The sequence below is a fragment of the Brassica napus genome, chromosome C4, assembly GCF_020379485.1.
Source record: "Brassica napus cultivar Da-Ae chromosome C4, Da-Ae, whole genome shotgun sequence".
Lineage (NCBI taxonomy): Eukaryota > Viridiplantae > Streptophyta > Magnoliopsida > Brassicales > Brassicaceae > Brassica > Brassica napus.
In genome coordinates this window covers 44,651,941-44,722,932 of record NC_063447.1, presented here as the reverse complement: position 1 = coordinate 44,722,932, position 70,992 = coordinate 44,651,941, and the positions used below count along the sequence as shown (strand labels likewise).

General features: G+C 34.4%; 2 protein-coding genes across 2 annotated transcripts; one reads left to right on the top strand and one right to left on the bottom strand.

The window, feature by feature from the left end:
• Positions 1 to 38,492: 38,492 nt before the first annotated feature.
• LOC106424174 (transcription factor MYB23-like) lies at positions 38,493 to 41,567 on the bottom strand. Its single transcript, XM_013864917.2, has 3 exons — positions 41,213 to 41,567; positions 40,735 to 40,864; positions 38,493 to 39,494 (listed from the first exon to the last, which is right to left on the bottom strand). The coding sequence occupies exons 1-3, from the start codon at positions 41,343 to 41,345 to the stop codon at positions 39,041 to 39,043; spliced, it is 717 nt and encodes a 238-aa protein (XP_013720371.1). The 5' UTR covers positions 41,346 to 41,567; the 3' UTR covers positions 38,493 to 39,040.
• Positions 41,568 to 56,009: 14,442 nt separating this feature from the next.
• Positions 56,010 to 61,974, top strand: LOC106424121. Its single transcript, XM_013864863.3, has one exon. The coding sequence runs from the start codon at positions 60,138 to 60,140 to the stop codon at positions 61,959 to 61,961; it is 1,824 nt and encodes a 607-aa protein (XP_013720317.2). The 5' UTR covers positions 56,010 to 60,137; the 3' UTR covers positions 61,962 to 61,974.
• The last annotated feature ends 9,018 nt before the right edge of the window (positions 61,975 to 70,992 follow it).

The following is a 70,992-nucleotide window of genomic DNA, read 5'->3' as shown; positions in this document are numbered from 1 at the left end:
GTTTGATTGTTCGTTTGCAATCCTTAGTTCGAAACTTGATCACCCAAGGTCTAATTCCTATGCCCATGAGTTCTCATTTCCTTAGTTAAGAAAGTCAACTCATTAACCGTTTTTATTATTCTGAAACTGCATTAGTAATAATCATTAGTTTAGAAAACCTTTAAAATCATCAGTTGCACTTAGATTAAGTAAGTACTTGCATTCTCAGTGCTTGAAATCCCTTGGAATTGGTTCGACAATCATTTATACTACAACATTTGTCTTAGGAGCCTTGAAAACTCCTAATATCAGGACCATATAAGTATGCAGTTACTACATCCATTAACTGCATGTCTAATTTTTCTCTTATGGCCAGACTTATCAGGAATCTAAAAGTAGTAGCATCCACCATAGGGGAGTACGTCTCCTCATAATCAATTTCTGGTCTCTGTGAGAATCCTTGTGCAACAAGCCGTGCTTTATATCTCACGACCTCACCATGTTCATTTCTTTTCCTCACAATGATCCATTTGTATCCCACTGGTTTTACATCATATGGTGGTCAGATTATAGGACCGAAAACACCTCTCTTCTTTAAAGAGTCTCCACATTTATAGCTTCTTTCCATTTGATCCAATCTAATCATTGAGTGCACTCATAAATGGACGTGGGTTCTTGATCCTCGTTTAGATCCATAAGTTCAAGTGCTACATTGTATGCAAATATATCATCAATGTCGACATTCTTTCTGTTCCATTGTATCCCAGACAAGACATAGTTCATTGAGATCTCATTATTATCTGGAACTTCAGTACCATGAAGCTTGGCATCCCAAGCCCCATTGTTTGGCACATCAGGACCGTCGTCCATGTCTAAGGACTTATGGTCGGACGTGGCCACATCTCGGGTAGGATCGGCCGCGCCATGTCTGGGGTTTCAACCTCTGATTCAGCACCTTTCCTTTTCTGAGGGTTCTTATCTTTGGAACCTATTGGTCTACCACGTTTCAAACGTTGTCTAGACTCTGTAGCAACTTGATTGTGTCCCTCTTGAACATCAATTCTTATTGGTGCATTAGTAGCTGGTATATATGACTTAGTCACTCTTTTCGGGTCAGCAAAAGAATCTGGCAATTGATTAGCTAGCTTTTGCAAATGGATTATCTTTTGAACTTCTAAATCAAATTCTTGAGTTCGAGGATCTTGCCAAGATAAGGATGTTTGATTCCGTGTTATTTCTTTTACGAGCTTATTGCTTTCTCCCCCTAATGTTGGACGTTCGGATTCATTAAAATGACAATCCGCATACATGGCCTTAAACAAATCACCCGTAGTTGGCTCAAGGTATTTTATAATCGTGGGAGAATCATATCCAACAAATATCCCCATCCTCCTTTGAGGTCCCATATTTGTTCTATGTGGTAGAGCAATTGGAACATAAACGGCACAGCCAAATATCTTAAGATGGGATATGTCTGGCTCATGACCCGTAAGCAATTGTAATGGAGAATATTTGTGTTCACTAGATGGCCTGATGCGTATGAGCTCGGCCATGTGAAGGACGGTGTGTCCCCATGCTGACACCGGAAGTCTCGACCTCATGAGTAATGGTCGAGCAATGAGTTGTATGCGTTTTATAAATGATTCGACTAAGTCGTTCTGTGTATGAACATGTACCACGGAGTGTTCCACAGTTACCCCCATGGACATACAGTAATAATTAAACGCTTGGGACGTGAACTCACTAGCATTATCAATACGTATAGTATTTAAAGGAAAATCTGGAAAATGAGCTCGTAATCGAATTATCTGAGCAAGCAACCTCGCAAATGCCAAGTTGCGGGTCGACAGGAGACAGACGTGCGACCATCTCATGGACGCATCAATCAAGACCATGTAATACCTAAACGTCCCACAAGGTGGGTGTATTGGTCCACAGATGTCTCCTTGTATTCTTTCCAGAAAGTTTATCGTTTCTTTAGTGATTTTAACTGGTGATGTCCTAACGATGAGTTTTCCTTGTGAACATGCCACAAACGTTAAGTGTTTAGGGATAACTCGTTTTTCTTTAAGTGTATGGCCATTGCTGTTCGAGATCAATTTACGCATCATGGACGAACCGGGATGGCCAAGCCGGTCATGCCATAGAGTGAAATTTTCGATGGATTCTTTGTTAAAAGTGGCATTGGCCTCGATCATACTGACTTTAGCATGGTACTTTAGCATGGTAAAGACTAGCAGATGGTCCAGGTATAGATTTTAAAACTTTCTTATGACCTTGGGCGATTTCAATGATTTGAAGGAACTCTTTGTTACCTTCGCCCTTAGTTTCAATATGAAAGCTATTCATTCGAATGTCTTTAAAGCTTAATAGACTTCTCTTTGAGCTGGGTGAATACAAGGCATCTGATATTTCAAGATGCGTACCTATAAGCAACAAAATGTTGGCATGGCCGTAGCTCTCTATGAGACTGGCTATACCTGCAATGGTGTTGATATTGGCATTTTTCATTGTTAAGTTTATGAAGTATCTTTTGTTTCTTAATATCGTGTGGCTTGACCCACTGTCCACTACAAATACATCCTTGTTCTCGCTCATTTCTAAAACAAGATTCATAAGATACTTCTTAGAGACTTCATATATAAAAATCATTCATTTATTATTAAGTTTTAATAAAATAAATTCAAAGAAATGACAACGTAGAAATGAAAAACACCAAAGCAAAGAACACAGAAATTTAGATCACAAATATCGAAATCAATCTTCAGTCTTTCAGAGCATCTGAAGTTTCATATTCCATAAGATCGTCTTGGTCATGATCAAAATCATTTTCACCATCTTGATATGCCATGTGGGCTTCAGGATTCTTCCCTTTCAAACTCTCTTGATAGAGGTCAACAAGATGCTTGGGAGTCCTACATGTCTTAGCCCAATGGTTACTCATCCCACACCTATGGCACACTGATTTGGTCGAGTGTTGAGGTTTGAAAGAAGTTCCACGACCTCGGCCAAACGAGTTGCCTTTGCCATGATCTCGACTATGGACTCGACCATACTGATTTCCTCTTCCACGACCACGGTCGTGTTGGCCATTGCTTTGGACGTGATTAGCCTCTTTCTTGGCTTCAGAGGCCGCATGTGCTTTAGGTAGTGGAGTTGATCCAGGAGGTCTCATTTCACTGTTTCTCATCAACAATTCATTGTTTTGCTCAGCGAGCAATAGACAAGAAGTAAGATTAGCATAAGTCGTGAAGCCCTTCTCACGGTATTGTTGTTGTAACAACACATTGCTTGTGTGGAAGGTGGAAAAGGTTTTCTCAAGCATATCCTTATCCGTTACATTCTCACCACACAGTTTCAATATCGAAACAATCTTAAACAGTGCCGAGTTATACTCGTCCACGGACTTGTAGTCCTGGATTATGAGATTCCTCCAATCATACAGAGCCTTTGGTAAGATCACCGTTCTCTGGTGATCATATCTTGCTTTCAATTCTGTAAAAAGGTCTAATGGATTCTCAATGGTCAGATACTGATCTTTGAGACTCTAAGTTAGATGGTGGCGAATGATCAAGATGGCTTTGTATCGATCTTTCTCACTAGCCTTGGATTTCAGGATGATCTTAGCATCAAGCGCCCATTGTAAATAATTATCTCCAGAGAGATTTAGGGCAGCAAAATCCAAGTTGTTGATTTTCGACATCTGAAATCATAGGTTTTGTAATTTAGTTTTAAAGTGTTCATGTGAATGCAATCAATAAGTTCAAACAATTAGGTTTTAAGTTCAAACAAGCCTTACGGCCAAGAATCAAGCCTCACGGCCAAGATAGTTTCTATCATCCTAGCATACGAGATTCTAAGTGTTCATGTATGCATGATGCATTCAGTTCATACTGATATGATTTAAGGTAAGCCGCACGGCCACAAGATATGTCCAAGCAATTCGAATTCTATATGTACATATGATTATAATGCAAGCCTATCATACGGTTTCTATATGTTCATATGATTTCTAAGTTATATAATTGCAATCAAACAATTAAGCAATGCATCATAATCAATCAAATTTGATTTTAATCAAGTGATCAATCTATCAATACAATTTTAATTTCAATCAGTTTTATCAATTTGATCAATCAATCAGATTCAAGTGTAATTATGCAATCCTAGCAAACACGGTTTCTAAGTTCAATTTCAAAACACTCAGTCGTATCAAGCAATTAGATCAATTTCGATTCAAAGCATTAGATTAGGGTTTCAATTTTAATTCATCCAATCAATCAATTTCAATTATGAATCAATCCTAGCATATGGTTTTCTATGTCAAAGAATCGAGCAATACTATTCAAGTAATCAAGCAATCAATCGATTTAACAACATTAGGGTTTTAGATATAAATTGATTATGCATTAGTTTTAGGATTTGATTTATTTAGAGTTTTGATTTGATCAATAGATCATTGGGGTTTTTGAGATTTAAAACCATTAAGGTTTCGATTTTAATTGATCAAGCAATCAATCTCGATTAGGGTTTGGATCTATTATCTTATAGTTTTGATTTGATCATTGGATCATTAGGGTTTGATTAAAAGATTTCGATTCATAACATGTAATATATGATTAGGGTTTTATGGTTTCAATTCATATCAAGCAATCAAATTCGATTATGGGTTCTCTTTAAGGTTTCAAATTACCTTAACCTCAAGTAGGGTTGAATGGACCACCGAGGAGAGAAGAACCGCGAACTGTAACTGATCAGGATCGGAACGCGAGCTGTCCTTGTGCTGATCGAGTCGCGAGCTGATGTTGTCGCGAACGGGAGCTTGCTGAGATCGGGTCGCGAACGTCTTTGTTGCCGCGAGCTGGATCGTCTGAGCTAGGGTCTGATGTGAGCTGTCCAAGCTGGAGTTGGAAAGTTGCTTATCACGGGATCAGGTCGCGAACAAGGATCGGGATGTAAGGTTTCGCGATCGGGATTAGGATGGTTTGCCGGTAAGGATTATCGCCGATTAGGGTTATAGGGTTTTAGGGTTGATTTGTTTAGCTTAGGGATTTAGATTCTATCGTGCTGATAACGTGTTGTAAACTTAAGGATTAGAATCTGTAAGTTCTTATTATTAATCACTAGATATGGGCCCGTACGTTGCACGGGTTTTATTTGATGTTATCACTAACATATAAAAAGAATGAAAATATTGTTTCACATTAGTTCTTGGATTTTTCCAATATATATTGATGACTTATTTTAGTAAAAATAATCTTTTTTCTTACATCAATTTTGATTAGTATTTCTGTTTCAATAATAAGGGTGTTTTAAATAGTATATTAGTTTTATTTTTATTTTCGAATAAAACTTCACTTTTAATTATTTTAAAAATAATATTATTTGTAGTTAATTGAAACATATAGAACTATGAATTCTCTATATTATTTATATTGTTTAAGACAAATTAAAAATAACACAATTCAAAATATTAATGTTACACAACACCAATCAATATATATAATTGATAGTCAGCTAAATATTAAATTTGTTTACTTTAACATCTATGGTGTGACTTTAACCTTTTTTTCTATATATTATATATTATTAAATTTTTTTAATATATAATATTTTGTAAAACGCTATTGCCGGTATGTCTTAAAATTTTGAAGCTCTGCAATTGAAGTAATTCTTGATAATGCGGTGTATAATTGTAAAATCGAACTTGACAAATATAGACCAAGTTTTTAAAATTTTGACCTTAACTCTTGTTGATAGTCATTTCATAGCAAATTCGTATAGGGAACTAAGATATTTTCAATTTGAAAGGTCATCTTGCATCTGTTGGTTTGAGACTTACTCTAGTTTTAAGATTGTTTTTGCATATGTTGTTTTAAGATTGTTTTTTTATCATTTTATTATAGTTTTTACTGCAATCTTGCACATTAAAATTGAAGATGTCGATAAAAATTCCTTCACATAATTCATCTCCAAACTTTTCAAGAAGAGAATGATGCACACAACTTTGATTGTATTTTCCTATAATAAAAACAATTCTAATAAAAATTACAAAAGATTTTTTTTTTTTGAGAAAAATATTTACCTTTTGAAGTATGAGAAAATTCATTCCTATAAGTTCATTATTCTGATGACAAAAAGACTTAATTATTATTTTTCAAATTTCTTAACTTTTAATATTTTAAACTTATTTAGTGTTAAATAAACTTCTTAATTCATTGTTACCTTGATAATTCTTGATAACTAATTAAATAACATTTTTTGACCTAAACCTCATGACAATCAAAATCATAACAATCGTTGTTGATTTTCAAATTATTATGTAGCTTGTATAACCGTAAAACTGTGTATAACCGACATTGATCAAACATTGTTAACGTAACATAATAAATTAATGTTGACATTGACTTACCCATGACTGCATAACTAATTTTATATCGTCTATGGGAACCAACGTACATAAATGTTCCAATAGCCTACGCACAACAACATCATATTTTATGATAATTATGACAGTCTCTAGTAAGGATAATGGTAAAACAATTTATTTATTTTTTTTTGCAACCCACAATTTAAAGCTATATCAAGAAAAGAAACACACCTAATATTTTTCTTGTATGAAAGAGTTTCCGATATTAAGCAATATTTTTTTGTGACAAAATCCAGGAGAGTTTGATCTTATATATAGATGTGAATAATTGTAATAAATTTTGGATTATGATTTCTTAAAAAAAAGAAAATTTACTATTCAAATAAGAAAATTTATTATTTATAAGGAAATATTTGAAATATTTATTTTACAATTTTTTTGTTTAGATTTTTTTTAAAAGAAAGAAAACTACAATTAAACACTTTTTAAAAAATTTCTTTTTAGAATATTTTATAAAAGGATAACTACTATCAAGTCATTATTTACAAATATATTATCTTTATGATTTTAGAAAACAAAAATTCGTATTAAATAAATTATTTTACGGATATTTTTTGTTTAAGATTTTTTAAAAGGAAAAAAATAATTTAGAGAAAGAAAATTACTGCAAAATAAAAACTATCAAATAATCTTTTGCTATTATCTTTGTTTAGAATTAAAAAAAAAAGAAAAATTACTATTAAATAATTATTTTGTGTTATTATCTTATTATATTTATATTATTAATTATGATATATCTTAACACATGTCATCATCCTTAATTTTTAATTGCCATGTGTCACCATCATGTTAGTTATCAACTTTGAAATAATATTTTGATATTATCTTTGTTTAGGATTTAAAAAAAAAATACTATTAAATAATTCCTTTGTGTTATTATTTTATTAATTATGATATATTTTAACACATGTCATCATCTTAAATTTTTAATTGTCATGTGTCACCATCATGCTAATTAGCAACTTTGAAGAACCATGTTTTGTATAATAAGATAACATAAGGTGCCTTTATATATGAGAATTACATGAGGGAAAAGAATAGATTAGAAAAGGAATAATACAAATCATAAACACATAAGGAAAATTAAACTAGGATTTCTCTCTCTTCTCAGCCGCCGGCTCTCTCTCTCTAGGGCGCTGGCTCTCTCTCTCTCTAGTATGAGCCGGTTATAGACCGGACCGATTATGGACATCCACAATAATGATTTATAACAGATCTAAAGAGAAAAAAAGAACAAAACAATAAAATGATAGTTAACGGCGAGCGGTTATAGCAAAACGGGTACTACTTTTGAACTACTTCCTCACCACGATATCGGTGATTGATGAATTTTCTGATGGCAAAGTGAGGATTAATGCATGTTCTATTGTTCTATCCCCACGATGTCCACTAAACCCATATGGGACACATCTTTCTATCGTGAAGAACTTGTATTGCGAAAAATAATTGATTCTCCTTATATAAAGTACTCTTGGAAAACGTATATTCCAAGCCTTTTATCTACTTTCTCTCCAAAACATAGGTCTATCCACTCATAATCTATCATCTATTCACAAAATTGGAGGACAACATTCACCCTACGATGCAAGATATCGACTTGGAAAGCAATGATGCTCCTTTTGCGTTACCATTGAAAGTTGTCCGGCATGCTGCTGAAGAGAACCGCTTCATCTTGATAGGAAGACCGGTGATTCCTAGACGAAATTTTTTTTCGCTCCATTGTTGCAACCATGGCAAGGATATGGGGTTTAGAAGGCTTGGTTCGTGGACGCACCATCAAAGGAAGGTGCTTTCAATTCATTTTCCCATTAGAGGAAGTGATGGAGACTGTAATCAGTCGAGGCCCATGGACATTTGCAGACAGAATGTTGGTACTTTAGAGGTGGACGATTGATATGGATATACTTAACTTCATACCATTTTGGATCCATATCAGTGGTATTCCATTTCAGTTCATGAACCGTGAAGTTATACTCCACATTGCTCGGGCGATGGGCCAATATATTCAAATGGTATATAATGAGGAAATGGGTGGAAAACTGGAGTTCATAAAAGTGCGTTTGAACTGGGATGTCAATCAATCACTACAGTTCCAATGTCACTTTCAGTTCGCCGCTAGTGTTAACATCTTACTAAGATTTCACTATGAAATGCCCGAGGGGATTTTGTGAAGTTTGTGATTTAATGACACATGATTCTGGTTGTTGTTTGATCCAGAATGGTGGTCCTGAGGAAGGTCCAGATGATAGTAATGATGAGTGTGAAATGCAAAAGCCGGTAAACCGGACTGACATAAACGATAAAATAAACGATAAAATAAAAGCGATGTTAAGGAAATAGATGAATGTAAAAAACGAATACAAGAACGATAAGAAATCGCATTCGCAAAAATACATGGAGTCGAGATATGATTTCTTTTCTTAACTCTAAATATTCGTTCCGTTAGTGAGATGAGACTGTACGAATATCGAGTCCCAGGATACAACCATGGCAGACGATTCACGCTTCACTCGTGAACGCCCTATCGAACTATAAATTCTACGAAACACTCTCGGTTTTTATGACTTACACTAAGAGATTTTTTGCTGTTGGTTTTCGATAAAAGAAGTGAAAAATGAAGAGGAAGAGAGTCCGTATTTAAAGAGGAGACGAGGAGCGGTTTTTCAAAACTGTTGTGAACGTTTTCCGAAAATCTTTCAAAGATCTCGGAGTGGAACGTTGATCAGCTTTCTCCGCAAGTTTCTCTCTTGTTGACTCGTTCTAATCCATTTCGAACAGATAAACTTCGTGTCATTTGTATACGAACTACGTGTCGTTTATACACAAATGTCATGCTGTTTTTAAGAAATGGAATGGAAAAACGTTAAGCTTAACTTGGTCCAAAAAGAATCTTATTGGGCCGGAGGCCCTCCACCAAGACCCAAGACCAAGCCCAAGCCCACGCCCACGTTGAGCCGAGCCAGACAGACGGCGGCGGCGGGGCGCGTGTGGGGGGCGAGCCTATCCTCTCATGTGCGCCATTTGAACAAGAGTTAGAGTGCGTACATATATAAACTCCTCATTTGTTCCAGTTCTCCCCGATGTGGGACTTTCTCTACTTGCATTCATTAATCATCACGCCTCAAATGCTTATTAGATGATTGGCCCAATGGCCCATTTCGTTTTCACATATAACCAATAAAATATTGGTCAAACAATCCCCCACATGAATAGAAATGACTCTAAACATATGTAGACTAAATGCAGACTCGATAGACTCTAGAAAAAATACTTATTCGAATCATGACTAGACTAGACAGACTTATCGAGAGTGTTTGCGAAAAATTCACTGTGTTTGAGTTGGTGACATTTTTAAGCCTTGAGCCACTCATAGTTAATATCTGTCGGGTTTACTTTACCAGAAGGTGAACATGATGTCTTGAACCAACGGGTGTTTTATGTAGACCGAGACAACAGGCATAACGGAGCTTCATTTTCTCGTAGAACTTAGTTCTCTATTATGTTCATTGTGGCCCTGAACTTTCCTGTTTTTCATGAGTGAACTTAGAGAATATAGCCTTGCATTCATTCTCCTAGAAACGACCCCATTTCACACTCATTAGGTGATTGACCATGAAAAGTATTGAGTAATACTCCGCTTTAGAAGCTATGGAATTATTAAAAGCTTATGCTTATCCTTATCACATTCTTTAGCACTTTATCAACTTAGGAGCTGGGAAGAGACTACTTTGTCTCAAGTGCTTTGGTTAGATTCTGTTTGATTTTGTTTTTCCTTTGAACCTACGTGTGCAATCAAGCATCCTCATTCGTTATAGGCTTTAAACCCATTCCTTTTGATGATTTAGCAACAACATCTCGTGGCAAACCTTTTGTAAATGGATCCGCTAGCTTGTCAGCCGATTTGATGTAATCTATTGTGATTACACCAGTTGAGATAAGTTTTCTAATGGTTTTATGTCGTCTTCTGATGTGACGAGATTTACCATTGTAGAGATTACTCTGAGCCCGAGCTATAGCTGATTGACTATCACAATGTATGTGTATAGCATGCACAGGTTTCTCCTACATAGGAATATCTTCCAAAAAATTTCTAAGTCATTCAGCTTCTTCTGCTGCTTTGTCTAAGGCTATGAACTCAGATTCCATGGTTGATCTGGCTAACACTGTTTATTTGGTAGATTGCCATGATATTGCTTCTCCTCCTAATGTAAAGACATATCCCCTCGTGGATTTTGAGTTTTTAGAATCTGATATCCAGTTAGCATCACTGTATCCTTCTAAAACTGATGGTTCTTTACCATAGTGAAGCCCAAAATCTTTGGTGTAGCGCAAGTAATTGAGTACCCTCGTTATAGCTTTCCAGTGTGTATGACCTGGGTTACTTGTATATCGACTAAGTACGATTACTGTATGCACAGATCTGGTCTTGTACAATTGGTCAAGTACATGAGACTTCCGATCACACGTGCATACTCGTTTTGTGAAACCGCTTCACCTGAATTCTTTGTCAAGTGCATTTGGGGATCTAACGGAGTTTTTGCCGTACTATTAGAGTAATTTTTAAATCTTTCTAATATTGTTTGAGCATAATGAGATTGGGTTAAGGTAATTCCATTTGAGTTTCTTATAACTTTAACTCGGAGAATTAAATCTACCAATCCCAAGTCTTTCATCTCAAATGTCCATTTGAGCATATTCTTTGTTTGATTGATAATGTCTTTATTGCTTCCAATAATGAGCATATCATCTACATATAGGCATAGCAAAATATACGAATTTTTGGTTGTTTTGTACTATATCCATTTGTCACATTCATTTATTTTGAAACCATTTGACATCATTGTATTGTCAAATTTTTCGTGCCATTGTTTAGGAGCTTGCTTAAGCCCATAAAGTGACTTTACAAGTCGGCATACTTTGTCTTCCTGTCCGGGAACGAGAAAATCTTCAGGTTGTTTCATGTAAATTTCCTCTTCTAAATCACCATTTAGAAAAACGGTTTGTACATCCATTTGATGGATTTCTAGGTCTCTTAAGATTGCGATTGCTATCATCAGTTTTATTGATGTTATTCTCGTTACTGGAGAATATGTATCAAAATAGTCCAAACCTTCCTTTTGTCGGAATCCTTGAACTACAAGCATAGATTTGTATTTTCCACCAGGTTTTCGTGTTATTATCCATTTATTTCCTAATGCGTTGCAGCCAGGTGGTAAATCTGTTATGTACCATGTATAATTTTGCATGATAGAATCATATCCACTCCTGACAGCTTCATTCCAAAATGGAGCATCAGGTGAAGCCATGGCTTCTGCCAAAGATTTTGGAACATTTTCTACTAAAAATGCCATTAGGAAATCTTCACCAAAAGATTTTTCCTTTCAAGCTCTTTTGCTTCTTCGAGGTTCATCTTTTTCTTCATTTTTTGAAATATCATTTATAGAAATCTCGACGTTTGTCTCAGTTTCTGAGTTCTTGTCATTGTCTCTTTCCTCTCAAGTTCGTTTTGAACCTTTTTTTTCCTTATATGGAAAAATATTTTCGAAAAAGATGCATTTCTTAATTTCATGACTGTTTTTTCATGAATGTTTGATATTTCAGATTTAGGTACCAGAAATCGATAAGCATTACTGTTATGTGCATATCCGATGAAGATGCAATCCACTGTTTTAGGTCCAACAATGACCTTCTTTGGTGGTGGTACCACAACTTTTGCCAGGCACCCCCACACTTTGAGGTATTTATACGAAGGTAAATTACCTTTCCATAATTCGTATGGAGTTTTGCCAGTTACTTTGTGTGGAATTTTGTTGAGGATATAATTAGTGGTAAGCAATGCTTCCCCCCCACATGTTCTGGGGTAACCTAGATTCTTGCAACAATATTGCATTCATCATCTCTTTTAGAGTTCGATTTTTGCGTTCAGCAACTCCATTAGATCCTGGTGAGTAAGGAGTTGTAGTTTGATAGATTATTCCATGTTCTTTACAAAATGCATTGAATGGACCATCATACTCGCCTCCTCTGTCGCTTCTAACTACTTTAATAGTTGTATTAAGCTGATTTTCGAACTCGAGTTTAAATTCTTTAAATTTTTCTAGGGTTTCATCTTTGCTATGTAATAAATATACATAACAATATTTTGTGCAGTCATCTATGAAGGTCACAAAGTACTTTTTTCCACATCTAGTTTGTATGTATTTTAAATCACATAAGTCGGTGTGAATTAAATCTACATGTTTGTTAGTTCTTTCAACAGGAGGTAATGGCTTTTTTGTGAGCTTAGCCTGTACGCATACTTCACATTTTTGTTTACATGTTTTGCGTTTAGGAATTAGATTTAAATTCATTAATCTTTGTATAGATTTGTAGTTTACATGGCATAATCTTTCTTGTCATATATTAAAAGACTCAACCAAATAAGCAACTGGCTCTTTCTTAATCATTGAAACTTTTGGAGCTACAACTTTCTGAGAGACTTACATTCAACTTGACAAGTCCACCCTTAACATACCCCTTTCCCAAATACATCCCATTCTTCCTAATCACGAGCTTGTCCGCCTCAAAACTTGTGGCGAATCCATTCTTGTTGAGCAAGGTTCCCGAGACCAGGTTCTTCCTCATGTTAGGCACATGCTTCACATTCGTCAGAGTGACCTCACCTCCAGATGTCATCTTCAAAATCACATTGCCGCGTCCTTCAATCTTGGAGACTGCAGTGTTTCCCATCCTGAGCTTCTCCTGAGTCTTGCTTTTCTGATAGATGCTGAACATCGCCTTATCGGTGCAAATGTGGGTGGTTGCACCAGTGTCATAACACCATTCCTTGGGGTTGTTGCTTTCAACCATGTTGGCTTCAGTCACCACATCAACGAGATCCTCCTCAGTGAGATTTGCCTGAGCCTTCTCATCCTTGATCTTTTTGCGACACTCAACAGTCTTCTGGCTTCAGTCACCACATCAACGAGATCCTGAGATTTGCCTGAGCCTTCTCATCCTTGATCTTTTTGCGACACTCAACAGTCTTCTGCCTCACTTTGTGGCAGTAGTGACATTTCCCCTTGAACTTCTCCACATTTGCATTGATCTTAATGCCTTAGTTTTTGAAGTTTTTTCCAGAAGCCTTCAGGGCTGCATCAGTTTTTGAAGGCTTGGCAGGAGAATTGGTGTGTGCCTTTCCTTTGCCTTTGTACTTAGCCATGTTGACATTGTGCTCCTTAGCAGTGACCTTGTCAGCAGTTTGGTTTCTGGATTCCATCTGAAGCCTCATGATGAGCTCCTCGAGCCCCATCTTCTTCTTCTTGTGCTTCACGTAGCTCTTGAAATCCGCATAACTTGGAGGAAGCTTTTCAATAAAGCTGAGAGTTGTGAATGTCTCGCAGATGGACATTCCTTCAGCAGCGATTTCATGGTAAATGAGCTGAAGCGCTTCCACCTGATCCATGATGGGTTTTGAATCCACCATTTTGAAGTCGTGGAATTTTGAGACCACATACTTCTGGCAGCCAGCGTCCTCACCTCTGCACTTCTTGTCCAGTGATCTTCATAGCTCTTTCGCCGTGGGGATCTCACAGTAGACACGGTACAATGGGTCAATGAGACGACCAAAAATGTAACATTTGCAGATGAAGTCGGAATGCACCTATATGTCAACAGTTGCGAGACTGTGAATATCATCAATCCCGTAAGGAATAAGGGGCTTGTCCTCCTGAATGAACTTGTCCAGCTTCATCGTTGTCAGGAAGAACATCATCTTCTTCTGCCACGTTTTGAAGCCTTTGCCATCAAACTTGTATGGCATCAGTCCTTGAGTGAACACACTAGGGACAGCCGAAGGAGTTTGAACTGCCACCGGACCACTTGCAGTTGCTGAAACTGAACCCGTCTGATAAAGACCAGCACCGAATAGGCTACGTCGAGTGGTTTCATAAGCAGCATTTCCCACAGGGAGGATAGTGCTTGTTGTTGCTGCAGCGGTTGACACTGTGATGTTTCCAACATTTGTCACGGTTGCATCAGTTGCTGCAACGTTGAGTGGATTCTAAATGACATCTGTGGTGTCAATGGGGGTGTTGTTATCGTTCGTCATTGTTGTTTCTAAAGAGAAAAATATGAAAGCGAATCAGTATTCCATTCAACAAATAACATATTATTTAAAGAAAAATAATAGTTTTAAATCGATGGTCATTTTTGGTGTTTGAACCAAATCATGTCGATATTAGTCTGGAAAAAACGTATTGAAAACTCGCTTAGATAAGCGTTCGCAGAAACCGTTTTGTATAGACTTAGAATGTTTCATAAAATCGCTTAAGGAAGCGGTTATGGAAACGATTCATGTAGTTTGTTTTAAGAATCGTATTTCAAAATTTTTTTGCGATAATGCTAGAAAGCAATCTGCAAATCGTTATGAAATACATAGGAAACGTTTTGCAGAAGGGCTATAAAGCAATTCGCAAACACATTTACAAAAGAACAAAGAAACGTTTCGTGGATAAGCAAAGAGCAAATCGCAAACATCGTTTTGAACGAAACCAGAAAAGGTTTCTATGAATCGTATATCAATAAACGTTTTTCGATAGTGCTACAGAGCAAAACGCAAACCGTTTATGAGATAAATAACAAACGTTTCGCGGAAGAGCTAGAAAGCAAATCGCAAACACCGTTCAAAAATCCGTTTTTATAAATCGTTCTTCAACCCGATTTGAGCTTTAGACATAAAGCGATTTAGAGTTAAGATTGTAAAATCCGGTAAACCGGACTGACATAAACGATAAAATAAAAGCGATGTTAAGGAAATAGACGAATGTAAAAAACGAATACAAGAACGATAAGAAATCGCATTCGCAAAGATACATGGAGTCGAGATATAATCTCTTTCCTTAATTCTAAAAATCGCTCCTCCACCAAGCCCACGCCCACGCCGAGCCGGACGGCGGCGGCGCGCGTGGGGGGGGGGGGGGCGAGCCTATCCTCTCATGTGCGCCATTTGAACAAGAGTTAGAGTGAGTACATATATACACTACAAGAAAACAGCGGTATTCTGACAGACATTCCGACGGAAAATGAAATCCTCGGAATATCACGAGGAATTTCTGAGGAAATTCGTTTTCTCGGAATTTCCTCGGAATATACTGACGGAATTCTGAGGAAATATTAATCCGTCGGAATATTCTTATGGAATACCGAGGAAAAATATATTCTTCGGAAAAAACCGATGAATTCCGAGGATATATTATAGCCCTTAGAGAGCCGTTGGGGGATTTTAAAAATTCCAAGGAAATTCTGACGAACTAGCCGTTGGCGTCGGAATTCCATCGGAATTTCCTCAGGCTGTCGGTAGGATTTCAACTATAAATACAAGCACCCCTCTTCCTCTTCATTCACTCTATATCTTCATCCTCCCTCTTACTCTCTTTACACAAGAATTTGATTCATAAAAAACATGTCTTCTTCAAATTATTTTCGTTCTTGGATCGATCGACCTCATTTGGATCCGAACACTAGATTGCTTACGGAAGAATACCAACGAGGTATAACCGAATTCATGGGGTTAGTTCACCGACAACCGGAAGCAAAAACAGGTATGTTAAGATGTCCTTGATGTAATTGTAAAAATAGAAAGGTTATTAAAGAGTGGGATGTTTGGACTCATCTATATTTGAGTGGGTTTACACGAAGTTACAAAATTTGGTATCATCATGGGGAAACTGATTATGAACATGGTAGTACTAGCAAACCTCAGCCAGTGGTTAGATTAGAAGAACCAATTAGAACGGATGTAGAATATGGCGTAGATACTGAGCAGATGGTAAATGATCATTTTAGAGGGGAAGATTTACCCAATGCACAAGCTAGGAGATTTTATGATATGTTGGATGCTGGAAAGCAACCATTGTACGAAGGTTGCAGAGATGGTCATTCAGCTTTATCATCTGCTACAAGATTGATGGGCAATAAAACAGATTATAATTTGGCTGAAGACTGTGTGGATGCGATTGCTGATTTTGTAAAAGGTATTCTACCCGAGGATAATGTAGCTCCTGGTTCATACTACGAGGTTCAGAAACTCGTAGCTGGTCTTGGTTTATCGTATCAGGTAATAGATGTATGCAGCGACAACTGCATGATTTATTGGAGGGCGGATGAACAGCGGGTTACATGCAAATTTTGTGGAAAGCCTCGTTATAAAGATACGAGTGGAAGAGTTCCAGTGCCATATAAAAGGATGTGGTATTTGCCTTTGACGGAAAGGTTGCAAAGGTTGAATCTGTCTGAACGCACAGCACAACCATTGAGATGGCATGCGGATCACTCAACAGATGGTGAGATCAGACATCCTTCAGATGCAAAAGCGTGGAAGCATTTCCAATCAAAGTATCCCGACTTTGCGTATGAGAGAAGAAATGTCTACCTTGGTGCATGTACTGATGGTTTCAACCCGTTTGGCAAGAGTGGAAGACTGTATTCTCTATGGCCCGTCATTCTTACACCATACAACCTACCCCCAAACTTGTGCTTGCGACGAGAGTTTTTGTTTCTCTCGATTCTCGTTCCCGGACCAGAGCATCCTAAGAGATCACTTGATGTGTTTCTTCAGCCACTAATATATGAGTTGCAACAACTATGGGCTCAAGGTGCTGAAACATACGATGTTTCATGTAAAGAAAACTTTCAAATGCGGGCAGTACTAATGTGGACAATAAGTGATTTTCCAGCATATGGTATGTTATCTGGATGGACAACGCATGGAAGGCTATCATGTCCATATTGTCAAGATAACACTGATGCTTCCCAACTAAAACACGGAAGGAAAATGTGTTGGTTTGACTGTCACAGGAGATTCCTACCACCTGATCATCCATATCGTAGGAGTAGGAATTTGTTTACGAAGAACCAGAGGGTGTTTGACAATCCACCTCCGGAAATTTGTGGGAAAGATTTGAAGACACAACTAAGAGATTTTGGTGCAGAAAGGACGCCAGACGTCGGTGGACATGAGTGTTTTCCGGTAGATGCTGTTGGAGACCTACATAACTGGCACAAAAAAAGTATTTTCTGGGATCTGCCATACTGGGAGGATCATCTGCTAAGGCATAATTTAGATGTCATGCATATTGAGAAGAAATTTTTTGACAATCTCATGAACACGATCCTTAATGTTCAAGAGAAAACAAAGGATAATTTGAAGTCAAGACTGGATTTAGTCGATATATGTGCTCGTTCAGAACTTCATGTTGATGAGAATGGTAGTGCTTCTTTTCCCATATATCGACTTGATGCAGAGGGAAAAGATGCGTTCTTTGATTGGATTTCAAACGATGTGGAATTTCCAGACGGTTACGCATCTAATTTGCGTAACTGTATCGACAGAAAGGAAGGAAATTTTACTGGCTTGAAAAGCCACGATTGTCATGTAATGATGCAGCGCCTCCTTCCGTTTGCCTTCAAGGAACTATTACCACGAAATGTTCATGAAGCAATTGCAGGGATAAGTGGTTTCTTCCGCGATTTATGCACAAGATCAGTGACTCTTGAAGGTATTGAAAATTTGAAGACTAACATAGCCGTGATTCAGTGCAACATTGAGAAGATATTTTCTCTCTCATTTTTTGATGTTATGGAGCATCTTGTTATTCACCTGGCAAGAGAATTGGAACTTGGTGGTCCTGTGCAGTATAGATGGATGTATCTGTATGAGCGGTATATATTCCATTTGAAGAAGATGGTGAAAAATTTAAGTAGAGTGGAAGGTTCTATAGTCGCACAGATGATCAATGAAGAAACATCAAACTTTGCCGAGTACTACTTTCCAGCAGAAGTTCAGACCAAAAATAGAAGACCTGCTCGGCATGATGATAGAGGCGAACGTGAAACATATCATGTTACGGTTCCAGATATTTTCACAGACGTTGGACGACTTAGCGGAAAATCAAAGGACCGTCGACTTACTGAGCAGGAGCGCAGTAATTTGCAAACATATTTGCTCACCAACTGCGAAGATGTTCTTCAATATGAGAGGTAAATAAATTAGCTTACAAATTTTTATTTTAACAAGTTGAAATTTAAATCTTAATTAATTACATTATTGTCATCATATGTACAGGATTTTCATGGCAGAAAAGCGGTTCGAATATAGATACGCCATAGAGGACGAACTAGAAGAAATGAAGCAGAGAAAATTTTCTGGATGGATGTTTACTTATGTGAGTGCTTTAAACAAAATAAAATATCATTTATCACATATTTATACTAATTCACATTTATTGATATAACACATATATGTGCTATTAATATAGGTGTCTGCTGGTTTGGCCAGAGTGAAACATTTGCCGATTGGATACGCGAGATGGACGTTGGACCAAAATTTGTTGTGAAGTCATATCCGAGGATATGCATTCATAACTCAGAAGAAGAGACGTTCGAGTACGACTTATGATGCTGACATTTGTTCTGCATCAGGAGATGATGTATACTACGGACACATACGTGAGATTTTGGAAATCAAGTATTTGGGCATGGTTGGATTGCGCTGTACTGTTTTCTATTGTGATTGGCATGACAACACTCTAGATCGAGGTGTGAGAACAGATGCATTTGGTGTTACATTAGTAAATTCGAGGCGAAAGCTGCAATATTATGATCCTTTCATTCTTGCTTCTCAGGCCGATCAGGTAATTAAATGTTAATTATTTAGAATGATTCATCATATGTGTATTAATTTATAATTTTACTAATAATTTTTTAAATGTTACAGGTTTGTTATATCAAGTAACCCCCGGGTAAGGAACAGAGATGATCCATGGGTTACTGTTACAAGACTCAACCCGAGAGGCCGATTTCAGGGAAGTTCTGAGCTGGAAGACCCACTACAACCAAGCACATCTGGCAACTTAAATGCAGCAGAAGATTTAGCTGGAGTTGGCCTTGTAGTCGATTTAACCGACTTCGGAGCGGAAGCCGTCGTTCACGTAAAGGATGAACAAGTGATTGGAGAGTTTCACCAAGATCCAGATTCAGATTCATCTGGTGATGATGACTCGGAAACAGACTAGCATCGACTTTTTTTTTTTTTAATAGAAATACCGACGGAATTCCGAGGAAGATAAGGGTTTCCTTGGAATTCCCTTGGAATATTCCAAGGAAGTAGGGTTTTTAAACCGAAAACAACGTTTTGCGATTGTATGAACGAAATCCCCACAACATAAGAGAAACACTTATACACTTTAATGTACGGTAAAGGGAATACTTACAATTCATTTTGAAATTTTGTTATTTCATGGTTTATGATCATCTATACAAAGAATCCTCAATGGTATGCATTACAATTGTATAAGAAATGAAATACAGCAAAAAAAAAATCGATGTTTTGAAACCCCAAACACTAGTTCCTCGGTATATTCTGACGGGATTCCGAGGAAGATAAGGGTTTCCTCGGAATTCCCTCGGAATATTCCGAGAAAATTCCGAGGAAGTAGGGTTTTTAAACCGAAAACAACGTTTTGAATAACACTTATATAACCCTTATTAAGTGTCTTAGACTGATTATGAAGTCAAAAATTTGTTCCTTACCCTATAATAAACACTTTTGCGATTGTATGAACGAAATCCCCACAACATAAGAGAAACACTTATACACTTTAATGAACGGTAAAAGGAATACTTACAATTCGTTTTGAAATTTTGTTATTTCATGGTTTATGATCATCTATACAAAGAATCCTCAATGGTATGCATTACAATTGTATAAGAAATGAAATACGGCAAAAAAATCGATGTTTTGAAACCTCAAACACTAGTTCCTCGGTATTTCCTCGGAATATTCCGACGGAATTCCGAGGGATATTTAAGTATCCGTCGGAATTTCCTCGGAATATTTTCATTTAACCGGGCAAATATTTTGCGAAAATTGAAATTGGAATTCCGAGGAAATTCCGACGGAAACTATCCGTCGGACCCTAGGTTTTATAGCCACGAGCCGCTTCTTCTTCCCCATTTCTCTCTTCTTCCTCTCCGCCTCCTCTCCCTCCTCTCCGGCGATCTCCCCCTTCTCTCCGACGATATCTCCGGCGATCTCCCCCTTCTCTTACACAAATCATGTAAGGACCCTATCCCACTCTTTTAGGTTCTATTTGTTAGGTTTTTGTATAGATTTGATAGATTTTTGTTAGGGTGATTGGTTAGGATTGTGATTTGGTTGTATAATAGGTTTAGAATTGTGATTTGGTTGAATAATTTGTTTTGTTGAATTGATTTAGAATTTTTTTATTTTTTTTGTATTTATAAAATCGATTTTTGTATATAAATTTGATTTTTGTGTATAAATTCGATTTTTGTATTTTACAAAACGATTTTTGTATATAAATTTGATTATTTGGATTTTACAAAACGTTTTTTGTATATAAATTCGATTTTTTGGATTTTACAAAACATTTTTAATATCTATAAAACTTTTTTTGTGATTAAAAACTATTATATGGGATTTAAAAAAAAAAAAAAATATATATATATATATATATAATATAAATTTCTATATTTATTAAACATTTTTAATATTATTAAAACTATTTTTTGTAATTATTAAACTATTTTTTATTTATTAAAACTATTTTTCGTTTATTGAACTATTTTTATATATTTATTAAACATTTTTAATATCTATAAAACTTTTTTTATGATTAAAAACTATTATTTTGGATTTAAAAAATATATATATAAGTATATATATTTATATTATATAAATTTCTATATTTATTAAACATTTTTTAATATTATTAAAACTATTTTTTGTAATTATTAAACTATTTTTTATTTATTTAAACTATTTTTTGTTTATTAGAAATATTTTTATATATTTATTAAACGTTTTAAATATCTATAAAACTTTTTTTGTGATTAAAAACTATTATTTGAGATTTTTTTAAAAAAAAAAAATTAATTTATATATTTCTATATTTATTAAATATTTTTTTTTTAATTTACAGTTCTCATGATGATCAGACCCGGCCTCAACAGCGTCGTGGTCGTGGTGGTACGGGGAGCCAGTCTCGGGATTCCAGCCATTTTCAGGATTCCCCTTCGCCCCACAGCTCCTACCATACATCTCCCTCTGCTGCACCCGCTCCTGCTCCTCCGGGTCCTCCGGGAGTGATGAGTGTTGCGGAATTGGTTCGACAGCCCGGTCGTGACCATCTTCCCTATCTCACTCCATATCCACATGGACGGGGTCAAACATGGTAATTAAACATATTTTTTTTCATTAAAATTTTATTCATTATTAAGCGTTTGTTCTTTTTATTAGGTTCAACCGATCCGGGAACAGGATCAGTGCATGGATCAACCGTATTATGTACTCGGCCCTCGACAAGGGACATCCGACTTTCACTGACTTCCCTACAGACAAGCAGCATCTGTGGTTTCGTCAGTTTGCGGTAAGTATTCTAATTTTTTACTTATATTTTTAATCTTTAATATAAATTTTCTACTAATTGTGTTTTTTTTTTCAGCAAGAATTCAACTGGAATTCCGATGAGACGCTCTTTATCTATCACCACTTCGTCCATAAAGTTATGGACAACTATGGGAAGCAGATCCACGAGTGGAAGAAGAAGTGGGAAATCAACAAGGTTCGATTTAATTTATTAAACAATTTTTTAATTTATTAAACTATTTTCTTTTTTTTTTTATTAAAAGGTCCCAAAGTCGATAAACAACACGGTCTGGACGGAGTTGTGTGCGCATTGGGATAAGGAAGAGACGAAAGAAACTTCTTCCACCAACTCCACCAACCGCAGGAGCGACCGTAAAGGGAAGGGCGTCTTCAAGCATAACTTGGGTGCTCAATCTATTGCCTCTCTGGGAGATCGCATGGTAAGTTCAGCCACTTTTTCTTCAATTATTTAAGTTTTGAAATTTTATTTTTTGTCCATTTCTTCTAATTTCTAATGTTTCTTTAATTTATGTTTTTTTCAAGGCGGAAAAAAATGATGGCGAGCCGGTTGATGATCTCGCCCTAATGAAGAGGGCGTATACCAACAAGAAGACCGGCCAGATTGATGACGGTCTTGTGAGGGAAGTGATCAGCCTGGTCTAAACTCAGGTGCAAGACGGAGTGTCTCAGCTTCAAACCGAGGATGACGCTTCGACGGCTTTGACCAACTTGTCCCGGTTTCGAATCAACGAAATCGTTGAATCCGTAAGTTCTTTTTTTAAAAGTTCAATTCATTTATTTCTTGATTTAAATTTGGCTATTTTCTATTTCAGTCGGTTCCAATGAAGAAGGGACGTTTGGTCGGTTTGGGTCGTCGCACCCGGTCGGTTCCTCCTTCTTCTGCACCACCACCCTTTGTTGATCCAGAAGTACTTATGGCTCAGTTGAAGGACAAGGATGATCGCATATCTTTGTTGGAACCCAGATGGCGGCTCAACAGGCGGGCTATGAGGCACAGAGGAGGCTGAACCAGCAAATGATGGAGATGATGCAGAGGATGTACCCGAACGAGGTGTTCCCGGACGTGCCAGACCCGTAGTTTTTTTTTTTTTTTCAAAAACTCGGAATGTTTTATTTTTATTTGTACAACTTTGAATATTAACTAATATGATTTCAATTTTAATTTTAATTTTATATTTTCGAATTTAAATTTCAATTTTTTTTTTTTTTAAAGTTATTTTTTTTAAATTCCGAGGAAATGAACCCTCGGAATATACCGAGGGACATGTTCCTCGGAATATACCGAGGGACTCGTTCCTCGGAATATTCCGAGGGACTCGTTCCTCGGAATATTCCGAGGGACTCGTTCCTCGGAATTTTCCGAGGGCTCCGTTCCTCGGAAATTCCCGATGAAAATTCCGAGGAACATTTCGTCGGAACTTCCGAGGATTGGACCATCGGAAAGTCCATCGAAATATCCTGAGGAAGTTCTCCCTCGGTATATTCCGAGGAGCTTTCCGACGAACTGGTGGTCCTCGGAGTTTCCTCGGAAATTTGTTTCCTCGGAATTCCGTCGGAAAATTCCGAGGGATTTCCGAGGAAAAATGAATTTCCGAGGAGTTATTTCCGAGGACTTGTTTCGTCGGTATGTCGTCGGATTATTCCGACGACATACCGACTATTTTTTCCCTCAGTATGTCGCTGTTTTCTTGTAGTGATATACTCCTCATATGTTCCAGTTCTCCCCGATGTGAGACTTTCTATACTTCCATTCATGAATCATCATGTCTCAAAGGCTTATTAGATGATTGGCCCAATGGCCCATTTCGTTTTCACATATAACCAATAAAATATTGGTCCAACATGAAAGATGGCAACCCTCATTAAACGACAAGTTGAAATCGACCATGGATGATACAAGGTGACTTTAATGAAATTTTTGGTAGCCATGAGAAGATTGGAGGAAGAATGCCGCCAGCAAGAACATTTTAAACTTTCAGACATCTAGTCAGAAATAACAATTTCGTGGACATAATGTATTTTGCTGGGTTGGAGAGAGAGGACAACATCATGTGCAATGATGTATATATATGACCATGGCTAATAGTGAATGGCTGAGTGAATTTCCGACCTTTGAAACATTTTTGGACATTGGGGAATCAGACCAGAAGCCAATTGTTACGTATATATCATACGACAATAATGAACCAAAGAAAGTGTTCAGGTATGGCAATAGAATGAATAGAAAAGAAGGGTTCAAAGATTTTGTTCGTTGTGGCTGGAAAGGGACATGACAATACAACTTCTGAAAATTCCTCTGTCACGACTCACAACGTCTTATAACCGTAACAACGCAGGCAAACATATTAACATTCTAAGGGGAAGACTTAACAATGTTATTTGTAATGCTTGTGCATCATCACAAGAAAAGACTGCTTCATGAGGAACTCAATCAAGCCTATATAGAGGAAGAGTTATTTTTGAAGCAAAAAATTGTGTTATGTGGCTGCAATCGGGTAACAGAAACATGAAATACTTATATGCTGTTACAAAAGCAAACAAAATTAAAATACTCTCACCTCTATTCAAGATGAGGTAGGCGTGATTCAGAGAGGTCAGAATGTTTTGCTAAGGTTGCTGAAACCTGTTTTCAAAAACTTTATAAATAGAAGATGGTGCATCCATAAGGTTTGGTGAGGTTTTTAAAGGATTTTAGAGACGAGTGCAGAATTAATACGAGGTGTGACTCCTGAAGAAATACAAACATCAATATTTGATATAAGACCTCATCGATCTCCAGGTCCATATGGGTTTTCAGCTCTGTTTTATCACAAGCATTGGAATGATTTGCGAACAGAAATTGTCGGTGAGGTTACAAGGTTTTTTGACGAAGGAACATTATATGGTAATCTCAACCACACCAATTGATATGTCATGTTTTTACCGGTTTTGACCCATGATAGAAATCCTTTTATAGTCTTTATTATGCATTTCGAGTCTGTTTAGATCATTTTCAGGTCTATGTAAGTGTTAGAGCATTTTAGAGATTATAGAGCCATTTGGTGCTTAAAGTGAAGAAAACATGTACATGTGCAGATGTTGGAGTCGAGATATGAAGAGGGGGTCGATCGACGCTTCTTAGCGTTGATCGACGATGTTGCTGATGACAAGGCTGGCTCAACCCATAAGAATTGCACTTTGGCCCAAAAAATCCTATTTTATATAATTTCTACCCACTGTTTAGGCTAATCATACTTTTCTTCTTAGAGATTTTTAGAGAGAAAATCACAACTCCTTCAGAGATTGATTGGAACTGCATTATTTCTATTCTTATGCTTTTATGCAATTCATTCAATTATTTGCTATGTCTTGTATGATCATGTCTGAGTAGTTTACTAATTAGATTTAGTGATTTTCTAGGGTAGAACTAGTAGGGTAATCATATAGCATCCTTCAACATGATTAATCTTGTTGCTTGTTTCTTGAGTAATTAACTAGAAACTTGATATTAGGATAATTGTAAGACACGAGAGTGTAACCAATACCTGAATTGAATCCTGTTGAGCTAGATGATTAGTCGCAATGAGAGTTAGTTTAACACTTAGTGAACATATTTAATTGGAACTTAATGCTTTTAGAGTATTTGGAATCGCAACGAGAGTTGGACATCACTGATCTAAACATCTGATAGTAATCACAACGTGAGTTGGATGCTTACTTATGAATTGGAGTTCTAGGACCGATCTTAACAAACCCTTAGCAACTATTTATCTAAGTTCTGACTGCCTGTTTGATATCCCTGAATCTAACATATTTCCTATCTGTTTACAAACGGATTTCATTTTTTTTCTTATTTGTTGCTTTCTATTATTGATATATCTTTACCAATAATTGATAATCTATTGTGTGCACGCTCCCTGTGAATTTGGTCCCCAAGTACTACATTGATCTCATATTTTAGAGAGTGCTTTTGGGGTTATTTTGAGCATATCAAATTTACCCTCCTTCATGTATGACAAAGCTAAGACCTATAGCTCTATGTAATGTGATCTACAAAATTATTTCCAAAATTTTGGTGATGAGATTAAAAATCATTTGAATAACATCATCTCTGAGAACATAATGCGTTTATACGGGGGAAAGTGATATATGATAATATCATTGTGGCACATGAGTTTTTCCATAGCCTTAAAGCCTGAAAACGCAAGAACCGTCTTATATGGTAGTGAAGAGAAACATCTCTAAAGATTATATCGACTTGAATGGATTTTCTTGAAAAGACTATAAATGCGATGGAATTTCATGTAATTATGACTTGTGTCAGTACAGTATCTTTCTCACCCTTGATAAATGGACCACCAGAAGGTTACATATTACCTGAAAGAGGTCTGACCTTGTGTGATCCTCTATCACTATACCTCTTTATATTGTGCATAAATGTTGTCTCACTTGATGAACACATCAATGGAAGATAGATCAATAGTGTGTGTGAAAATTTCTACTCAAGCGCCATCAGTCAACCATTATTTGTGGACGATTCATTGTTATTCTCCTTAGAAAATCTTGAGCAGGTAGACGAGTAAAAAAGACCTTTGAAGATTATGAAACGCTATCGGGCCAAGCATTCAATCTCAGAATGTCTTCCATTAATTTTGGATCAAAGGTCTTTGAAGTTGTCAAAACAAGGATGAGGAATATGTAAAGAATTTATATGGGAAAATACTTAGGTTTACCAGAGAAACATGGAAACAAAAAGTGACATGTTTGCCTACATTATCGACAAGATCAAGACAATAACTCAAGAGTGGAAACACAAATTATCATCACATGGTGGTAAAGAAGTTCCATTAAAAGCAGTAGCACTAACGATTCCTATATTATCTATGAATGTGTTCAGATTAAAGGAGGTATTTGAAGAAATAAACATTATTGCGAGATTTTGGTGGAGCTCGGATGATAAAAAAGCCTTTCATTGGTATTCTTGGAAACGATTGTGTATACCTAAAAAGAGAAAGAGGTTTGGGATGTAGAGACATAGAACTCTTCAACCAAGTTTTACTTGGTAACAAAACAAGTATGGAGAATTATTTAAAATCCTGATTTTTTTATGGCAAGAGTATTAAAGGCGAGATACTTTCCTCAAGACAACAATTTTACGGCAACACTAAAAAAAAGCATCCTATGCTTAGAAGTAACTACTTCATGGAAGAGACTAAGTCAAGGAAGATATGCATTATATTGTAGGTACTTGAGAGCTCATTATTACTTGGATAGATCTTTGGATTCCAGATCACCCTCCAAGACCAGCACGACCACAAATACATGACACCAATGTTGAAAAAGTGAAAGATTTCTTTACTCCAGATGGCATGGCTTGGGATGAACAAAAATTGCAAGAAACTATTGTACATGAGGATGTGGAAAAGATATTGTGTATCAAGATTTTCTCCACAGCAAAACTTGATATATTGGGATGCATGACACTACAATGAAAATGGTATATAATCAGTTAAGTCCGGATATTGGCTTATCACACATCCACCTACGGTTGGAGCATTTCCACCCACACAAGGAGATGTTACGTTGAAACGGAAAGTATGGATAAGAAAGACTTTCACATATGTAACACATATTCTATGGAGAATACTATCATGAAGTTTCACTACAAGGAAAAACTTATAACGAAGACATGTTCTCAGTAATTCCCAATGCCAAAGATGTTGCCAAGCTATTTAAACAGCATCACATCTTCTTTGAATGCAAAAATGCTCAAGCAATTTGGAGGGCCTCAGGTATATGTATATCCAATGCAACAATTACTATATTCTACAACTACGCTGGAAGAAAAAATGGAAGTGTGTCTACAATGCAGCACACCAAGCTCTCTAAGTCATTTACAAGATCTTCTCATTTGGATTCTATGGAGACTTTGGAAAAGTTGAAATATACTGATATTTAACAAAAAGTTATTCCTTGGAGAAGAATATTACAGCAAGCAAAAGAAAATGTAAAAGAATGGCATGGGAGTGGATTGATTATAGATAGCCCTATACATAGGGGAGGTCAACAAAATAGTCATTACATACCAGTTAGATGGAAAAGACCAGCAGATAGATATGTAAAATGTAATGTTGATGGCTCTTTTATAGACAGAGAAAACTCATACTCAAGCAGGGTGGGTAGTACATGATATGAATGGTACTTATCAAGGTGCAAGCAAACGGTTGGAAAAAAAGTAAAAAATGCATTAAAATGTGAATTTCAAGATATTATTATGGCAATTCAACACTGCTGGAACAGAGGATACAGAAAAAAATTGAACAAGATTGTCAGAAAAATATCCTTAACGTGTCATCCATTTTGATTAGGCCTGGGCATTGTAACCTGGACCCGAAGACCCGAACCAGAACCGACCCAAAAATATCCGACCCGGAACCGGACCGAAAATTTACAAGTACCTTTTGGGTCTAAATTTTTTTTACCCGAAAAAACCGGAACCGAAAAGGAACCGACCTGAATAGACCCTGATGTGCCGTGGGGTAGCGCACCGGGCAAAACAGGCATGCATGGCTTGATCATGGAAAGCAGTAAAGATATATGTTCATTGTTTGACTTATATCTTCCAAACCACGAGGCTTCTACGCATGAAATCACTTGGAGAATGTTCTCAACTCAATTACGGAGCTCCTTGAAGAAGAATCAGATCAAACGGAGTTCATATGTGATAGTTATGCTATTTACAAATCAGGTGATCTTCAGTTCTCGCGAATTCAGACCACCCGAGAAGCTCGAAATGGCTAACCTTCTTTCTGATGAACCAACGGTCAATTCAATCATGACAAAGGTTATTATTCATGTTCTAAATGTTCAAGAAAGCATTGGGCTTGATGGTTTTCAAAAAGATTCAAAAACGAACTTGTTTGGGCCAAATGGAGAAACCGATAAATATTGGCTAAGGTAAAAGATGGATTTCGACCAGGCCTCAAAGGGACATGTCTTGGCCCATATCAGGAGTATATTCTTCACCTTTCAAAGTCCTGGTCGTGGCTATATGAAGAGGTAGTCCAAGTTTCAGTCAAAGACTTTATTTAGTCAAGTCTTTGTTTCTATTTCCAATGTCTTGTTTTTAGCACATTTTTCTTTGGATCTCTACAACTTGTAATCCTATAAATAAGGCCTTAGAGCCACGAAATAAAACAGATTGTTTTTCCTTTTTTATGAGTTTCTCTCATTGTTCTTTGTTTAGAACACTTCTTAGTTTCTTGGTGAGGTTATCTCCAAGTTTCGATCCTTCTTTTGTTGGACCGGTGCGTCACATCCGGCAACGATCGAAGTCTGGTAGTATCTTTGGGCTATTCCGCAACCCTTAGTGTCACCCCTCGATCCATCAGTTCTCAATCCTCTCGGATCTGAGTTCATATCAACCTTACCGAAAGAGTGATCCCGTTTTGGGCGTATCAAGTGGTATCAGAGCCACTCTTCTGGTATTGTCTGTTCATCTTCTCATCTCTCATTTTCTAAACACTTCATCTTCTTCTTTCTATCTCAAATCCGGGCCACTACCTTACCTATCGCCATTCTTATAGTAAAAAAAAAAAAAAAAAAAAAAGAAAAAAAAAAAGAAAAAAGATCTATCAAAAAAAAAAAAAAAAAAAAACAAAAATTTGATTTGTTGGCTAGGTGGTGGAAGAGAAATCCTGCTGGCTGAGGAGAAATCCAGCCTTGGAGTGGTTAATACGGATTTCAAAATCAATTCTCTTATCTTTCTATCTTGTGTTTCATCTCTTGCTTGCTTGGAGAAACCCATTGAGTTACTTGATTTGTTCTCTTAGAACTTTGTGAGGAGACTCTTGAGTGACCACTAAAATCTTAGAGAAACACTTGTGTGGGTGAGATCAAACACTTGAGAGTGTGAGGATTATTTTATCTGTTAATCCTTTTGTGTTAAGTAATTTTTCAGGATAAAGATGTTTGGTCTTCACAAGGGAAGTAGCAAGAAGAAATTCCAGCGAGAGGCTAACTTTAAATCTTCATCTCAAAATTCATTGAATGTTTTTGATGATTTTGTTCATGTGCAGGAAAGACTGGCCCAAAGAAGACCACATAAGATGCCGAACAGGAGGTGCAAAGAGCAGTTCAAAACGTCCAAAGGCGAAGCTGATCCAAAAAGGAAACATTTTCAGTTTGATGTCCAACAATTTTGTGATAACTTTGTGAAGGGTGTGGACAAAGCCCTCAAGGACGTCAGCAAGAGCCAAAAGAAGAGCACACCCACACGTGCCCTAGTAGCTGAGCCATCAATTTTCATCAGTGAAAAACCCAAAGGTAAATCTGAAAACAACCTTGAAGATCTAAGAGATTTTTCAGATTCTTTACCAATTTTTGATAAGTATGATGAAGAGCTAATGGAAAGTTGGATCACTTGTGAGGATGAATGTGATCTTCCTTCTCCAAAACCTGATCTTATGTTTGATATTGATAATGAAGAGACTAATGGACTAACCTGTTTTGAACCGGAGCATCCGAGTAGTCTTGTTCTAGTTTCACAGGTTTTTGAGGAAGAACCATTGAACTACCAACATCAAGGACCACGTCTTGAGACTAGGAGACCATTGGACAATGATCTTAGTCCCATCTTTGATGAAGAAGACGAGCTTGATCCAATCTTTGATGAGGAAGCACCAAGCACATCATCCATCATCATAGAGAAACATCTTTGCTTTGATCCAGGCACAACTTCTACGCCTTTGCCTAAAAAGCACTGTGAGAAACTTTATTTACTTAATTCTCTGCCTGAAATGTTTGTCAAGATCAGTTCTCCTGTTGTAAATCGTTTTGGTTTTGACAAAGTTAAAGAATTTTGTGTTTCAAATTCTGTTTTTGATAACATGATTCATTCTTCTGAGAAATTTGAACTTGACGGAATTCTTGATCAAAAACGTTTTCAAAATGGCAATGACATCCATTTTGGATTTGTTTTGAGTCTTGATCAGTTTTTGAAACATAGCAAAAGTTTTGATCATCTTGAAAAGTCATTTGAGCTTGATTTGCAACAGTCTGATTTTTGTGCTAGAAAATCGTTTGATTCATCTGTCTTCAAAGAAAATGACTTTAATCTGAGCCCTTATAGACATGAACTGATCACTGGTAATTTATTTGCATCCACTTGTGCCTTGGACGAATTTTTGGTTAAGAAGTTGCTGAAACAAAAATCACATAGAGCTGAAACCGATTTTTATTTTTGATTATGTTTTGAAGCTTGATAACTTGTGTGTTGAAACTGATAAACCTTGGCATAATTTGAAACCAATGTTTGAAAATTGTGTTGTCTTGAGCTTTGATGTCATCTTGGTTTACAACACATTCTTTGATGATTATCCTAAGAGCTTGGATCATGTTCTTGATGTCCTAAGGATAGAGAAACTCTTTGATTATTTCTCTCGCAGATTTGATGTGGTTTCCCTAGTTGTTTTGAACGTACAGGATAAGTATGATCAGTTCCCAAGGAGAGAAAACACTGGTGAATGCCAAAGTTCTTATGTATCAGGGACATGGAACTGGAAGTACTTGAGGAAAACAAGTCCAAAACTCCAAGGAACCTTCTGTCCATACTTTTCCTTCATTGAATTTTATATGATTTTAAAATTCGTTTTCTCTTATTCATTTCCTTTTGATAGAGGTGAAATGGATTTGAGGTCAAATCCTTTTCAAGAGGGAGGGAATGATGTGCCGTGGGGTAGCGCACCGGGCAAAACAGGCATGCATGGCTTGATCATGGAAAGCAGTAAAGATATATGTTCATTGTTTGACTTATATCTTCCAAACCACGAGGCTTCTACGCATGAAATCACTTGGAGAATGTTCTCAACTCAATTACGGAGCTCCTTGAAGAAGAATCAGATCAAACGGAGTTCATATGTGATAGTTATGCTATTTACAAATCAGGTGATCTTCAGTTCTCGCGAATTCAGACCACCCGAGAAGCTCGAAATGGCTAACCTTCTTTCTGATGAACCAACGGTCAATTCAATCATGACAAAGGTTATTATTCATGTTCTAAATGTTCAAGAAAGCATTGGGCTTGATGGTTTTCAAAAAGATTCAAAAACGAACTTGTTTGGGCCAAATGGAGAAACCGATAAATATTGGCTAAGGTAAAAGATGGATTTCGACCAGGCCTCAAAGGGACATGTCTTGGCCCATATCAGGAGTATATTCTTCACCTTTCAAAGTCCTGGTCGTGGCTATATGAAGAGGTAGTCCAAGTTTCAGTCAAAGACTTTATTTAGTCAAGTCTTTGTTTCTATTTCCAATGTCTTGTTTTTAGCACATTTTTCTTTGGATCTCTACAACTTGTAATCCTATAAATAAGGCCTTAGAGCCACGAAATAAAACAGATTGTTTTTCCTTTTTTATGAGTTTCTCTCATTGTTCTTTGTTTAGAACACTTCTTAGTTTCTTGGTGAGGTTATCTCCAAGTTTCGATCCTTCTTTTGTTGGACCGGTGCGTCACATCCGGCAACGATCGAAGTCTGGTAGTATCTTTGGGCTATTCCGCAACCCTTAGTGTCACCCCTCGATCCATCAGTTCTCAATCCTCTCGGATCTGAGTTCATATCAACCTTACCGAAAGAGTGATCCCGTTTTGGGCGTATCAGACCCGGACCCGAAAAAAACCGATCCAAATAGACCCGACTCAATAAGAACCGATTTGTGCCCGACTTAAAAACATGTATATCTAAAACTATGATGTTTTTTTTTCTATTTTATATATATTATTTTATGATTTAGTTGAAATATCTTTTGTTAACAACATTTGTTATTATTTTTTAACATTTTTAAAGTAATATAAAGCTTTAAAATGTAAAATTTAGAGTTTTAAAATATTTTATTTTAATTATTAATAGTTTCATTTAAGTTGTTTTGTAAAATTTTAGATATATATGACAAATATTCAAGTAAAGTTAATGGAATTGGGTATATCATGTCATTTTCAAATCCTAAATATCCGAACCCGATCCGGACCCGAAATATTACAGGTATTTTATGGGTATTTTAATTATAGACCCGAACCGACCCGGACCCGAGAAGAACCGACCCGAACCCGAACCGAAAATTTCTAAGTACCTATTGGGTCTAAATATTTAGGACCCGAAAAAACCCGAATCCGAAAGGAACCGATCCGAACCTGACCCGAAGACCCGAACGCCCAGACCTAATTTTGATGCATATAATTGGGTTAGAGTAGTAATAAAGTGGAGGAAGAAGTTTAGTTCAGTTTGGATTGGAGGTAAAATAAAGTCAGATCGTCTAGCAAAGCAAACAATTCCCCATCCCTAATCATTTCTCTGATGCCAGCGTCAGAGGCAGCGACCAAAATTAACGAACAGATGCGAATTTTTTTAATGGTTTGTTGCTATACAGTTGCCGCTGGCGACTCTTTCTGTTCGTCTTCTTTATATTTTTATTCTCGCTGTTTTTTACAGCGTTTCCCACACAAACGGCGATGTGTCACTAGCGGCGAAAGTTTGCATCTTCTAACTCTCTATTTTGATTGGTTGCTAAGCTGTCATTAAAATTCTTTTGCATTTTTGATCGCTGGTACTTGACGCAGCGTTCTCAAAACAAACAGGCCTAATGCATTTTGTTTTCACTACTATGTTTATCAACTTATTACAACTTGTTTCACAATGACTATGTAGGTTCCTATCAAAGCTCTAACCATTTTCAATGTATTCATTTATTTTTTTACCTCTAAAATAGAACAATTCTAAAATAAAGATTAGTTTTCTCTCCAATATATTCTTCTATTTTTACTTATAAAAAGAAATATTCTAAAAAAATCTATTTAAATTTTACATGAAATCATTTTTATTTATGAAAGTTTATAATTAAACTTATACACTTTTAACTTTTACAAGATTTTTATAAAATTATGGCTTTGTTTAAAGTGATTTTTTTAAAGACTATTATATAAAAGTGTGATTCTATCTTTATAAAAATGTATTTTTTTTTTACAAAAATGTTGTTTTGGTTATAATTATCAAGAACTATTTTGTAAATAAAAATATGGTTTTATAATAGAGAAATGCTAGTTTGCCTCTATTTTTAAAAGAAAAAAAATATCAATTTCTATTCTAGAGGAAGAAATAGAGAAGGATTGGAACACTTTTTCCTATATTATAGCATTTAGAATATCTCCAACCATGCAACTTATTTTAAGGAGAGCAAAACTTTGAAATGAAGATTTTTTGGTGGATTACTACAACCATGAATCTTTAATAAAACAGTCATTAAAATTTTAAACATTTGCATTATAGTCCTTGACATTAACAAAAGTTACTAATAATGATAAAACTTCGCAAACACATGGAAATCATACATTTATTATATTATACAAGACACACTATTACAATATTATTTAACAAAAGATAATATAAATTACATATATAATAAAACAACACACATGCACACAAATTTATGTATTTTTGTTAAGTTGTGTTACGTTTGTTTAATGAATTTTAGAAAGTTACATATTTAATTTGTGTTAAGTTTGTTTAATGTATTTATTTTGTGTGTTTTATTTACTGTATTTTTCTATTGTGTGAACTTTATTTTAATGTTATGTACTCCTTCCGTTCCTAAAAGATAGACTTTTTAGTATTTTCACACATATTAAGAAAACACATTAAACTACCATAATAAATGTATCGTTTTCTGTAATTTTCAATTTTCAATAACTTTTAACCAATAGTAATTCAATAAAGACAATTAATTTTCTTGAAGTTTACAATTTTTTCATAGAAAACACAAAAAAATACATCTTTCTGAAACAAACGTTTTTTCTAGAAAGTCTATTATTAAGGAACGGAGGGAGTAATATTTATCCTATATTATTTTATTTTGATTTACTTAAGTTATTTTTTTTAAGTTTAGTACATATATTTATGAAAAAGAAAATAATTATAAGGATCGAAAATAAAATACAAGTATTTTTGAGATTTTGAATTTTGGTTGAAATGACAAATACCTCAAAATTTGAAGATTTAAAGTTGAGTTAGAATGGCTCTTAGAAGTGAAAATAACAAGGGAATGAGTTGGAGATGTGATCTAAAGAGTTAAAAAGAAGGTTTGAATAATATTCAGTAGACTATACGAGATGGTGAAGCCTGAACAACATTTTAAAATTCAAAATTCCATTAATCCGTTATTAAAGTGCTAAAGTCATATATATAAGATTATGGAATGTGATTGATGTTACAAATAGTTAATATCCATTAGATTGGACTCCTATAGAGTGCCGTATTAATGTTTACAAGTCTGTTATTTATCGACTTCTACATTCTCCTTTTTTTTTGAACAATCATTCTCTTTTTTAGTGTTTTTTTACTTAACAAACAATTTTTTTTAAAGAAAAACATTTTCTATCTTTTGTTTCATAACTAGCTTCTTTTTCTATAGACACTAGGTGGTTCTATAGATATAATAATTACAATTAAAGTATTAATATTTATTTAAAGATGGAAATGTAGAATTCTTTTTTCGATTTTGGATTCGTCAATTATACAAAATCAATGCAATAATTATTTATAGCCTAGTTTTCTGTTTGGCTTAACAGGCTTAATTTTATCAAGTTTAATTAATTTTAATAAAAAAAAGAATTTCTTATATTTTATTTCTGTAAGAAATATATTTATTTTAAATGTTTAAATCCTAATTGTTTTATTGAGATTTTTTAAGATGCATTAGATTCCTTGAAAACATTATTTAGATCAGTGATTTGACGATCAGCCACTCAACCAAGTATTCTATCACAATTAGACCGAACTAAGCTCAATAATTTATAAATTCAACTAATTATTTTACATCCGTTAATAGATTCAAGTATATTTTTATAAATTAACTATCCACAAATTTTTTGATTAATTTTTTATTGGTTTCATATTTTATGATATATTTACAGTTAATTAAAATGTATATATATTTACACGAAAACTGATAAAAAGATATTTTAAATTGATGTGAAAAGTTTACTATAGTTACGTTTATATTATTTTAGAAATATAACAATAATGATATATGTGTTTAAATGAACTTATGTAGAAAAATATATTTATTACATTATTTCCATAACTTCTTCAAAAGCCTAAATTTGTATAACTGAACTTTATTATTTATCATAATAATTTTGAACTGTGTTAGAATTTTTAATGTCATATCATTTTTTTCTTGAAAATAAATATGTTAGTGACACAATGGAATTGAAAAATATATTACTCAAATATTTCCTCCGTTTTCAATTGATGACATTTAAGTTTTGTAAAACACACAAATTAAGAGAATTTTTTTTTGTACATTTTCTAAACAAAACATCATTAATTATCTATCCAACTATAATTTAACCAATAAAAGTAGTCTGCTGAATATAAAGAATCATATAGTATAAATTAATAAATTTTGAATTAAAAAAATTATGTAATTTGAAACAAATTCTTTCTAAAATATCATGTTTTTTTTTGTTCACTAAATATCATGTATTTAAAAACGGAACAAGAGGAAATATGAAATGTGATTGATTATTAAAATAATATATATTAGTTTGGACTCCTGTTAACAACATATTAATGTTTATAAACCTGTTTTTGTCTAGGGATGAGTACGGATCGAATATTCAGGTTTTTGAAGATATTTGTGATCCGATTTGTCTCGCCTGAATAATCAATTATCCAATTCGATCTGTAACCATTCAGATATTCAGTGTTCCGGATATCCAATTTTTTTTTAGATTTTAACTGATTCGATAAATAAAATAAAAAGTATATAATAATAACATTTATTATATATATATATAAATAATAACAAATTAAAAGTTAATTACTTTTCTAAATTCTAATAACCAATATAATAAATTTAATAACTGAAAAATAGTATAACTTATATAAAATATAAATGTTATATATAATTCTTTAAATATATGTATATATATATATATAACGAACCAGATCGCATATTCGTTTCTTAAAATATTAGTATTTGTGATTTGCTTCATTTCTTATGAATAGTGCATATTAGTATTTGTTTTGAGTTTGTAGAGTGATATCTGAATTTTTTCGGTTCAAATCAAAAAGAATAAAAAAATCTAACAAAAATTTACGAATATTTTGCCGAACTCCATTTTTGTCCACCATGCTTTCTTGCCAAGCAAAAAAAAAATATTTTAGTTTTTTTCTATCATTTCTTTTGTTTCATAAGTTCATTTTATTAAAAATATAAATAAATTATTATGATGTTTTCAACCAATCTTTGGACAAAAAATGTTTTTCCCTGTTACAATTTTTTTTTTTCCAGCCAATTATATAAAATTCACCAAAGTCAGGTGCGAGGAAGAAACTAAGGTTAAAATAATTATATTTCGGACCAAAATAGTGTTGCAAGTCGGAATACCTCCGGTCTCGGACTCTAACTAACTTTTTTATTTAATATCTAATGCAATCACGAATTCTACCAACTTACCATTTGTGATTATTTTTTTTAAGACATGAAGATATGAATAACTTACTTATTTTTTGTTGGAACAATTTATTCAAGTCAACCAGAAAAAAATAATCTCTAACAGTCTTTGGTTCCTCAACTAACTTTCAAAGTTTTACCAAAAAAACTAACTTTCAAAGTCCCAACGTACTGGGACTGGTCTCAACTCTTATCCTATGTATACTAAATTCGTGATTAATAGTAGTCGTTAGTATCAAATTACAATGCGAACCCTAACATTAATTAACCTGTGTAATTATGTAAGAGACAAAGCCTAACCTGAGAAGACCTCATTCCAAGGTTTGGGTCTAAAAATCATACAAGGACATAATGTTGGTTGGAAAAACGTAAGTGGTAATGTAAACAGCTGGTTATCTTTGTTGACCGAAAGTTTTGACTTCTAATATTAAAATTTCTGACTCATTAGAGCATTGTAAAAGTCTCTTAAAAATTGATATTTTAATTTTATATTTATAAAATCGTATAAATAAATAAATATGTGCATATATATATATTTAAACAGTTGGATTTCCGGTTTAATGACAAATAGAAATTAGGAATCTAACAAGTATACGAGTGGTTCTCTTCTTTTGAATATTTTTTAGAGTTTAATTACATATAGAGATTTGTTACAGAAAATGACATATAGAGATTACAAAAAAAATATTCTTATCACTTTTTTATCATTTTTAGAGTTGAATACACATATTTTAATAGTATTTTTTATAAAAAATTAAACAAATATATCAACTCATTTATATCAATAATAATTACATATTTTTATATTCACTTATATATATTATTATATATAAATCATTGTGTTTTCGATTTTATTTGAAATAAATTTTATCTCTAATTTTAGTGAATTTAAATATTATAGTATTATTTTAAAGAATTACATATAAAATATATATACATCTTTGATACATCTAAAATATCAAATAATCTAACAAGAAATATATGAAAATCAAATTAAATATATAAGTTCGTAAAAATGTTGTATATTTTAAGTAAAATAGTTAGCAACATAAAAATATAAAAATAAATTATTTTAATTTAATAATTATTTTATATGTGGCATTATTTATTTATAATATTTATATAATGAGATTTTAATAGAAATATTTAAATATATTATCTGTATAATAATATGATAATATTATATGTTTTCTCAGAGTCAATATGAGTCTGTACATTGTTTGCTGTCAAAAAAAAAATATATATATATAATATATGTTGTCTATGATAGAGCTGTCCAGGGAATGTTGTTTTCAGAAACAACCTGTAAATTTGGACAGACAAAAACCAAATGTAGTATTCTTCTTTTGTTTGTTAAAGAACAGGTATAGTATTAATAGCCGACAAAGCCGCTTATCAACTTATCACTTCATTTTCTTAACCAAAACAACAAGTTAAGCCAAAGATTATATGAAAGCTAATGAATGAAGTACACAATGTAAAGCTATAAAGTAATTATATAAATTTTATATTAATATGATTTAATCTGGTCACACTAGGGAATAACCAAATCATTTTTTTTTATAATTTCTTTATCATCTGATCATGCATCCTTCTCACAGAAGAAGTAGAAAACTATAGAAACATAGAAAATGAATTGCATTCATAAATATTCTTATTCTTATAATTATATCTTAGAAGCCTCATAACGATATTCAGAGGCAATACCCATTTGCGAAATCCATCATTGTGAGTGAACTAAGGTCGAAGTTGTCTTCAAGAACCCAAAAAGTGTCGAACAGATTTGGAATGGTAGCTGCAACTTCGACGTCGGGTTGTATTGAATAGACCGGTTTGGATTTATTGAGTTTGGAATCGTCGTCCGTAGTGTCAAATCTTAAAGTTGAAATTTCATCACCAACATCTTGATGAGACGGAGAAACATCTTGATGAGACGGAGAAGTTGTAGTTGTTGTGACGACCAAAGACGGTTGTGAAGAAGTTTTGGTTGTTGTGATAACCAAAGACTCTGGAGTCTCTGTGTCGCAGGCCAGTTTGGCCGCATATGTATGATCTCCGAGAGCGAGTTTCTTGCTAAGATGAGTGTTCCAATAATTCTTTACCGGGTTGTCTGTTCTTCCCGGTTCTCTTTTCGCTATCAACGACCATCTGATCATATAAACATTTACTATTAGAAAAAGAAGAAGAAAATGTTAACATCTTCACACGCAATATTTTAATGAAACTATAATAATTTAGTTGACATATGAAATTCTAACACACACATATATATATAGTAGTTGGGAGAAAATAAAATAACTATTTACTAAAAGTTGTATTGAAATGTGTATATATATTTTCTAGAAACATCTTTTATAAAAGGGAAATGAACTAAACAACACATTTTTCAATTTTTTACGAAATGATGTTTGAATTTTCTATTTTTCACACAGATAAATTATAACAACATATATTGTCTGATATATTTCTGCATGCATGGCTATTAAAATATCATTCACAGAGGTTCGAGTTAATGCTTATGGACGACGAACCTATACAGCATGCGCGTGTGTAACTCATGTAACCGGATTATATATGTTGATCTATATGGTGTCTGTAGATGATAGTATAAAGTAAGCTATGTATGACAAGTTTATATATATATGCAGACGATCCATAAATGAGTATAATTATCAGTCATTGCAAGTTCGAAGAAACGTAGCTTTGATAAAAAAACCTAGGTATATAAATTATATATACAGGCTGAAAAACAAAGGACAGTTCTAAGAGCATGATTATGGGGAGTTATTAGGGTGTGGCTCTTAGCGGAATATAAGAAACCGGCTCTTAACTTTTAACGAAAAAAAACTAAGAACCGACTCTTAAATAAGATATTTAAAAACTGGTTCTTAGTTAAAAGTTAAGAGACAGTTTTTTATATTCCGATAAGAACCTCATTCTAAGAATTCTCATCATCATCGATTCTTTCGACTATTTTCGTATATAATCATTATAATGTCGACGTATATAAATAGTTTTTTTACTGAAGATGAATATTAATAATTTAATTCCAAAGAATCCATTTATAAAATAATCATTCGTACATAAATATTTTTTAACTAAAGAATCCATTTATAAAATGTAACCTAATCGATTTATAAAAATGGAAATGATCTTGAAGATATATGTTAAATATAGCTTGTAGATGTAGATCTAAACAATTATTAAACAAACAAAAAAACAAAAGAATTCTGAGATTCACGTAGATTAAGGATCGAACAGCAAAGCACGTACAGATAATTGATAGAATTGTATGAAAAGAAGGATGTAAAGATGTATATATATATATATATATATAACATATATGTAAACTTTTTTTGTTTAAATAAAATGTGAAATTTGAAAGAACCTGTTGCCGAGGAGCTTGTGGAGTCTGATGATGAGGTCTTCTTCTTGGTCAGTGAAATTGCCTCTGTTTACACTAGGGCTTAAGTAGTTCATCCATCTTAATCTACAGCTTTTCCCACATCTCTTGAGCCCTAAATTATCATCCAGATTGTTTCGATCTTTAGAGTTCTTTTTTTTTTCTTACTAAGAACAAAAACAAGACGGGATGAGGTAGCTCACTTGGTAAGAACTCTGTGGGCCAATTGTCATGCTCACGGGTTCAACGCCAGGCGGAGGCGAACTGTCCATTCTGTCACCAAATGCGGTACTGGGTGTTGGGCCTTGTCCCCAGCCCAGGTACAGCCCTCCCGGGTGAAGTGGACCGCTGCCTAACCGGGCCCAGGGGAATGACCCACGTAAGTGGGGAACTCCTGGATTACAAAAAAAAAAAAGAACAAAAACAATAGAGAGAAAGGAAGTGAGAGAGAGAGTAAAAGTACTTGTCTTCTTGGCGATGCGGTTCCAATGGCCTTGGCCGTGAGTTCGGACATAATCCATGAGGATCTTGTCTTCTTCCACTGTCCATAAACCTTTCTTGTACTCCTGGTCTTTTCCATCTCTTGTCATTCTCATCTTTTTTACTGTTATTGATTCCGAGGAAGAGAGAGAAGGGACGAGAGAGAGAGACACTTGTTGCGATTGGGGTGGATGATTCAGTGATGCATGTTTAGGAGAGCCTTACTATCACTACAAGAAAACATCAAGGATTCTGAGGGAAAAAATCGTCGGAATTTCGTCGGAATATCGTTATTCCGACGACATACCGACGAAACACGTCGTCGGAAATAATTCCTCGGAATTTCTTTTTTCCTCGGAAATCCCTCAGAATTTTCTGACGGAATTCCGAGGAAATAAATTTCCGAGTAAATTCCAAGGAAATAAATTTCCGAGGAAATTCCGAGGATCACTAGTTTGTCGGAAATGTCCTCGGAATATACCGAGGGAGAACTTCGTCGGTATAATTCCTCGGAAGTTCATCGATCGATGCGTGTTTGGACATATATACATCGATCGATAGGAGTATACCGACGGACCTTTTCCTCGGTTTATTCCGAGGAACTTTTCCCTCGGTATATGCCGAGGGACCAGTTCCTCGGAATTTTCCGAGGGAGATGTCCCTCGGAATATACCGAGGGAAAAGTTCCTCAGAATAAACAGAGGAACCTGTCTCTCGGTATAGCCCGAACGTTTTTTAAAAAACGCATCGATCGATGCGTTTTTGAACAAAAACGCATCGATCGATTAAGTGAAAAATATAATTAATTTCCTCGGAATGTAAAAAATATTAATTTTTTTTAAAAAAAATAAAATTTCTGAAATTTAAATTCGAAAATATGAAATTAAAAGTAAAATTGAAATCATATTAATTAATATTCAAAGTTTCACAAATAAAAATAAAACATTCCGAGTTTGTGGAAAAAAAAAAAACTACGGGTCTGGCACGTCCGGGAACACCTCGTTCGGGTACATCCTCTGCATCATCTCCATCATTTGCTGGTTCAGCCTCCTCTGTGCCTCATAGCCCGCCTGTTGAGCCGCCATCTGGGTCTCTAACAAAGATATACGATCATCTTTGTCCTTCAACTGGGCCGTAAGTACTTCTGGATCAACAAAGGGCGGTGGTGCAGAAGAAGGGGGAACCGACCGGGTGCGACGACCCAAACCGACCAAACGTCCCTTCTTCTTTGGAACCGACTGAATAGAAAAAAGCCAAATTTAGAAATTTAAACCAAGAAATAAATGAATTGAACTTTTAAAAACAAAGAACTTACGGATTCAACGATTTCGTTGATTCGAAACCGGGACAAGTTGGTCGAAGCCGTCGAAGCGTCATCCTCGGTTTGAAGCTGAGACACTTCGTCTACCACCTGAGTTTGGACCAGGTCGACCACGTCCCTCACAAGACCGTCATCAATCTGGCCGGTCTTCTTGTTGGTATACGCCCTCCTCATTAGGGCGAGATCATCAACCGGCTCGCCATCATTTTCTTCCGCCTTGAAAAAAAACATAAATTAAAGAAACATTAGAAATTAGAAGAAATGCACAATAAATTTAAATTCTGAAACTCAAATAATTGAAGAAAAAGCGGTTGAACTTACCATGCGATCTCCGAGAGTGGCAATAGATTGAGCACCCAAGTTATGCTTGTAGATGCCCTTCCCTTTACGGTCGCTCTTGCGGTTGGTGGAGTTGGTGGAAGAAGTTTCTTTCGTCTCTTCCTTATCCCAATGCGCACACAACTCCTTCCAGACCGTGTCGTTCATCGACTTTGGGACCTTTTAATAAAAAAAAAGAAAAATTTAATAAATTAAAAAATAGTTTAATAAATTAAAAAATGGTTTAATAAATTAAATCGAACCTTATTGATTTCCCACTTCTTCTTCCACTCGTGGATCTGCTTCCCATAGTTGTCCATTACTTTATGGACGAAGTGGTGATAGATAAAGAGCGTCTCATCGGAATTCCAGTTGAACTCTTGCTGAAAAAAAAACACAATTAGTAGAAAATTTATATTAAAGATTAAAAATATAAGTAAAAAATTAGAATACTTACCGCAAACTGACGAAACCACAGAACCTGCTTGTCGGTTGGGAAGTGAGTGAAAGTCGGATGTCCACTGTCGAGGGCCGAGTACATCATACGGTTGATCCATGCGCTGATCCCGTTCCCGGATCGGTTGAACCTTATTAAAAGAACAAACGGTTAATAATGAATCCAAATTTAAAGAAAAAAAAATGTTTAATTACCATGTTTGACCCCGTCCATGTGGATACGGAGTGAGATACGGAAGATGGTCACGACCGGGCTGTTGAACCAACTCCGCAACACGCATCACTCCCGGAGGACCCGGAGGAACAGGAGCGGATGCAGCAGCGGGAGCGAGAGGAGCAGGAGCGGGTGCAGCAGAGGGAGATGTATGGTTGGAGCTGTGGGGCGAAGGGGAATCCTGAAAATGGCTGGAATCCCGAGACTGGCTCCCCGTACCACCACGACCACGACGCTGTCGAGGCCGGGTCTGATCATCATGAGACCTGTAAATTTAAAAAATATATTTAATAAATACAGAAATATATAATTAATTTTTTTTAAAAAAAAATTCCCAAATAATTTAATCACAAAAAAAGATTTATATATATTTAAAATTTTTAATAAATATATAAAAATAGTTCTAATAAACAAAAAATAGTTGTAATAAATAAAAATAGTTTAATAATTACAAAAAATAGTTTTAATAATATATATATATTAAAAATATTTTTAAATCCCAAATAATAGTTTTTAATCACAAAAAAAGTTTTATAGATATTTAAAATGTTTTGTAAAATCCAAAAAATCGAATTTATATAGAAATTTTTTTTTGTAAAGTCCAAAAAATCGAATTTATATTGAAAAATCGTTTTGTAAAATTCCAAAATCGATTTTATATACAAAAATCGATTTTATAAATACAAAAAAATAAAAAAATTATAAATCAATTCAACAAAACAAATTATTCAACCAAATCACAATTCTAAACCTATTATACAACAAAAATCACAGTCCTAACCAATCACCTTAACAAAAATCTATCAAAACTCCACAAAAACCTAACAAATAGAACCTAAGAGAGTGGGATAGGGTCCTTACATGATTTGTGTAAGAAAAGGGGGAGATCGCCGGAGATATCGTCGGATTTCAGGGGGAAATCGCCGGAGAAAAAGAGAGGAGTCGCGCAGAGAAAGAAGAGAGAAATGGGGAAGAAGAAGTGGCTCGTGGTTATAAAACCTAGGGTCCGACGGATATTTCCGTCGGAATTCCGTCGGAATTTTAATTTCAATTTTCGCGAAATATTTGCCCGGTAAAATGAAAATATTCCGAGGAAATTCCGACGGATAGTAAAATATCCGTCGGAATTTCCTCGGAATATTCCGAGGAAATACCGAGGAACTAGTGTTTGCGGTTTCAAAACATCAATTTTTTTTGCCGTATTTCATTTTTTATACAATTGTAATGCATACCATTGAGGATTCTTTATATAGATGAGCATAAACCATGAAATAAAAAATTTCAAAAGTAATTGAAAGTATTCCCTTTACCGTTCATTAAAAGGTATAAGTGTTTGTCTTATGTTGCGAGATTTCGTTCATACAATCGGAAAAGTGTTAATTATACGGTAAGGAACAAATTTTTGACTTCATAATGAACGTAAGACACTTAATAAGGGTTATATAGGTGTTATTCAAACGGAAAAACGTTGTTTTCAGTTTAAAAACCCTATTTCCTCGGAATTTCCTCTGATTATTCCGAGGGAACTCCGAGGAAACCCTCTTCTTCCTCGGAATTTCCTCGGAATATTCCGAGGAAATTCCGAGGAACTAGTGTTTGGGGTTTCAAAACGTAATTTTTCTTAAATAAACGCATCGATAGATGCGTTTTTGAACAAAAACAAATCGATCGATTACGAAGATGGACCGGGCCGTAAGATTGTGATCGATCGATGCGAGTATCCCATCGATCGATCGAGAATCTCAATTGTTCCTCAGAATGTCCTCGGAAAAGCTTGTATGTTTTTTTAAAAACGCATCGATCGATGCGTTATAGAACAAAAACGCATCGATCGATTACAAAGATGGACCGGGCCGTAAGATTGTGATCGATCGATGAGAGTATCCCATCGATCGATCGAGAATCTAAATTGTTCCTCGGAATATCCTCGGGAAATCTTGTATGTTTTTTTAAAAACGCATCGATCGATGCGTTATAGAACAAAAACGCATCGATCGATTACAAAGATGGACCAGGCCGTAAGATTGTGATCGGTTGATGAGAGTATCCCATCGATCGATCGAGAATCTCAATTTTTCCTCGGAATGTCCTCGGAAAATCTTGTATGTTTTTTTAAAAACGCATCGATCGATGCGTTATAGAACAAAAATGCATCGATCGATTACAAAGATGGACCGGGCCGTAAGATTGTGATCGATCGATGCGTTATAGAACAAAAACGCATCGATCGATGCGTGTTCGGAAAACAGAATTATAAGGCAAAACCCGACCATTTCTGGATCTAAACCTTAGAACTCTCATCCCCTCCGATTTCCCCTATAATTCGCCCCCCCCTTTCTCTCTCTATAATCATCCGATTTGAACAATTTTGGGCTCCATTCCACTTGATTTTTCGAGCTCTACCTGATTCCTACACTCGTCTTCACCCTAAGACAGGTATACTCCGCGAATCTCCACATTCTGAAATCGTGTTCTTGAGCAATTTTTTGGGTTTTGTGAATTTCTTATTTCCGTGTTGATTCCTTGATCAAATATGCATGAAACAGATGTTTAAACATGGAATAGAACACAATTGTCTGTGATCAACGAGTTTGGAACAGGATTTGAGATGATTTAGGGATTGAGAATTTTTTTCAATTTGGTTTTTTTTTATCACAACTCGATTTCGCTTTTCATTTTCATGTTGCTTTGAGTTCTTAATTGATTATAACCATGTTGAGAGCAATGATTCTATTTTGTAGAGAATGAAGCGCACGAAAATGTCAGCAAAGAAGAACACACAAGAAGAGGGTTCGTCTCAGCTGGAGAAGCAAAGGCCAAAGAAGTGGGATAAGTCTGATACCACCCACTACAACAACATGAAGAAGGTAGCCGTTCCGGCTACACAACTAGCATGTCCTGAGACGATGACAATATTGGGAATCCAAGCAGACATTGAAGGACTGTTCCAGAACATGGGTCTAGGCCAACTATGCAACCTCAACGAACCCACTTATCCGGAGTTGGTACGCCAGTTCATAGCATCCGCATACGTCACCCGTCCCGATGATAGCCATCAGGAAGGTTTTCTGGCATTCGTAGTGCAGAAAGTATACTATGAGGTATCTTTCACAGACCTCTGCGGACTATTTGGATTGAGTGCAGGGGAGAGGACATCTGGTCTTTATTGGACTTCAGAGCTGTTGAACTTCTGGGAAACGATTGGCACAGGGGTTTATAGATCTTCTCAGGCAAAGGAGTCACTTATCCGGAGCCCAGTACTGAGATATGCCACACGCCTCATTGGCTCATTGCTATACGGGACAACCACAGCCGCATCAGTCACGCAATGGGAGTTGTGCCTCCTGTACCAAGGTGTGAGGCATTTGCTACCGGCATTTGGAAACTCTACATTCCCACCTGCTACTGCCTTCAACATGGGAGCGGTGCTGGCCGCAAACTTAGCAGGATACAAGGGGAAAGTAACCAAGCACAAGAGCAATGCATGTGGATTTGGTGCAGTGATTACTCGGATCCTTAGACATGTGGGTGTAGACTGCAAGAACCAGCAGGCAGCACTGGACAGATCGAACAACATTGCTTGGAACTACCTGGATGTCATTTCTCTAGTAAGTAAGGAGTTCATAGCTGGTCCCCACTCGAGGATCCATCGGGATGGTCCTTACGTCTACGTATTCCAGGACCGAGCGAAGAAAACACTCTACTGCCACCTGCCTCAGATCGGTCTGACTTCTCTTCTTTTAGAGGCTGCAGTTGAGTTCCTACCCCCTGCTACCGCACTAGTAGACAAGCCATCCTTCTTCACGCCAAAATATCAGACCAAAGGCAAGGCCGTGGTTGATGAAGAAGGAGAAGATGAGGCTGCACAAGCCATTCCAGATGATTCACAACCCCATCAGCTACTCCCATCAGACTCCAGCCAGTACAAGCTGCAAGAGCTTCCACCGAACGCCACTTCGCGCCAGCAACAACATTGGAGAGATCAGAGCATAAAGACAAACAACGACATGCTACACAAGATCTGGGCTGCCATTTCACGTATCAGGCCGTGTCGTTGCCAAAAGGATGATGTAGTTCATCGGGACAACTCTCCATCCAGCTCTGGTTCGGGTTCGAGTGGTACACACAGGGTAAGAAAGAGGTCCAAGAGACCCAACGATGCAGGAACATCTGGAGCAGGAGACGAGGAGTAGGAGCTATCACCGGCTATTTTATTTTCTTTTCTATTCTAACGTTTTATGGTCTTATTTTCTGTTAATTTTGAACTGAGTTTTTTTTTGGGTTTCTTAATTATGAGTTCGTATTTCTTTTACATGGTTTCTTCGTTTTATTTGGTTGTGTTCTGAGTAGTTTTTAATTCGTATTCAGCTTTGCCTTGCTAGATAAACCAAATAACTATTATCCGAGGAAAGAGGTTATATCAAGTGTTCCTCGGAATTTCCTCGGTATTTCTTAAAAAAAAAAATAATAAGTTCAATGGTAGTCTGTTTCCGAGTCATCATCACCAGATGAATCTGAATCTGGATCTTGGTGAAACTCTCCAATCACTGGTTCATCCTCTACGTGAACGACGGCTTCCTCTCCAAAGTCGGTTAAATCGACTACAAGGCCAACTCCAGCTAAATCTTCTGCTGCACTTAAGTTGCCGGATGTGCTTGGTTGTAGTGGGTCTTCCAGCTCAGAACTTCCCTGAACTCGGCCTCTCGGGTTGAGTCTTGTAACAGTAACCCATGGATCATCTCTGTTCCTTACCCGGGGGTACTTGATATAACAAACCTGTAACATTTAGAAAAATTATAAATTAATACACATGATGATGAATCATTCTGAATAATTAACATTTAATTACCTGATCGGCCTGAGAAGCAAGAATGAAAGGATCATAATATTGCAGCTTTCGCCTCGAATTTACTGATGTAACACCAAATGCATCTGTTCTCACACCTCGATCTGGGGTGTTGTCGTGCCAATCACAATAGAAAACAGTACAGCGCAATCCAACCATGCCCAAATACTTAATTTCCAAAATCTCATGTATGTGTCCGTAGTATACATCATCTCCTGATGCAGAACAAACGCCAGCATCATAAGTCGTACTCGAACGTCTCCTCTTCTGAGTTGTGAATGCATATCCTCGAGTACAAAATCTCGGATATGACTTCACAACAAAGTTTGGTCCAACGACCATCTCACGTATCCAATCGTCAAATGTTTCACCTCTGGCCAAACCAGCAGACACCTATTAATAGCACATATATATATATTATATCAATAAATGTGAATTAGTATAAATATGTGATAAAATATATTTTAATTTGTTTAAAGCACTCACATAAGTAAACATCCATCCACTAAATTCTCTCTGCTTCATTTCTTCTAGTTCGTCCTCTGTGGCGTATCTATACTCGAACCGCTTTTCTGCCATGAAAATCCTGTATATGATGACAATAATGTAATTAATTAAGATTTAAATTTCAACTTGTTAAAATAAAAATTTGTAAGCTCATTTATTTACCTCTCATATTGAAGAACGTCTTCGCAGTTGGTGAGCAAATATGTTTGCAAATGACTGCGCTCCTGCTCAGTAAGTCGACGGTCCTTTGGTTTTCCGCTAAGTCGTCCAACATCTGTGAAAATGTCTGGAACCGTAACATGATATGCTGCCCGTTCGCCTCTATCATCATGCCGAGCAGGTCTTCTGTTTTTGGTCTGAACTTCTGCTGGAAAGTAGTACTCGGCAAAGTTTGAAGTTTCTTCATTGATCATCTGTGCGACTATAGAACCTTCCACCCTACTTAAATTTTTCACCATCTTCTTCAAATGGAACATATACCGCTCATACAGATACATCCATCTATACTGCACAGGACCACCAAGTTCCAATTCTCTTGCCAGGTGAATAACAAGATGCTCCATAACATCAAAAAATGAGGGAGGAAATATCTTCTCAAGGTTGCACTGAATCACGGCTATGTTAGTCTTCAAATTTTCAATACCTTCAAGAGTCACTGATCTCGTGCATAAATCGCGGAAGAAACCACTTATCCCTGCAATTGCTTCATGAACATTTCGTGGTAATAGTTCCTTGAAGGCGAACGGAAGGAGGCGCTGCATCATTACATGGCAATCGTGGCTTTTCAAGCCAGTAAACTTTCCTTCCTTTCTGTCGATACAGTTACGCAAATTTGATGCGTAACCGTCTGGAAATTCCACATCGTTTGAAATCCAATCAAAGAACGCATCTTTTCCCGCTGCATCAAGTCGGTATATGGGAAAAGGAGCCCTACCATTTCATCAACATGAAGTTCTGAACGAGCACATATATCGACTAAATCCAGTCTTGACTTCAAATTATCCTTTGTTTTACCTTGAACATTAAGGATCGTGTTCATGAGATTGTCAAAAAAGTTCTTCTCAATATGCATGACATCTAAATTATGCCTTAGCAGATGATCCTCCCAGTATGGCAGATCCCAGAAAATACTTTTTTGTGCCAGTTATGTAGTTCTCCAACAGCATCTACCGGAAAACGCTCATGTCCACCGACTTCTGGCGTCCTTTCTGCACCAAAATCTCTTAGTTGTATCTTCAAATCTTTCCCACAAATTTCCGGAGGTGGACTGTCAAACACCCTCTTGTTCTTCGTAAACAAATTCCTACTCCTACGATATGGATGATCAGGTGGTAGGAATCTCCTGTGACAGTCAAACCAACACGTTTTCCTTCCGTGTTTTAGTTGGAAAGCATCAGTGTTATCTTGACAATATGGACATGATAGCCTTCCATGCGTTGTCCATCCAGACAACATACCATATGCTGGAAAATCACTTATTGTCCACATTAGTACTGCCCGCATTTGAAAGTTTTCTTTACACGAAACATCGTATGTTTCAGCACCTTGAGCCCATAGTTGTTGCAACTCATATATTAGTGGCTGAAGAAACACATCAAGTGATCTCTTAGGATGCTCTGGTCCGGGAACGAGAATCGAGAGAAACAAAAACTCTCGTCGCAAGCACAAGTTTGGGGGGAGGTTGTATGGTGTAAGAATGACGGGCCATAGAGAATACTGTCTTCCACTCTTGCCAAACGGACTGAAACCATCAGTACATAATCCAAGGTAGACATTTCTTCTCTCATACGCAAAGTCGGGATACTTTGATTGGAAATGCTTCCACGCTTTTGCATCTGAAGGATGTCTGATCTCACCATCTGTTGAGTGCTCCGCATGCCATCTCATTGGTTGCGCTGTGCGTTCAGACAGATACAACCTCTGCAACCTTTCCGTCAAAGGTAAATACCACATCCTTTTATATGGCACTGGAACTCTTCCACTCGTATCTTTATAACGAGGCTTTCCACAAAATTTGCATGTAACCCGCTGTTCATCCGCCCTCCAATAAATCATGCAGTTGTCGCTGCATACATCTATTACCTGATACGATAAACCAAGACCAGCTACGAGTTTCTGAACCTCGTAGTATGAACCAGGAGCTACATTATCCTCGGGTAGAATACCTTTTACAAAATCAGCAATCGCATCCACACAGTCTTCAGCCAAATTATAATCTGTTTTAATGCCCATCAATCTTGTAGCAGATGATAAAGCTGAATGACCATCTCTGCAACCTTCGTACAATGGTTGCTTTCCAGCATCCAACATATCATAAAATCTCCTAGCTTCTGCATTGGGTAAATCTTCCCCTCTAAAATGATCATTTACCATCTGCTCAGTACCTACACCATAATCTACATCCGTTCTAATTGGTTCTTCTAATCTAACCGCTGGCTGAGGTTCGCTAGTACTACCATGTTCATAATCAGTTTCCCCATGATGATACCAAATTTTGTAACTTCGTGTAAACCCACTCAAATATAGATGAGTCCAAACATCCCACTCTTTAATAACCTTTCTATTTTTACAATTAGAGCAAAGACATCTTAACTTACCTGTTTTTGCTTCCCGTTGTCGGTGAACTAACCCCATGAATTCAGTTATACCTCGTTGGTATTCTTCCGTAAGCAATCTCGTGTTCGGATCCAAATGAGGTCGATCGATCCAAGAACGAAAATAATTTGAAGAAGACATATTTTTTATGAATCAAATTCGTGTGTAAATAGAGTAAGAGGGAGGATGAAGATATGGAGTGAATGAAGAGGAAGAGGAGTGCTTGTATATATAGATTAAATCCTGCCGACAGACCGAGGAAATTCCGACGGAATTCCGACGCTAACGGCTAGTTCGTCGGAATTTCCTCAGAATTTTGTAAAATCCCCCAACGGCTCTCCAACGGCTAAAATATTTCCTCGGAATTCATCGGTTTTTTCCGAGGAACACATTGTTCCTCGGAATTTCCTCGGAATATTCCGACGGATTGAGGTTTCCTCGGAATTCCGTCGGTATATTCCGAGGAAATTCCGAGGAACCCCAATTTTGTGTTTCCTCGGAATTTCCTCGGAAATTCCTCGGTATATTCCGAGGATTTCATTTTCCGTCGGAATGTCCGTCAGAATACCGCTGTTTTCTTGTAGTGTATATATATATATATTCCATGTGACGTTTATATACATATATATATATATATATATATATATATGTATATATGTATATATATATATGTGTGTGTGTGGATATTCATGCATACATAAGGACAATTAAGTATGTATGATGTTTTGTTTACAAAAGAAGGTCTGTATGGTAAAGTCAATCTCTGCATTGTCAATCCCCATTAGACGGGTGTAAATATTTATTTATATTAAGTTATTGCTACGAAATCAGTGGTCCGTAGCTACAAAGATTATGTATTCAGCTTGGTCCCGGTAATTTGCATATAAATTGATTAATGATGAGCAAACAAAAGATCTGATGAAGAGTTTATCTCACATTGATTCAATACTTTCGTAGTAGACAAACTAAAAATAAAAATAATTTAAAGAGTTTGTTGGCGAAAAGTGAACCGAATTTCCAACAAGGTTAGAGTAAGCCATTGAAAAAGTAAGCCATTGAAAACGGGTATTGGCTCAACCAAGCATTGTTCTAACTAGATTTCTTGCTACTAACATGTTTCTTACGCGTCACAGAACACTATGAGACTTGTAATATGAAGATCCGAAGAGCTGAATTTCCATAGAGTAGAAATAATCCAAACTATAATATGACTGAAGTCTAAAGATTTGGAGTTTTAGAGACTTTCTGCAGAAATTCAAAATTGTCTTCCTTTTTTAAGATTCAAAATTATCGAAATAAATAAAGTATCCAACACAAAACAACTACAAAAAGAAACAGAATATCACTTCGATCACTCTTTTCTTCTTCTTGTCAATATGGCAAAAATACAATAAATAAAGAACACAATAGTAGGTGGTATGTGTGCACGGCATCGTGTTTCTATAGAATGTAGTATCCATTGTCAAATAGAGTTTTTCCTTGTTTCGTATGGTCTTAAGGAACAAGATAGTGTATCTCCTATTATGTTTACATAAAATAAATGTATTTTTTTTTGCTTAAAAATATAATAAAATATATAAATGTAGTTCAAATAGAAAATTGTTAGAAAATATTTTTTACTTGATTAGCCATCGTTTTATTTATAATTTCATGTGATATATTTTTAATTATATTCTATATATTACATTTTTTAATTCTGTCATATTATATCTCTTATTAGATACTATAGTAGATATTAGATTAAAAATAAAAGTATACAAAATTAATAGTAATTTTTTGAGATAAAATATCCGAAATGTAGATATATCCCAAAAAGTGTAGCCTAGGTATCTTATTTGTATATTCCCAACTAACAAATTAAGTAGAAATGAAAATTGAGAAAATAATGTAACTATTATTGGACATGACATGAACCTCCCTTGGGATACACATATATCATTTTAACTTTTATACTGATAAGTGATAACTACCAAACATAGAAGTTCCTCTGATCGTCCAGGTAGCTTTATACTGTATGTAGCTTATGTATGTTTGTATAATTTTTGATGTCGGATCCCACCCTCTTTAACCCCATGCATGTATAATTAAAAATTGAAGTCGGTATGCGAAATATTTAATTCTAATAATTTTCACTTAATTAAAATTAATATCTCTAATGAAATAAAATAAACATCTGTGATACCAAATTTTGAACAGCCAGTATGATGATAATCATTACACTAAATATCATGCCGTGGAGGTTTTTTATAAAATTTAAATTTACTTCATTTTTTAATGTGCATTAGATTTATGTCTCCAATTAGATTTTTTAACCTAAATTTTATTAGTTTTTATGGATGAATAATGATAGAGGACCCTATATACGGACCTCTTAATTTAAAACATTACTTTCAAATCAACCCAACAAGTTGGTGTTGATCTCATCTAATCTATTAACTACATTAACATACATTCATTGTATCTGTAAAGTCCCGAATACTAAAAATACGTAATGCCGACTTAGTATGAACATGATTTCGCAAATTGAAAGTTGAAAATAAGAATTAAAATTAAACTTAGAATCAATATAGACTGCCAGAAGGTGCTAAAAAGATGTATAGACTGCCACAAGCACCAGTAGCAACCGTTTTCAGAACTAATTTGTGGATGTAGGTGTATTAAATTTATTGATATTAAATATTTACCTATATGGAATTTTCATTTTTACTTCTTATTTTAGTGTCAATTTTAACAGAGGGATTTTTAAATAAAATACACTAAAGATGTCAAATAGATAAAAATTGATGGGTCACTCCAACCCAATTCATACATACATCTTAATAGGTAAAGATCAGGTTTAAATTAATTAATGGATAAATGAGTTTAATAAGTTGGATTGAAATAATTTGAATTTAAACATATAATGAATTGTCCATAACAAAACCAACAAAAAAATATAATCAAATTTGATTTAACTAAATATATAAACCAAAAATAACCATATCACATATTTAAATTAATTTAGTAAATGAAGTCTAGTCTTTTTTTTTCATTAATTTAAACTTCCCATTTTAAGCTTCTCCTCGGTTTCATATTTTCTTTTCATAATCAAAATTTTCCATCAAAAGTACATACTTTCATATTTCTGTCAGAACATAAATCTGTGTTTTGTAGCCAAAATTATATTTTCGCAAAATATTGAAAATGTATATTATTGCCAATTAGTTTACCTATTTTGACACTGCTAGCGCATAACTAGTGTGTAGCTAAAGTGTTTTAAGAATTGGAAATAAATACAATATGTTGAAAATATACAGTAAAAACCCTATAAATTAATAATGTTAAGATTATAAAATTTTATTAATTATAGAGTTATTAATTTACAAAATAATCTGTTTAAAAATTTATATATATATATATATGTATTTTTATATAAAACAAAAAAAAACTTGATTTTATGGTATATCCATTGATTAAATTGTATAGATAAAAATTTTATGTTGTTTTTATCGATTATTTGGTGTATAAAGAAATATTTACCGTAATTGTATATGGACTTTTAAATATAAAATGAAAAATAACATTGAAATATCTGAAGTGTTTAGAAAAATTAAAGAAATATTTCATTATTCATAAAATATAAACTATACAATATATATTTTTATATATAGAAATTTTATATACATTACTTATTAATTTATATTTACACTGGGACTATATATCTATATAAGCTTTTTTCTAATCTTATTATCTTAACAAATTGTGTCATATCTAACACTGACCCAATTTGAAAATTGTAAAATTTATTAATTTATCGAATATTACTCTATAGAGTTTACTGTATATCGTTGTTAAACAAAAATTTTGTGGGTGGTAATTGGTTAATAACTTAATATATTTCATTCTATCTAGATACAAATGTTTTGATATTTTAAAAATTTACACAAAAACAATAAATATATTATTTTATTTAACACTTTTTGGTTTTACCAATAAAGCTTTTTTTTGAATTATACATGGCTATTTTGGTATCCACCAAAATATGTCCAGACTAGCCACGTATTAGTGGTCTACCTTATCAGTCTGCGTGTTCCCATGTCCCTGGTGATGCCGAATTATAAACAGATACATATACGTAGCTAATATTGATTATTTTACTTCAAGGTTGTTATATGCTCTATTAGATTACGAGAAAATGCAACCATATGTTTTTGCTATAGTCAAACTCACAACACGCTCTTGTCTAACCATGCTGTTGGCATCGACTTGTTCGATTTACACTCTCACATTCATTTTATTTGAAATTTAATTTATGTAAATATTCACGTGCAGTTTAATATTTATTCAATTATTTTATTTATTTTGATTTATTGTGCACCGGAAATTAAGAGGAGATTTCCTAATCATTAACTGTTCTAATGTGCTATAAATAGAAACCCATTAGGAAAAGAAAAAAAAACACTAGAAAAATCCATGACACATCCCCCCCGCCCCCCCCCCCCCCCCCCCCCCCCCCCCCCCCCCCCCCCCCCCCAGATTTGTATTTTCGGTTTGATATGAACTCCCACCCAAAGCAAGAACATGTTTGATTGTATATGGTATGCTTCAGTTATTTTATGCCATCCAGTTATTTTAGATTGTATATGATTTTTTACAGCTGTGTGATTAGTATTTTCAGATATGTAGACGACATTGTGTAGAAATTTAATTTAAGTTTGCCAGTGTATTTTGTTTTCTACAGCTTTTACAAAAAAGTAGTGATAAAACCGACGGGTCCCTGCGACGTATTAAATTCTTATACCAACTTAGTAGCAATATGGTGGTGCTACTGGGCAGGCATTTGGTTAACTCGCTTATTAGTTTACTACTATTACTAATAAGTTGAAGAATAAAACAAATGTACTGCAGAGTATAATAACTGCACATTAAGTTCTAAAATTTTTACCATCCACTCATTTTTTTTGTTTCTTTGGTTGAAGTGGTAATTGATAAATTATATTAGAAAAGAAGAAGCGTTCGCTGTAAAATCTTTTAAACCTTTACAGTAGCAGTGATACAACTAAAATGCAAAGTCAAGAGTTAAAAATAAAATGTAATGCCAAAACGCATTAGATCGTTGACCGATTGGCAAATGGAATTGGCGGTGCTGATGTTACTAATCTTCATTAAAATTTGTTAAAGAGATTGAAAACCAAGTTGTAAAAATGGTTATTAGCTAGTTACAAAAAAAGGGTTAGTAGCTATTTACCTTCACGCCATACGTAGTAAACAATTGATTTCACCACATTGTCTTGAAATCTGACAGAGAGTTGAAAGGATGACCTCGACCTGATACGAAGCTGTTCTTAAACGTACGGGATCTTCGTAGTATATTCATGTGTTTGGTTCTAACGTACAACTTACAAGTTACGACATACAACACATTTGATTTTGAATTTTTTTCTCCTTACGACACTTTCTCACTTATGAATTTCACATAAAGACACACGTGGCTGGAAGCACACTTTCTTAATATGCAATGTCTTTCATGCCCTCAAATAACACTCAACTATATTATCTTTTAACTCTAACTAACTAGTCACTGTCCCAACTCTAGCTAAGCGATATATCATAAAATAATATGTAAGAAAGTAATTCAATAATCGAACCACCCTCTCTCTCCAACATCACTTTTGAATTCCAGATCTACTTTTCCAATTCGCTTACCCTAATTTCGCGACCTACCCTCTCTTTCTTCTTCACCCAGAATACTCACAGCTTGTTTTGATTATGTAATTTCCTCCACATAAAATTCCTTATCATTTCTCATCTTATTGAACAATACCCTTTTCCTCTCTCTAATCAACCATGACGAAACCAAAGTTGAAGAAGAAAGAGAAAAGTACTAGGTAACCAAACCCACCGCAAAAGGAAATCGGAGGTTAGGCTTTCTTCCACTTCGTACTCGTTATTTTTGTTAGAAATTAGAGTTTTTTCAGATCCCTCCCAGATTTCGGTTCACATCGTTAATTAATTTGAGAACCTTCTTTTGAATACAGGAACACGACTTTCGTCTCCCGCCGAGACTATTTGTAACTGATAGATTCTCCACTAGGAGTTTGAACATCTACTCCTCGCCGGAGATTATACCATTCATACGGCATGTTCTCCGAGATACTCCCGAATTCAAAACCATTCGTCAGTCTTGTTTCGGAAAGCTTTTTGACCTCCTTTCCTGGAAATACCCAGTATCGTGTAAGCTCATTCATGGACGACTCGCCACCTTCCACTCCTCCTGCGGTAAGCTCCCCTGCTCTCAACCCCATCATCCACACACCAACTGTTCATGAATCACCTGACCACAATTCTCGCACTGTCCACACATCTCCTGACCACAGTTCTGAGAGTGTTCAGGTTTCTCCGGTTTATATAACAACCATACATCACCCACCGGAGGACACTCCGATGATCACTACTAACTAGAATACCCAAACAATCAGCCTTCAGACGATCTACAACAGACTCCAACACCAGTTAGCGTGCAACCTCCTTACCACGAACGCCACTATGATTCAAGTGATAACTTTGTTCCACTTTGCAAAATGGCATTTAATTATGTGTTTAGTATCATCACTCGTTTCTTGTACCACTACCACTTACATCCGACGTTGTCGGCAACAATATTTTTTTGTTAAAGGAAACAAGACAACAACACGTCCTGTAAACACACTCATTCTCTTCTAAAAATCAGCTGAAACTAAAATAAGTGTCCCCATCCACACAAACTTTTATGTCCATAATTTTCGCGTCCACATCCATATTTTTGACTTACACTATATACTAACTATTTATTAAAATAATTTTAGCTATTAAATTCAGAAAAAAATCAAACATATACGAAAGACTCTCTTAAACGATGAGATTAAAAAGATCTAATAGGATTTTATTTAGAATAATCAACATAAATTTACCTTTCTCCGGTCTCAAAAAGCAGTGAAACCCCACATTTATTTTCAAAACTTAGATCTTTCAAACACAAAAGCCTTTCACTTTTAGATCTTTTGTCATCCAACGGATGTCAATGGTCTCTTTTACCTATATACGTACCTTAATAATTCCTCCCAAAAAACAAAAAAAAAATCATAATAAGTTTGGTCCCCACTAACCAGACAAAATTAAAAAAAGGAATAATATTCTAACGAGCTTCATGTCTTCGTTCACCCAATGAGAGGTAAATTGGTCCGAAATCTGCTGAGTCATGAGAATAAGTATACCTCCAGCAACATGTGTCTTAATCTGTCAAAAACGTAAAAAATGTGTCCCATAATGAAACACACTCTTTGATTTTCCTTACAAATTTTAAAAATATACCGCCGAAAACTTTTTTTTTTTGACAAAAACGCACCCCGCGGGAAAGACAATTTGGTGAATAGCCAATATGGGGGAGTTTAATTAAGAGTATAGATATGTCCATTGTATATTAATTGATAGTCATTACAGTATTTTTTTTGTAGCCACGTGCCATTATTAAAAAAATATGTTGGTCCATCAAACATATATTATATTTTTTTATTAAACTACTTAATAAATTGATTAGTAGTGTACAAAAAATATTCTCCATTATTTTTTTTAAATAAAAACCTATAAAATTATGTAATATGGTTAACATAAATAAATCTACAGCAAAAAATTAAAGCCACAGCAAAAAGAAATTTACATCCTAGTTTCTAAAACAAAAAAAAAAATAAAGCTACAGTTCTTCTCAATTAACCCCCTGAGATAATAATATGTAGAGATATATATGTGAAGAATGATGTTTAAGAGCATAACGCATCTAAAAGGGGTGACTTGTATTAAAACGAGAAATCAACCGTTAGAATAATTTTTTTTAAAATAGTGTTATTAGACTTGTTATTTTATAAACTATTTTAAAATGTATTGTTATTGAAAATATTGGAATTTGAAAATTTGTAGTTATTTAAAGTATTCTAATGGAGTTCTTAGTTAAAAAAATAAAAATCTCATAGTTTTAATAAGTTTCCCTAGTGATTTAATTAAAACTAGATTCTGATCCGCCCTTAAAAAGTGCGGGTATATTTTTTGTTTTACATCTTTTTAGGTCTTTTCAATTGGTAATTTAAATATAGGTCTAATGGCATAAAACATAATAAATAATTTTCTAAATAATGATAAAGATAAAATAAATAATAGTTGGATCATACTTTTATCAATGGGTCACACTGCTATTTTAATAGAATAGATCATTTAAATTTTTACTAAAAACCAAATGAAGTCAAATTCTAAATTGAACACACCCTTTAAAATTTTGGTTCAGTTTTTATTTTAAGATTATCTTTTAGTTATATAATTTTAAATTTTAAAGCGCAGTACGTACCTTTTGCTTTGGGCTAGTTTACTCTGTAACATTAAATGTGTTCACTTACCGGATCGGACATATAAAAAAACATAGTACTTTTATTTGAGTAACTCTCATAGATTCTCGTGGATGGAGTACAAGCACAAAACAAACTTTGGCAGCTTTGAAAGCGCGGTAACCCAAAGATTCGAATCTTAAATATAAGATTAGGGGGACATATAATCTCAAAACACACAAAAATGTTCACAAAATATTAATCCCTTAACGGCTGTGTTTTTTCTCCTTTCCTCTGTTTTCTACTATTTATCTATTTCCGATGTCTAATAACAAGCAAACTTCAAGATCTAATTTGTCAAGACAAAAAATGGTCCTAGTTGAGGAGCTCTCCTACGTACCAACATCACATGGAGAAGACGATGATGTATCCTCTTATGATGATGATGACGATTCATTAACCCCATCTATAGTCTTCGACCAAATCATGGGACCCACAGTGATGCTTGCATCCCACGAGCACCCTTTCTACATACACGGTAGCAGCAACGGTCACTGCGACGGATGTCCAGAACGTAGAGACAACGGTTTCTTTGGCTACAGCTGCCCTACCTGCGACTTGACCGTCCACAAAGAATGTGCTGAGTCATCGCCAGAGATTAACCATCCTTCTCACCAGAGACATCCTCTCACGCTCTTCAAACATGGCCTACCACTAGCTGCCGCAGACGATAAGTGTCGTCTATGTGGAGAAAAGCTTGGAAAATTAGTATACCATTGCTCCATATGTGATTTCAGCATAGATCTTTATTGTGCGCGAAATCCGCTTGAGTTAGTCGTTCACTACCCCAAAGGTCATGAACATATCCTCACTCTCATGCCAAGGCTCATACGCTTCACTTGCAATGCATGTGGTCTTGAATCCGACCGATCTCCTTACGTTTGTCCTCAGTGTGATTTCATGATCCATGAAGACTGTATCTACTTGCCGCGCGTCATAAGCATTATACGTCATAGACATCGCATCTCTCGCACTTATTTTCTCGGCTCTGGAGATTGGACTTGTGGAGTTTGTCGAAGAAGAGTTGACGGGAGATATGGGGCGTATTGCTGCTCTATTTGTCCAGACTACGCGGTTCATTCAAAATGCGCCACGAGAAGTGATGTGTGGGATGGGCGAGAGCTTGAGGACGAGCCAGAAGAAAATGATGAATGCGAAGAGCCCTTTTGGGTTGTGACTGACGGGGTGATAAATCACTTTAGCCATCGAGAACACGATCTACGACTTGAGGATGGTCTTGCTAATATCCATGGCGAGCACACTCGTTGTAAAGCATGCGTTCGTCCTGTCTATTCTAACTCATTCTACAACTGTATGCATTGTGATGATTTCGTTCTGCATGAAACATGTGCTAACCTTCCTCGAAAGCAACGACATGTGCTTCACAATCATCAACTTACTTTGTACAATGATGATAGCATAGTCATGGACTTCCCAAGTACTCGTGGAATATTCTTATGCTCTGCTTGCGACCGACTATGCAGTGGTTTCAGGTATGAATGTTGCAATATCAAGTTAGATGTACGATGCGGTTCAATATCCGAACCATTCTTCTACGAATGCCATCCGCATCCTCTGTTCCAAACTTCAATAGGTAGCAAGATATGTGTGGTTTGCAAGCAAGAGTCGGTTTATGTTCTTTCTTGTATGGACTGCGATTTTGTTTTAGATTTCAAGTGTGCTACCTTACCAAATAGGGTAAGGTACAAATACGATAAGAAGCCTCTCAGTTTATGCTACGATGGAGACAAGGACGTGACAGGTAGCTACTGGTGCGAGATATGCGAGGGAGAAATGGATCAAAAGATAATGTTCTACACTTGCGAAAGTTATGGCTCGACTATTGATATTCACTGCGTACTCGGAGACTTCAGGTATGTGAAGCCTCGACTGCAGTTTGAGTTCAATGGAAAAAAATGGAAAGTGGCTTTAAATGGTATAAATCGACCAGGATGTTACAAGTGTGGCTTTCGTTGCAAAGGACCTTTTGTTGCAGTAAGGGTAGGCTATGATAATGGTGTTGTTTGTTCTCTTTCATGTTTATGGAAAGGAGATACTTTCGAATTTATAAGAAGAATAGACTAAATGATATTCTCTATTGGCAGATAGTCTACATTTGTATGCAATGTGACAATGATTCTTCAAAAGTTTTAATCTGTTTGCTCTTCTTGGTTTTCTTTGGCCACAAGCAATAATATAATCGGCTAAAACAATACTGACCACATTTAGAGGTTGATTGAACCTCTAGTTATCATCTCTAGTTATGATACGCAAATATTGCATTAATCTGTTGTAGGCTTGTAGCATATGCAAATCGCTGAATTTATGGATTGTAGCACTTATGGTTGATATAGGTTCTGCCTGGGATAAAGTTAGAAACCAAAGTGGAGCCTCATGGATACTCCGTAACAGAGATGGCAAAGAATGATTACCTGGTAGGAGATCTTTCACTGGAATCAATTGCAAGGTTGGTCTATTGAAAGTATGAAGAGTCTCCATCTCAATGTTATCATTTTCGCAAGTGATGATCATGATATGATTGGTGCCATTTCTAAACCAGCAGCTTGGCCTTCTCTCAAGTTTTATTCATCTAAATCTCTATCCATGCTGCAAAAAATTTTGGATTGGAGTGGAGCTAATCTCATCAGAATGTAAAAGGAGCTAAGCTTTGCTAAAAGCGTGATCAAGGAGGATCGATTTCAATCATACATTGCAGTGGGATTTCCATCTTGGCTTAGTCACCTATTTTGTTAGGTTTTTGTTATCAGATATTTGTCTATCTCTTTTGATTGAAGTAGATCCTTGTAAAAACTGTCATGTTCCATCTTATAATGAAGTAATAGTGTTTTACAACTGTGTGCTGTTCTAAACTTCTAAAAAATAAAAAATTGATTTCCTTGAATCGTTGCAAAAAAGTTTGAAGATAAAGTATAACACATTGTTTTCATTATTAATTATACTACTAGATATTGACCTGAGCTTTCCTTTTCCTTGTTTTCGAAATTAAATAATTTTTTTAAATGAATTTATATATAAGATAATGTATAGGTTGGAGTACATTTATCCGGAGCCGGGAACGTAACCGTACCAAACTGAAAAAAAAAACTAAAACCAAACTGAAGTGAATTTCATAAATAACCGAGCATATCATATATAATTCCAACCCAAAAAATTAAAACCGAACCAAGAAACAAATGGGTACCTTAAATATTAAATTTTTAAAAACCAAATATCCTAGAAGTACTATTTATAAACCGAATTACCCGAATATATTTATATTCAAAATATCAAAATTATCTTAATTATCCAATATTTTTATCTGAACAACCCGATATTTAAACTGAAAATTCCAAAGTATCTGATATTTTTATCAATAAATCCGTAATTATCTGAAATACCATAATCGAACTAGAACTGAATTGGACCCAATTTTTTTCATATTAGCCAGTTCCCAACTTTGTTACTGAACTGAACAAAAAAAAACCATAATAACCCAACTGAAACCAAACTTTGTAAATATCTGAACGGTTTCTAATTTTAACAACCAAAACACCAAAAACCAAAATACCCGAACCGAAACCGAATGCTGATGACTAATTTTCCATCTACATTTAAATGGTGCAAAGAAAGCAATCTATTTTTAAAAAAAATTATTTAACTTATTTTAGTGAGTTATATATGTCGTTTATAGATGAATTAAGATATAAGCAGTGCGTTTATATCCGATTGGATCCGTGGTCGAACCGACAAATTTGGTGGCCATATATAATCTGGACTCACTTATGATCTTTATGTAGCACTCGATCAGAGGTTCTACCAACTGTTATGTTTCCACAAATTTCAAATTGACGAAAATCTATTAATTAAAAATTCGCGAAAACGCAAAAATCCACCACTAACCAGTGAACCAACACTGGTTGACCTAGCAAAACTCCAGAAAATATTATAATATTTTCTTAAAATTAATTAAAATTCTCATCTAATTTATAATAGTACATAAAACTTAATAAACTATTTTATTTTCATATAAAATAAATTCATTGTATTTAAGTTATGCATTTTAATTTATAGGTTTTGTAATTATCAATACTTTAGAATTTCAATGTAAATAATTTATTTATTTTGTTTAAAATCATACAATAGTTTAGACATATTAATAAAAATAAATTTATGATTGCTCGGATGAGATTTTTTAATGGTTCATAGGTTCATATGAAGTGAATTAAATTAATGGTATGTATAGTCATTAATGATAATTTTGTTTTTTTTTTGTAAATTTAGTGGTATTTTTGAGAAAATTGACATTTTAATTAAAGTAGGAAAGATATTTTTATGTTTTAATAATATAGATATAGATGGTTAAGATAAAAAATATCAAACTTGATTTACACGGTTTACAAAAGAATATACGAATTTTAAAACAATAATAGTTTTCCTTTATTTTGAATGGGTAATCATAATCTTATATATTAAAATATAAGTCACAATTTTGATTCATGTGTGATTTTTTTAAAAATAGACCAAATGGACATATTCTTAGAAAGTCATGTTACATTTAATCTATAATTTTATCATTTAAATATTAGACTTACCAGAAATTTTTATTGGGCTATCAATAATTGAATTTAATCAATAGATGATTCATTAGATTTATGGATAATATAAATTAAATAGATATAATTTAATGTTGTAATATTATACCTCCATATGTTAATTTTTTTTTATATTTGTCGATGTTAACTTTTAAAATTATAAAGATTCTTTTCTAAATAACAAAAATCGTATTATCTAACGGTGATTAATATTTACTACCTTAAATCAATTAAAACAAATTTAACATTATATAATTTATTTTAAAAATTAAACAAAAACTAAATTTTAATTATTTACTCGATAATATAAATCTATGAAGCGAAAAGTTTAATTTTTTTTAACTTTCTAAATTTGTGAAATGTTACAATATCTTTGAATATGACAATAAAATAATATTTCACTAATCTTTATATATATAGTTACGATTTTAATAATGAAATAATAATCCAAATATATATATATATATATATATGAAAAGATACAAATACATGTAAAAATTTGAAACAATCTATTCAATGAAAAAAATATACCGTAAACTTATTATGTTTTAAAAATTGATATACACATATATATTATAATATATACCAATTTAGTATTGAAAAAAAAAATGTTTATATAAAAATAATTGAAAACAAAAGTCCGCGCCGTTGCGCGGATCGAGATCTAGTTAGTTAGTTAATATAAGAGATTTAGATCTGATACAATCAATATATTAGCATATAATCAAGAATAAATAGCATTTGAAAGATTGAAAGGAATATGCAGATTTTGTTAGTAAGAAAGAAATATCTATCTTATTAAAGTAGAAGTACAATTTAGATATGTTTGGAAACATGAATATTAGTAAAAAAATGAATAAAAAGTTGTTTAGAAACATTGATAGCAATATATTAATTTAATATTTTTTAATTAACTTCCTAAATTTAAATATACTACACGAATGGGCCTATATAAAAAACAAACATACACGAATAGGCCTGTAATTTTGTAATATCTTTAGATATGTTTTTGTGTTGGTCCAATGTTAATCAAACAAGAAACATGACATACATACAAAATGTAGACGTGAGATTAAAGTGCAAACCAAGTCATGGACACCTAAAACTATAACTGTTCATAAGAGTATTATTTCATACAAACTCAAAACTATATAAATTCATTAGATTTATGTATAAACCAGATATACAATACTAGAAATAGAATTCCCAAGATACAAACCTTATCTTTTTATGGACTATCAAACCGGTCATTGTTATATTGATTATCCAACTGATAAAATAATTTGAAATGTCATCGATTTTACCGCTCACCTTAAAAAATTTACTACAATGTTTATGTCTCACAACATTTTACGGACGTCCCTATTACATGACACAGTGATAAAATAATAGTTTAAACAATAAATAAAAGTAGTTAAAATTGAACCGTTAAACCGTTTTCTAAAGTTTGTATATACTGTAAAATATCCGTGCCAGGCCCGGCACAAAACATATATTGGCCCAGTGCATAATTAAAATTTTAGGGCCTTTTCTTGCACAAATAAAAAATTTAAGGCCTTTTCTTGCAAGAAATCAAGACTCTAGAGCCTTCATGTATAAAAGAAATTTGCAAAAAAATTGTGGGGTCCTGTGCAATTGCTCCCTCAGTACACGTCAAAAGTCGGCACTGCCCCGAGTCGTACGGGTCGAAAGATCTAGTTTTTAGTTAATTTCATAGCTTAAAATAGGAATTGTATTTGGTAAGTTCTTTATTGTAGGCATCCACAAATAAGTTCAGTTAAATATCAATCTAATCTATTAAAAGTGAACTACAAATGAAAATTAACCCCCACTTCACTTCTAATATTACAAGTTTATGTCACTGATCTTTTAATTAATAACTATTTCTATATTTAAGCACTCATTAATTAATACAGTATCAATATTTAAAATAAAAAAATCTGCACTTGCCTAATTTATTGAATATTCTTTCTCTATATACTATCAAATAAATAGATACATGTCGATTTAATCATAAATTCCAATTACATTTAAAACCAATATTTCACACAGCTATTTATAAGGAACTAATCTTTTTTCTTGAAAAAACTCTATTTGCTTATCAAATTAGACTTGCACGATTTTTTTATTAATTATGTTAGCACATGTTTGTTATTATTATATCATAATTGCCCATTTATATTACTTGTGTGATTAGGTAGATTTAGTACAATGGATTGATATAAAGCCCCAAAATTTATATAATTTAAAACAATAAAGCAATTGACCTATTTTATCTAATATAGTTTAAAATGTAATATATTGCACAAAGTAGTTATTTGTAAGAAAATATATATAATAAATGTGTATAATTTTATAACAAAATATCATCTAATACCCCTATTTATATAATCTATTAACAACTAAAAATGTATATTGGAAATAAAAATGAATTATCATAATAAATAAATGATATATAAACAAACAAATAAATGATAATTCACCATTATTGTTATATATATATATATGTACAAACAACTAAAACAAATGACAATTCAAAAAAAAATAATAAACTTGATTCATATAAACTATAAAATTATTTTAAACATTTATTAAATATTGGTAAGTGGTAAAAATATATACGATCGATCAATCATATTTGCAATTTGTTTAACAACAATTTTAAAATATACCCGCACAGGCGTGCGGATCAGAACCTAGTAATGTATTATTATTTTAGCTATATTAGGTTCAGATTACTGACAACCGTGGTTATACAAACCAAGTTTCTGTGAACATTTTGATATGAAAATCTGTTACATATAATCAGATCCAATCTACCCACAATTGCATCCTAGACAAACCGGCATGACAATTTAATGGAATACTTAAAACTGTGAACAAATGGCAATTTTATGGTATAGGTTTCACATATATGGTTTATAACCAAGCAGTATCATGTGTGGCGGCAGTAAACCGAGTTAAAAGATCACGGGAATACATGATGTTTAGTTTAGTTTAGTTAGTCAATTAAATTAGTGTGGTTTGGTTATGTATTAGTAACGGTTTAGTTTTGTGGTGTATGTACATCAAACTGAAAAGCGAATTAAATTGGTTAACAAAACACGTGATGTTTAGTTTAGGCTAGTGGCAAAAAATCTTATATATTAAAATAGAAGTCATGACTTTTTTTATGTGTGATTTTTTAATTTGGACCATCACTTAAAAATTTTATTAAATGTATTTTGTTAAGACTAATAATACATATAATCTTTAAAATACTTTAATCATAATATCTTTTGATATCTTTTCATTTAAAATATAAATATATCTTATATATTAAAATAGAAGTCATGACTTCCTTCATGTGTGATTTTTTAATTTGGACCATCACTTAGAAATCTTATTAAATGTATTTTGTTAAGACTAATAATACATAAAATTTTTAAATACTTTAATCATAATATCTTTTGATATATTTTCATTTTAATTTAAAATTTTAACAAATCTGTTTTAAAAAAGTTTTACAAGATCTTCATTTTTGAAATCATATTTAAATACTTATACTAATTTCAAAATTAATTTGAAATATTATTATACATTAATATATTATGTTATCGTTTATAAAATGAAAATAAAACATTCTATAATATTTTATCTATTATATAATCATAATCAATCATATTAAAAAAAATTAATATATTGAGGTAAATATAATAAAATTGTATTAAAATTATAAAACTATAAATTTTATTTTCGTAAGTATAAAATATATATGTTCAAAAATAAAATCTAATACCTTGGTAAAATGGGTTAACATTAGCAAACTATATAATATATGTAAAAAAATTAACATGTATTTCTTTAAAGCTAATAATATAAAATCTTTGTAACTACTTTAATCATAATATATTTTCATTTTAAATATAATATAATATATATTATATTTTCATAATATAATATATTTTCATTTATATATTATATTTTAAAATTCTAATAAATCTGTGTAAAAATATTTTAACAATAACTTAATGTATTTTAAGTTATCATTTATAAAATGAAAAATAAATAAATTATATCCTACTTTATCTACTTTATAGTCTTGATCATGTTAAAATATAATTATTATACTTAAATAAATATGATAAAAGTATATTCAATTGATAAATTTATAAATTTTATTTTTATAAATATAAACTGTTTATTTTAAAAATATAATATGATGATAGAACGGCTTAAAATTAGCAAACTATATAATACATGTCTAAAAATTAACACATCTCAGACTTTTGTATATACAATAATATATTATCAAAATGAATAAGCATAAAAAATAATGGTAAAAAAATTCAGCTTTGAAAGACGGGTCAGAATTTAACATAAATTAAATAAAAAATAATTTTCAAATATGTTTTTTCATAAATATATTAATTTCCTTAATAACTAAATGCAAATACAATAAGATAAAAATATAATAAGAATTGAAAAATTCATACGGTTTTAACCAATTGATTAATTATAACAAGTAAATTATAAAATTATTGTATTTGAAATAGGTATATAAAAATTTAAGTATACGATTAACGTTAAAAATATATACACTTATGTTATAAAACAATAATTTATGTATAGAAAAGTGAAAACAAACACCCGTGCGGTTGCGCTGGTCAAAATCTAGTGTAATATTAAAAGTGAAGTAAGGGTTAATTTTTAAATGTACTATTGATTTTATGTTGTAAATTTATTTAGTTAACCAATTATAATATTTCGCAAATGTTTTCATTTTTTTAATGTGAAAAAATGTACACGTTTTCAGTCGATGAATGAGCGTATAGACAATTTAATAATGATTTAGATCACTGCAACAAGTAGGTTGCAAGCCTTCACATCAGCAATACAAAGTTTACGTTTTGGGTCCAAAAGTAACTGGAAAAGTGAACCATGTTCTCTACAGACCAAAAGTAAGTGTCCTAATCATGTTCTCTACAGATAAAAGAACAGTCTTCAGTGTTCAAAAATCCTAAGTTCAAAAAGAGAGAGAAGCGAAACATACTGTGGTGTGTAACGTTTTCGGTTGCATAATCAAGTAGTAGCAACGTTTTCGATTATGGCTTTTGATCAACAACAATGTCTGTGGTGTGTAGCGAGCTTGATTGTTACTTGCTGCGAAGTTTTTGTCCAGCCTTATTTTATTTATATTAACGAATCTTCCTTCGGTTTCGAATCTTTCTTCGGTTTCGAATCTTTCCAAGTCTCTGACATTAGACAGAGCCTCTGAACCAGAGCGGCTTGGCAATGGTGAGATTCTCCGATAAATTTGAAGAAACAGATGTAGACATCAATGTTAACTTACCAGCGAAATGTAAACCTGCAGAAAGAAAGCTACACATTCCATGTGCAGTAGAATACTAGAATGTCATGTAGATGATATTTCCATAGAGGTTCTGATGTAGTTCGTGATGCACATCAGAAGATGTGTCAAGACGTATGACAGGACGTCGAGTGGAGAAGTTGCTTACAAAGAGATTGTCTAAGGTGATTGCATTTGTAAGTGGAGATTGGAAAAAGAAAGAGAATATCTTGTTGAAGACAAATGATGTTTTCCATTAAGCAAAGAGGCTTTGCTTGGAGAAGAAGTGTTACTTGGAGAGAAATAGGAAGTTTCCTTATATGGGAATGAAAGTTCATTAAGGTGCATTTAATGAACTTGGAGAGCAAGTCTACGGTTTATATATATGGAGGGACGTGCCCTTATGAGAAAGAGCACACCCAGAGATTAAGTGAAAAGAGAGAGGGAGTTTTCATTAAGTGTTGAGTGTTGACCTACGGTCTGATGTGGACTTAGTTTGGTAGCGTTGGAGTTGGCGCTTTGTGTGGTGGAGTTAGCCATCGTGTGTAGCTCTTGTGAGCTTTGTGTGTGCTTGGGTGATCAAGCGTTTTGGTGTGTCCGTTGAGGTGTGGTGACCAAGTTATGCGTTGGTGTGATGTGCTCGTTGGTATATGTGGTGTGCGTCTGGTGTTGACTTACTCGGTGACGTACTTGGTGAAGTACTCGGTGACGTACTTGGTGAAGTACATGGTGATGTACCTTCAGAGACTTGGAGGTTGAAGCCTTGACTCAGGGGGAGTTTAGCAAAGATGGTTTCATTGAGGAGGTTTGGAAAGATTGCAGCTGTGTGAAGATAGTGAGCTCTGGTGCAGCCGGATGGGATCTATGCATGCGTGCTTGATTCCTAATCTTCATAGATATCTATCTAGAAAAGAGCGTGTCAGGAGGTTTGTGTCTGATGTATACGTTAGCAAATAATGATGTATTTGCATTCTTATTCTAGTGATCAATGAAATCTGGACGAGGTCCCGGGGATGTAGGAAATGAACCCCGTTAACAAATTCAGTGTGTCATTTACTTTATGCTCTATATTTCTGACTCATCCGCACTTACAATTGGTATTAGAGCGGGGCTCGATAGAGTTTACGACTAGTTCGAGTAGATCAGGATGAGTGACAGAAACTGCGTCAGAAAGTATGACAAAGTCTGCATCAAG

Excerpts from the sequence above, each read along its gene's own strand:
- LOC106424121 (XM_013864863.3), top strand. The coding sequence starts at position 60,138 with ATGTCTAATAACAAGCAAACTTCAAGATCTAATTTGTCAAGACAAAAA.
- LOC106424174 (XM_013864917.2), bottom strand. The coding sequence starts at position 41,345 with ATGAGAATGACAAGAGATGGAAAAGACCAGGAGTACAAGAAAGGTTTA. Across the intron at positions 40,865-41,212 it reads CCGCATCGCCAAGAAGACAA|GGCTCAAGAGATGTGGGAAA; the intron begins GTACTTTTACTC and ends ATGATAATTTAG. Across the intron at positions 39,495-40,734 it reads CACAAGCTCCTCGGCAACAG|ATGGTCGTTGATAGCGAAAA; the intron begins GTTCTTTCAAAT and ends TTATATGATCAG.